We start from the raw sequence: 72,089 nt of genomic DNA on the forward strand, positions 1-72,089 counted from the left end.
TGGAACCTCCACTCACATTATGCACTGTGACATTCCATCAGTAATAGCCTCACTGCTATTTCCTAGCCACTACACACCTTCCCATCCGCAAGATAAGGGGAAATAGCCTACTTCCACAGAACACTTTGGAATATGCGAGTACACGTCCTATAACTATACATAGCACAGCACGATAATCACATAACTCTTATATACACCTGTGTGCACTCCTACTCCATATTACAACACCTCTCCCCCTGCAGAGAACAAAGAAAAATTGAAAAACCAGCTTTGCTCCCACTACAGTGATTATTTACAGAAACCCATGAGAAAGCGCGCAAGTGAAAGGACATCACATTAAAAGAAAACATCCCCAATAGAGAAACAGCACACTTGCACAACATAAAACATACCGCATAATAGCACACCACATCACACCTGTGGGCTCGGTACAACGTTGTTTCATTGACAGTCGTTTTTTCGGCTGGTGTTTTTACGAAAACGCTTTGCCGAGAAAACTCATTGAAATTTTGGGAAGATGGGAAAGGGCAGATAAGGTTTGGGGGGGTGGGGAGGTCGGGAACAATTAAAAATAGCTGGATGGGAATTTCAATTACTTTTTTTAGCAAAATTTATTCGTAAAAGCACCCGTCGTAAAAATCACTGTTGATGATATGACATAGAATCGTGGGCTCTACAGGAGGTGACCATCTGATATCGTACGGACTACAAAAACGGGAGGAGCCAACACCGAACACCACGCTCCAGGCAACACTAAAATGGATGCGACCAACAAGAACCCTTCAAGACATCCACAACCTCCCACTACAGGATGAAGTCCCTAAAAAACATTTCTTGTAAAAATTGCAAGAAAAAAAACAGTCATGGATACTGGACACCCAACCCAAAAAGGTAAGGATGCATGAGGTACATACATTAAATACCACGCCAACAGCCATCTTACAAATGCACTACCAGCTCACGCCCTTAAAAATGTGCACACTGGCAACAACCCCGAAACATCACAGAAAACTAGAATCCTTCCAGCCGGGATATCACTCCCGAAGCCTGAGTCCTGCCATTACCGAGCACAAGCCAGCTCACCCATTGAACAACTCAAACATCACACATGTTACACACCTTCCGCCGGGACTGCCACTCCCGAAGCCTGAGCCCTGCCATGACCGAGCACAAGCCAGCTCACCCATTGAACAACTCAAACATCACACATGTTACACGCCTTCCGCCGGGACTGCCCCTCCCGAAGCCTGAGTCCTGCCATGACCGAGCACAAGCCAGCTCACCCATTGAACAACTCAAACATCACACATGCTACACGCCTTCCGCCGGGACTGCCACTCCCGAAGCCTGAGCCCTGCCATGACCGAGCACAAGCCAGCTCACCCATGGAGCAACTATAGCACACCCCAAAACGTCACACATATGCCAAGGTGGAAACAGGCAAACACTACAAGATCAGTGCCCCCGCGGCAGACTGCTCTATAGAGCACCTCACAATTGATCTTACCCCTAACACTAAGCTGAAACTACATTGTGGAATTTGTAAAAATGGACCAACCCACTGCTTGGCTCTTCCACTAATAGACCTACTTCAGTGGCAAAATCAGTGCCGCCACGTCGAGCACCCATCAAAGATGCGCCTTTATGCAATGATGCTCGACTTACATTAAAAACTGGCAAATCCTGCGCCCCCGTGGCAGACAGTCAAACCGTCCATAATAGGCAATGTCCCAAACCAGTTGAAGTATCCTGCCTCCTGCAGGAACTACCCTGAGCCAGTGATAACAAGGAGCAGGCACCAGGCTGACTCAGGTATATAGGAAAGGGAACCACGCTTTATTCTCTTGGTTGCAGGTTCAGTATTGAATATAGGAGAGAGAGATCATAAGTAGCTTCTTCCCTGGTTCCCTGCCCAGCTCCAAGTCCTCAACCGTCTTCCATGGAATTCCCAGGTGCCCCAGCACTCCAAGCTCCACTAGCATTCCCACACATCTCTTGCACTCACTCAGACATCAGACATAACATACAGGATACTACACCAGTCATAGTACATTCACATATCACAAAATTCTCTGATGAACTTCACATACGCTTAAATACAATTCCACTATTCATTTTATACCAATACGGAAACAACGACAAGAGATCTTGTCATACACACACACTTTACTCTGACACCCAATTCCACCACAGACTGACATCACCCCCCCCTCCTCCCCCCCTTGGCTGGTTGCTGTGTAGCACATGGCGTGTGGTGGTGTAAAGTGAAATAACACAATTCGATGGAAACCACAACGTTTCTATGGCTGGCGGCATTTGCGGCACTGGCACGCCATGTGAGAACACACCCACTACACACACACACATTTTGGCTCCCAACATAGCATACATGCGACCAAATGCACGATTGAACACACAAAGGCAAATGAATGCCCCATAAGTGAGTGCTAGACACAGGTCTCACGAGGCATGCCCTTGGGTGGTAGCGGTGCGCGGTATAACATAACATATGCCTGTCACGATGTATACAGCCACAGATAACTCCACATTCTCACTCTATTCCGTTCAGGGAAACTTGTACACACACGTAATAAAGTTACTTTGCAGTAAACACGTGTCCGTGTCAACTTCAAGGTTGCACGGCTTCGCTTGCATTTTATTTTCCTGCTGAGAGATTAAGCACTCAGCCAAAGCACACCTCGGTGCCTCCCCAATTACATTGCAATATCTAAACAGAGTGAAACACCCTTTTCAACACCTCGTACCCCTTTAAATATGCAAAGCCAATGAGTCTCCTAGAGGAACAAGAAGTTAAAATGCATTAAAACAATAGGGCTGCACAGCCAAACATGCCCTGATAACTCAACCCACGTCCTAACCGCATCAGATTCGTCCGATGGACATACATTCAAAATGAGTGTTAAGTTTGATTCTTGGGTTAAATGAATGGAGTGAGTCATTCAGCTTGGGTTAACTTCTTTACTAAGTTGACACGGAAGGTAAGTACATATAAGGAAAATAGGTTAAGTAAGTAAACAGGGAGAGACATCCACCGGCCCCCTCATCATCCAAGTCCAGGCCCCAACTGACTTCCTGGAACACCCAGACCCAGTTCATCCATAACATTCCACACCAACATTCCATCAGGGGCTCATGCACACAAATCTATCAACCAGGAGGAAAAGTACAAACACAACAATGAGCAAGATGAAAGACAGGGGCGCAATGCACCATCTGCAATGCACTGGAATTCCAGGGAAAAGGAATCGAGACAACATCTGTGTCGTTGCCGCGCAGAACGTCGTCACGCCACTGGTCCTTTTCTCGAAGCACACCGCCCGCTCACATGATGACGCCCTCATTGCCATGACAGAGGGGGGCTGCGAACGGAGGGTCTCTGCCAATTGCGCCCTGTGCCTGCCGGGGTCTGGCCTGACAGCATAACACAATAACAGCCAGGGCCTCAGTTGACATTTACAACTATTTCATTGTGCTGTTATATTATCAACGTTTTACAACACACAGAAACGAGTTTCGGAGCGCTATGTAGGACAAACCAGTTTGAACAAGAGTTAATCTGGAAACCACTAAAAACTATCCCTAGGTAGAAGCACACCCTGTCCCTATCAGGGGGTGCTGTCGCTAGGATAATGTTGATGCACCACCTATCTAAAAGAAAAGAGGGAGAAATCTGCCCCTACTTAACAGTGCACAGTTAATCCGGCATTTGCTTTTATCGCCTAAAAACTCACCTTATTGGTAACCCATATAGGAGACAGAGCGTCACTGTCTCAGCTTCCTCATGCAGTCAAGATGACTGAGTTTCCTATGGGGGCTATTCAGGCCCTGGTTTATTAGCCATCAAAGCAATATGCTGTCAGAGCATTTGTGTTGGGTTCCAGTGGATATCTAAAGAATCCTTGCGGTATGCGGGAAAGGAGCAGAGTGTATGGTGCTCGGAACACCTGGTTACCAGGTTCCTACAAAACGTATTTGCCTGGGCGGATATCATAAAAAGAAAAAGGGTCGACCGGTTTCGATTACCATAGCCATTAATGTCATCATCTTCAGAACCATTTTAGAACCGTATGGCGATTACTCCCTCAGATCCAAGTCTCAGGATCGGGCAGCCATCTTGTGACCTAGGGACACAGGGTAAGAGAGGGGGCAGGAAGTCAGGGGGGTCAGGAAGAGGGGGGAAGAAGAGAGAAGAATAAGCCAGATGAGCTATATCTTCCAAGGGGATAGCTTCAGTAACTAACAACCAATCACTAATGGTACAGTCTATTACAGAGAGCCATATGCCGTAATTTAAGGCTTAAAAAATGACTCCACCTGGAGGTGTGAAAAAAACCCTCTGACGTACTCCCATTCGTTATAGAGCAGTTCTTATCTTTGTTTCGATACACTTCAAAGTCGTACAGCGAACTCAATCGGCTCTTACCTCAGGTCTGAGTGGTGCTACACAGAAGGTGGAATCATGAGGTCTGGAATGCCATGTGCTTGCCCAAATACACATGGCCATGCGTTTGCCTGTTCTCTGCAGAGAAAACAACACATGGACGCACCAATCGATCAGAATCCATCCCCCGGCGCTCAGTGGGGCAGTTTTTGATCTTATAGCAACAGGAGGCACACCTGATAAGTGGCGCTGTATAGCGCTAAGAAAATTGATGGCGGCTGCAGGCCTTACCTTTCAGTGAGCCTTCTCGCTTGCTCAGTGTGTATCCTTTCGCTGTGTCGATGATACGCTGTACGCGTACACCCAAACGCCGGCTACGTTGTTTTCGTGGCCTGGGCGGGGGCTAAAGTCACTATACAGACTGCCTCTGGAAAGGCAGCCACCTGCGAATGGAGTACTGTCTGGGCACACCGAACAAAGACCACATGGTGCATGACCAGTGCCTTAAGTGGCACTACAAATCGAGCCGGGGCCCATCGAGGGGAGTGGCCTAACAACGGGGTCTTGATGGGCCGTTAGGCCACGCCCCCTTGACGAGCCCCGGCTCAATGGGCTACTGGCACCCCTGCCAGGCAGCCTTTTGTAGAGATTAGCACCCTCTCCCCTATGGGGGAGAGGGTGCTGATCTCTGCATTTATTTTATATAGGCTTGCCTGGCAGGGGACAGCGCCTCGCCTATTCAGCCTTAATGGTGGTGCTGCCCCTCGCCAGCTGGGGAGGGGCAGCGTCACCATTAAGGCTGAAAGGGTGAGGCCACTGGAAGCAGAGGCCTTTTTCCTAAAGACTGAAACTCCCGCGAATCCGCGGGAGCTTCAGTATTTAGAAAGCAAGGCCCCTGCTTCCAGCGGCCTCACGTTTCTCCATAATGGTGGCGCCGGCCCACGTGCATCCCTTGATTAAAGGGATGCCTCGCAGGTGCGGCGCCACCATTATAGCTGAAAGGCATTTTTTTCTGAAGCCTGAAGCTCTCGCACACGAGCGAGAGCTTCAGGCTATAGAAAAAAATGCCTTTTCGTGTAGTGGCCGGGGCTGCCCGGGGAGATTAGTGGGCCCCGGCAGGGCCCCGTCTCAAAACGAAATTTCGGAGCCTGCCGGGGCCCAGCCCCGGCAGGCCCCGGCCCACTTAAAGCCCTGTGCATGACCCACTGAGGGCCTGCTTGACCACAGGGTTTGCTGCTCGTTTCACTCATCATTCGGCCGGATGTCGCAGTGGAGGGTTTTCACGGGTCTATCCCTGATGTTTTGCCTGCGTTTTGGAGCGAAATAAGGAGGAGGCAAGGGACATGACCCTGTGCCCAGAAGGGGCCACAGCTTCTTTATTTCTCGTTTTATCTTATTGAATAGGGGAGAGTAACTAAAGACCGCTGTTATATTTTTTCTAGCTGGAGGCTTAGGATGTTGTTGAAGAGTGATCTCTCTTGGAATGTCCTGGGCCTTTTGTATGTGGAATTAACAATTCTCTTAGGATATCCTCTTTGGACCAATTCTTTTTTCAAGGTTCTGGCCTGCGTCACATAATCCTCTGGTTGAGTGCAGGTACGTCTGTATCTCAAGAACTGACCAAATGGGAGATTGTCCCTCAAGGCTCGTGGGTGGTAACGGGAATATACCAATAGGGGGTTAGGATAACCCCAGCACAGAGACATGAAGACACTCACTCCAAACTGTCTCCTTTGGCAGCACACAGCATGCGGAGGCCGCCAGACTCCGGTAGGTCGCACAGATACTGTTCCTCCAGTCCAACAAGGTTAGTATCTTAGTCAACACCCCTTCAGAGAGGAGTAAAACGGCTACTAGATGGACGGCCACACTTCCTCCAGTTGTCTGCTCTTGGAGACAGCATGGCCTGGCTGCTCCACTTTGCTGCGTGATAGCAGGCACCCGAACTGATAGTGCCTCTGTCAGCCATTTGAGCTGGTGGGCTCACGCCCGTTCCTTTTGCCCTGGGTGGTGAAACTCTTTTCCGGGGATGGTAATCCTGCCGCTGCTACCCCCTTTAACAGTAGTTTGGGACCCGTTACCAACGCGTCGCCATATGTTACGTCTGGTACTAGGGTGTAGATACAAGGAATGCAGTCAGGAATGAAGAAGGAGACCACTCTGCGATACAGGTTGTGGTAGTTTATTCTCTTCAGGTACAGACTAGGATATGACCAAGATGCCAGAACCAACAGAGATATACCAGTAGATACTGGTGCCCACCAGCCAGGTTGCTTTCAGTTCAGCTTCTTCCAGTAACTGTCACAGCTGGAACCTTCACTCACAAAATGCACTGTAACATTCCAGCAGCGACATCAGTAATAGCCTCACTGCTATTCTCTAGCCACTACACTCGTCCTCACGGCAGGTCGCCGGATGGCTAGCTCCCCACCAGCATGGTGATGCCTAAGCGCTTCAGTGTGGCACCAGATGCCTTTTCCATCAAGCACAGCACTGAGGAACCTGACTATACAGTGGCAAGTCACTCTCTGCTTGAGCTCTCTATAAAGATGGCTCCAATGTCTCAATTTCTTCTCACGAGTTCAGTGGCGGGGTCACGGCTACCGGGGCACTGGTGCAGGGCCTTGTGGCAGCTGAACCCCCTAAGGTCCAGTCTTTAAAGGAGAGCATCTCACTGCAGTGGTGCCTTGGGTTGCCCAACTGGGCTAGCACAAGGGATCCGGATTGGCCAGGCGGGCACTCAATGGTGGCTCCTTCCTGCTTTGTGAAGGCTCGGTGTTTACACCTCCTTGGATGGCAATAGGGCGAATGTGAGCTCAGGGGCTTTACCCCTCCATTCCAGTCTTCTCAGGCCTTTCCCCGGACACGAATAGCAGTCTGGAAAGCTGCAGAAAATACTTGCAATCTTTACCTTTGAAAGCTCACTTTTGGCACCTGACCAATGATGATCTCACCCAGTTTGACGTTTTTTTATTTTTTATTTGTGTGTGGTTTTTACAAAAAACATTTACAAACATTTAATAACAACATCTCATCATACGTCATAGAAGAAAGTACACCCTAAAAAGGACTAAACAACAAACAACAATACATATCAATGTTCTTCCTATGATTAAATACTACAACTACATCGTATTTCATCTAATAGGTCCAAAATGCAATTGTGCAAATCATGCAGTAGACACGAAAAACAATACAATTTGAGAATCATTGATAGAGACAAAAGCCCATCAAAATGTGTTTTGATACATATCTTCTGTAGCTACAGGTAGGATTGCAGAGGTACATCTATAACCTATTTCAGTTCATTGAGAAACTACAAATGTTAAGTGGTGCAAGTAAGTTGCGTTTCAAACCTACCAGGCAAGAACTTGTGATCCTGCTTACATGGGTGATGTCCAAAACAATTACCAGCAGGAAACTCTCCCCCACACCCAGCTGCTTTTCAGACTGAAGGTAATCTCACCCATTAGCCAAGTGTATGCTTCCTAGGGTTGCAAACACAACAGCATCTGGTTGGCCTCTCTTTCTTTATGGTATACCGGCCCCAGCCAGGTTCTGGGCTTTAGACCCAAGACCCCAAGGAGGCTTGAAATCATCTCTTCTCTCCTTCCAGACTCTCAGGTCCCGGCCGGGATCTGGGATACAGCTTCCAGGAGCCTCTTGCAACTTGCTTCAAGGACTGACCTGCACTGCTCAGTTTACACTCTTCCTCTCATTATCTTTACCTGCACCAGCTCTCTGTCCTAACTCCCACCCTGCCCCCCTTCTGGCTCCTTTTATTCTGTCACAGCCCTCTTAACAGCCCCAGTAATGCCTCCTGTTGATTGGGGGTTTCTTTGTCAAGCACGAGTCACAGACTCAGCCAGGCTTCCCGAGTTCCTCCACTTCCTAGAGTGTTTCCTCTTTTCTCTTTACTTCACTCAAGACCCTCAAATCCAGAATCTGGAAATCTGCTGCAGAACCTGGGGAGTAACACATTTTCTAAGCATGGCGAGATGACCACGCATGCATATTTCCATAAACTCTTCAGATCAAAGGATCAGGGATGCGAGAGAGAATCTGGTTTGGCTGCCACAGTCTCAGGAGTATAGCTCAGGGGCAACATGCTCGCCTTGGAAGCAAGACGACGCAGAGCGCACATGTTCGATCCCCGGGTCCGCGCTTGGAAACCTCTGGGTATTAAGCGACTTATAAATAACCTATTATATCACATTGAAAGTTAGGCAACTCCCGAATGTAGACAACTTTCAGAGAACAACCAGTGAGCAAATCCCAGATCTGGCAAGGCCCTTGATTTAGAAATTGTCACGCTGATGTCCATCTGGATTCTGACTGTTTTTTTTGTCCATCTAGGCCAGGAAAGTCTTTAGGGCCCATGCACTCACCCCCTGCCGACTCATTCAAGTTGGTGCACTTGACCTTCTTCTCTTTGACTTTGTGTCCTGAAATGACCTAGACTTTTGAGTTTCTTTCTAACCAGGACCTCTGGGTCCTGGTGTTACCTTCCAAACTAGGGGGGATTGATTTGACATTTTTGGTGGAGATCCAATGGCTGAAGTCAACGCTGTAAGGATCTTTGTATTGTAATCGGCTTTGGAAATCCCTGTGAACTCAGGACCCAGAGCTATTTAGGGGTGTAATCATAATTTGATCTGCTCACTAAGCCTGAATGTTTGAACCTTTGGAAAATAGATATATCCCTGCCACATATAGAATCTTACTCTGAAGGCAATGAGGTCCTATGTTGGCAGAACAGGGTTTATCCCCCAATGAAAGATGAATCGATGCCTGACAGGACAGCAGATAGTCGCTGACACATGTTTCGCAATGACAATAACTTCACTAGGGCCATGACACTGTATTATTTTCTACAACATGCCTTTATGACCTGCCACTCAAGCTCATGAACATGGAAAAGGGGTAATGAATCCCCTGGTTACAAAGACATTGAAACAATCACCCAGCCTTATATATGTGGAGCATATTGTGATCATACCACTGCCTTCGATCGAGTGGGCAAAGGGAGGTTCATGGGTGAAATTAGTCAAGTTAGGAAGTAATTAAAAATGATAATTTTATTTATTACACAAGAACGCAACGACTATCGTCTGACAAAACACCACAGCGGATATGACAAATACATTTGTCACCTCAAAGCCTAAAATGGGGGTGCATGCTCAGCCTGGTTCCTTTTCATCTTTATATGGCCACCTTGGATCAGAGTCTCTACCAGGGCAGATATTTCCCCCTAGAGTAGGGCCAGATCTTATTCCCTGGCTGGACTAAGCAGGCACTCTTGTACTCCTAGATTCCCCCAGGATCGGACGCCCACAGCTACCTGATGTGGTAATGAAGTATTCCTGCCAGAATGATCTACAACTTAACATCATGAAGATACAGATTATGAGTTTTACCACCAAAATAAATATATAAGCACACGTGGAAACTAGGTGAGAAAGGAATTTCAGTGGTCATGGCATTGCACTATTTGGTGGTGTTACTTGATGATGAAATGAACTGGAAAACACTACAAACCTTGACATCCAACCGAGCAACCCAGGAAATGGCACCCCAAAGAGGGCTTGACTTCCAACATGGGGGTTATTCCCTCATTCTTTTTATAACTGCATACAAACAACACATCTCTCCACCTAAAGAAAAGTGCTCTGCATTTACCAAAAGGGGCTGGATTAACCCCTTAAGTGCCAAGGACGAGTATTCTCGTCCTTTTTGCATAGACTTGCATAATAGCCTGGCAAAATCCAATGCTTGTCTAAAAGCAAGGCCCTCATCGACCACAATAGAATCGGAAATGCTCAGGGGACTACTGCACTAGTGCAAAAAACTCAACGCAAGTGTTTATCGATTAAAAAGGGGGCTTCTGTTGAATGGTAAATTGGACACCGTGAGTCATTTTTGGCATTGAAACAACTCCAGCCTTCCCCAGACGTTCTATTAACCTGGCAAAGAATACATTAAGCATTAAAACCAAGACATGGGAACTGGACCTGCAGAAGAATGACATTTATTTGGAGAGCAAGGGAATGCCACCGGAACACATTAAAGTACAACCCGTGGGCTAACCTCCCTCAGCATTCCCTAGTACAATTTACCATGAAATTCTGTCTCAATGTTCTGGAACCTTTTGGGGTTCTAGGAGCTAGAAAGCCAATTCCACACCCAGCAAGGAATTGTCGAATATGTAAAAAGGAGAAGTTGATAGAAACAGTAGGACGTCCGATGTTGGAATGGTAAAGCCTAATAAGAAAAGGGAGCGACATCTTGGGAGATTTGACAGACGGCATAATTGGAGGACATTGAAGTGTTTTGTTTAAGATGTTTGAGCGGGTAGAGATTTCCGCGTGCATGGCCAGGCTTGAATATTGGGCAAGTATACAGTCGAAATGGCCCCACAGGTTTTATTTTGATATAATATATTGTCATCATTAGGATTATATGTTATATTAAATTGTCAACCTATGTAAGTGATAATGACAGTTTAAATGGCATGTACCATGGAAGGTATGATTATAAACAGTTACATACTTAATTAAAGAAGAGCCTACAAAGAGAAATTGACAACGATCATGAACACAGTAAAAACACTTGAGTTCTGAGTTGCCGTGAACAAACTGTGACAGGTCCTGGATATAGTGAAAACACTGTTCTGAGTTGTCGTGAGAACTATGTAGCTATGTTCCAGAACAGCCCTTAATGTGAAATTTATAATACAAATTGAATAAAATACTCACTCTAAACGTGTCCATTTTACAAATAGTGCAGTTGATATGAACAGGAGGCCTGGGCTTGCACATTCCTTTCTGATGCAATAATAATTCATTTGGATCTCATGATGTAATGTACATGGGCCTTGCATTGTGCTGCTTCTATCATTTTGGGAGCCTGTTGGTCCTAGACTCTGCAAGAGAAGTGGGGGGGGGGGTGGTGGTAGAAGCAGGAGGGGGTGTGTGGTGTGAATCCTGGGGTGCTGATGAGTGCAGATTCGTAAATACCCGCTGACGGTCTGCCAGTACGTTTCTAGGTGAGTTTGACACAGGGGTTTTGTGTTGGTGTATGGGCCATAGGTGTAATGCCGTCCTGCGTACTAACACTGTGTGTCCTACGAGCATGGGTCAGTGTGCAAATGCAAAGAAATGGGAAGATAAAACCAGGTGTGAGCGGTTACTCTCTTGTGGGTGCTAAATGTTTGCCCGTGCCGCTGCTGTGTGTGTCTGGGTTGGCCAATGGACTGAGTGTACATTGGAAGAGGGATGGTGAAGGGGCCATGATGATCAATGAACTGCTTAGTTGGGGTGGAGGCAGAAAAATCAAAGAGTACTTTATAATCTAGATGGTGAGAATTCATTTATGCATGTTGTGTGCCTGCTTATACATTACTGGTTCATTGATCATTTTAAAAAGTTGCTTCTCTGGTATCTCTTTCATGTTATTGGTTGGTTTAGAAGCTCATCAGACTGCTTAGCTATTCATCGAATTCCCAATTAATCAAATTATCCAAAATCTGTGTTTGTGTTCATGGTGTAGGTCCCATGGCACTGTCTAGGGTGTACTTCACTTGACAATAAATGATAGATTTTAAACAAAGGGAGTAATTTAGGGGTTTTGTTCTCTTTTTACCTGATATTATTGGTAATCTACGAGAGTTTGATAATTTGCCCAAATACACCTATGTGTTATGTTCCTGTTATGATTCTTTTTCATGCTGAAACTGCCACCATTCCGAGTTGGCCGATACATAGTAGAAGTGCTGGTATTAACGTATCCCAGCACTACAACTTTGTCGGTAGGGGGTAAGAGCTGGAGGAAAATCTGTCCCCTACCGACAAGAAAATGCCTTCATTAAAGGCAGGGCAGGTAATTGGGGAAACCCCTCCCCTCCCAATGGAGTCCCATGGGATGGGGATTAACCACCCTTACCGGCACTTGTCATCTGCCGGTTATTCCGGCAATTCTGTTCTGCAAACTTGGAATGAGGCTCACAGTCTCTACCATTAACACCAAACATCTCTTTCTTACCACCAGAGCCATTCCACGTGTGTTTCCGAGTGTTCCGTCTGTGTGGCTGCTGCGTCCTAGGAGCTGTTTGAAATTTTTGCAGGACCATTGCTGTTTTCAGCTGTTCCCAAGGGCAGCTGTCCCCACTCGCCATGCATGAGCTAATAGAAGATAAATAGGCTTACGTCCAGGGTCGGACTGGTGCATAAACTTCTCTCGGGCACCAACGAAAAAGTGGTGCACAGTTGCAAATGGGAATTCATTCCTCTTGTGAAGCTGTTTGAACAGTACCCAATGGGGAGGTTTTTGATACAATGTGATGCAAATTGTATATTTTAAAGAATATTTATTCAGCAACACTGGTCAAAACTATTAGCCGGATAGTGAAGTAACTCATCAAACTGGACCACAATGGCCAAAAAGTGCCCCACTTTCACCCAAAAAACTGGCACACACAAGCATTTTGCATTTTTGGTTCGGCCATGGACCTATTGCCCTATAAGCGAGTCTGCGAGTCTGCTTACGTCCACCTGCTGCAGGTGTCGATCAGCTCACTATAGCTGGATTGATTATTGCACTGCGGTTGTAGTGTCCTGTTTTTTTCCGTTTATTTACTGTGCTGACACTCCAGCTCCTCGCTAGTTTTCCATGCTGTGCTTGCAGCCCCTTTTATTGTTTTCGGTGCTGCACCTGCCGACATCTGCTTTGCTTTAGGTGTTCCTCGCATACCTCTCTCTCTCTCTCTCTCTCTCCCTCTCTCTCTATCTCTCTCTCTCTCTCTCTGTCCCTCCCCCCTGAATTGGCCTGCTGGCCTGCAGCTCCACTTATTCCCTGTGTTGGCAGCCATCTCTCTGTCTTGAACTCACTGAACCCTGGAGTGACTTCCGGTGTCCCGAGCTCACTGCTTCCTCCAGTGACTCTACCGCGTATTCTCTGTGTTTGCATTGACCCCTAAGTGCCTTGAACTCATTGCTTCCTCCAGTTGCACGTAGTCATTAATCAACGCCTATAGCCTTCCTTCCCATCCATATGAGACCTACATCCCATAATTGACCGTAACCGTGACATCCTGTGTGGCGTACAGAAGCCTCGGCGCATCTTGGGCTGTCTCTTAGCACCACCCCCACCTCTCGCCCCCTTGGCAACAGCGTCTTGCTGGCAGACTGCTCTGGTGATGGAAGTATAGCACTAACTGCAAACATTCCCCTGTGCTGCCTGCAAATCCCTGCCCCTCAAACTTAGTTTGTGTGATGGCTTTGGCCTACTCTCATCCTCGCTCGCCATCCTGCCGCAAGCTCTCCTTTTCTTAATCTTTCCTCTGAGATCACCACCTCCTCTGCGTCCATCCCATCCCCTCATAGTTCCTACAGATTTTAGATCAGGACGGACTGTCCTACCATTCCCACGGGAAATACAGTCTTGAACAATATGGCTCTCTTTGACCTGCCGCGAGGAGTTGCTGGACTCACACATTTGGCTGGACACACTCTCACCCATTTTGCTAGTTCTGTCTCAGTTCTCACCCGGTCCTGTCACCAACACCCCTGGACTGATCATTTTGCTATTCTTTTTTCTGTTCCTTACCATTATTCCCCTTCTCCTTACGCAACTCAACAAGCTTTCCTTTTTGCCGCCAAATGAAAAAGCGTGTTCGTTCAGCCTTTTTGGATGTTCTTCTAACCTCCCATCCTTCCTCCACTTTATGAAAAGTTGATTTTCCCTCCAGCCGTTGAGTCGCTCGATGACTTTGGCACTCGATACCCCTGTTCCCGACGTTCTTTGCCATAATCATTGGAACCACACTTTATCCAAATAGTTCACTCCTGCACTGGAAGCCGAGCCATTTTGGACCAAATGTTCAGAGCGTGAATGGAAAAAAACCTATTCAGCAGAGCATCACACCTGCTCCCTGGCCAAGATAGATAAAAAGCCATCCAACAGGACAAAAAATAATTCTTCATTGACTGCATTAAAAGTTCCTCTAATAAACAGAAGGAATTAGTTGCACTCTTTACAGACCCGCCTCTTCGGTGGTACCTTTCTTGCTGGTGCTCTGTGTGCAATTGGCTGGCTTCTTTTATGACTAAATCCAATGGATTTGTAATCTTTTCTCCTCCAAGATATCTACCTCCTCAACCTCACTCCCTTCTGCTCTGGATACTCCGTCTTTTGGAATGTTTCCCTCTTATCTTCCCCCCTCTTGCATGTCTGAACTTCTCTTTGCTGCCAAATCAGGATCCCCTCTGATCTGCCAAGACCATGAGACCCCCTGGGCAAGTGATTACCCCTCTTATTCCTCAGTCTCTTAATGTCTCCCTTTCTTTGACCATGATCTCTTTTTCTTTTAAATTCTTATGCCCACCCACTCTTTTGGAGAAGCCTGCTCTGGATCGTTCATTTCCTGCAAACATTCAGCCTGTTTCTTTGCGTCCAGCAGTGGCTAAAATACTTTAATATTTTGTTACCTCCCACCTTCGACACAATTTGTTGAAGTGAATTCCCTTCTCCATCCCTCTTACACCAAATCGCTGCCTGGACATAGCAGCAAAGCAGTGGTCAGGATGCATGGCCACCACCAGATGGTGGCTGTCAGCGGTGCCAGAGCACTGGTCCTACAAGATCATTCAGTAACCTATGACACCGTCGACCATTGCATTCTTGTTTGCCACTTACATATTAGAGGCTTTGCTGGCACATCCTTAAAATAGCTTAGTTCTGTTTGTCCGAGAGTAAACATGTAGTCGCTGTCACCCCCTTCATCGCCAAATCTTATCCTCTTCCCTGAGGTATCCTTGAGGGAATGGTCCTCTCTCTCTCTCTCTCTCTCTCTCTCTCTCCTCTTCTCTCGTTTGTCCATCCTCTATTTAACCCTAGCCACTCTTTCGGATTTATCTTTTTTTTTTAACTGCGCTGATGGAATCCAGTTGTTGATACTGCTTGATGGTGTTCTTTATAAAATTTTGGTCAAATTTAATGTGCATGAATACTGTTGCCCACTGGATAACATCCAATAGCCTCAAACTATATTATCACCCGGGGTTGTTAGTGAGTGGGGAAGCCTTGTGCTAAAGCCCCAGTTTTGGCACAGCACCAAGAGTCCCCCCCCGCGCCACTCTCACCCCAGTGGTCAGGAATTTGGGCTTAGAAATGGATCATAATCTTTCCTGCGGATCTCAGATCAAGCAAGTAGATTCCCCTGTGCCTTTCAAGTATGCGTGCTCATGCACATTTTCCCTTACCTGGCCCATTCTTATCAGGAAACTCAAGCTATGGCCACTGTTCAGTCTTGACTATTGTCGCCAGCTGCAGATGATCCAGAATGCAGCAGCAAGGCTCATCACGGCCTCCATTACTTCCTTCTTCACATAAAACTCTGACATTTCATACCCTGCACACTGGCTTCCCATAAAACATCTGATTTCTTTTAAGGACCTATGTTTGGTTCATAGTTGTCTGTAAGGTCTGCCTCCTAGTATTTTCATTTCCCTGCTTCTTCTTTATCACCCGGGCACATTTCTTTGCTGAGCTAGCTCCCTCCTTCTCAAAGTCCCACACTTCATATGATCCCATCTGGTGGCAGAACCTTTTCTGTCCTGGCTCCCACACGTTGGAACTTTCTTCCTCACTCTTTGCGTGGAAACCCTAGTTTGTTATAATTTCATCATGCATTAAAAAACCTGACTTTTCTCATCACCCTCCTCCCTGGTATCAATGGGTCTGTCTCCTCAGTGCTCCTATGTATTCCCTGTCTCAAGAAATCAATGTTTATTAGGTGGGTGTATGTGTGTTTTATAAATGTTTCTAAAATAATAACATTCTTCCATGTATTTGCTGTAATATAATGAAATGTGTTGACAGTGACACTCCTGTCTCTTGAACCCACCATTTCCTGCTGAGCCTTGCTAGCTACCTTGTACGCATGCTCTCTTTGGGACTTCTCCATCCAGGTATATTCGATGTTGGTGACCTGTTTGCATCCTGTTGAATTATACTTGCAATTTGAGTAGGGCTTGGCTTCAGTTAGTCTCCATATTTGTCTCTGTCTCCCATTCTGTTCTTGACCTCTGTTGATGCTTGCTTGATATTGTTCCCACTGCCATTTTCCATCGCAGTTCCAATTCAGCCCACTGTTGATCTGTTCGCTCAGTATCCGTAAACAGTGTGACTACTTGATAAGTCTCCACTCCAGATCAGAAAATGGGAAGACTTATGTTACCTGTACTAAGTGCATCAAGGTACACCGTGCCATAAAGTAGCCTCATGCACCAGACATATTTCATGTACAGTTCCAAACTTGACGAGGATTGTTTCCATCAGTAAATTGACACTTTTTTAGATCAAAGACCATTCAATGACCTCCACTGACATTTGGGCCGATGTCATTTAAGAAATATGCCCCCTTTCCTTGCTCTTTCACTAGAACTACAGGGTTTCTGTTTTGCAGTACTGCTATGGTACCAACCAGGTCCAGCCTCTTTTTCTGCTTCTTGAGGATAAGATGCAACCAATGTGCCTGTGTTGTGTGAACAAGGGAATCATTCAATCTTGCATCCTCTCCTGATTATTTCTAGCACCCAAACCTGCAGAGATTCCTGCTATGCGTGTATAAAAGAAACTCTAGTTGGGTCCCAAAAGATCTTTATTTTAAGACTCTCAGATTCATCCATAGATATGTGGCCCCAAAAGTTGCAAAGCAAGAGGTAGGCAGTGCAAGAGCGAATTCTTAGTTCTACAACACAGGCCAGATAAGTATCTTAATATATCATCTGCATTCATGCCTTGGCTATAAACGAATGCTTCCTCACCTGCCTTTTGCCTTGCAACATCCTGGCGGATCCTGCCCAGAATCAATCACTATCTCTGCTGAAATATTATCCTTCTTGACCCAATTCTTGCTGCTGAATTTCCATTGTCTGCCCTCCATTAAATATTGGCTCTGGGAAATCGCCAGCTTCATCTTTGGTGACTCACCCCCTCCCAGTGGTATCGCCTGGTGGACTGCACACCTTGATAAGCCTGGAATCTTGGGGATGAGTCTGAGAACTAGGCAACTGGGGGACTCTTGCAACCTGCTGTTGCTGATTGGCCTTCTTGTCTCTTCCCTTAACCATACTGGATTCCACTGTGCAGCTATTCCCAGCACTCCCCACCTTCATACTGAGCCTGACATATAACCGAGGTAGACACTTGTTCCTATCCTGTAGGTAACAGTACTGGCCCACTCACCATTCAAAGCGCCTTAAAATAATTCCAGGGAGTGACAGGAAGGTAATATTCTGAATGGTGAGTGTATCTAGTTTCCTTCCTGTGTATCAAGTTAAGAAAATTAATCATCATTTCATTCCGAGTCTTTCGAATGTCATGTCATGTTTTTCTTTTCTCAAACACTGTCAAACTATTGTACATTTTGATGTTCTTAGATCAGCCAAAAAACTCATTGCATTTTTCTATTTTTTATTAGGGGGTTCCCCTACCCCCCTTCCCTATTATCTAGTCCCTATTCCCCACACCTGCTTATATCTTATTTATTTATTTATTTGTAACGCGCCGTAGCTCGCAAGCATCAGGGCGCGAAAAAAAGACACGAGGACGAAGATTAACAGGACGACACAAAAGAAAGTAAAGAGAGGGGGGCAGAAAGATGGCAACATATGTCCCATATATCCCATTATCCCTCCCACCATATTTTTCAATTTGTTTTTTCGCCTGAAACATGCAGCGAAAAAAAAAGCCTGGTGATGTAACAACGTCATAGTTTAGAAAAACATGGTTGATATTGCATAACATATCATAGTGTAATTATGTTGAAAAGCAAGGGTTATTTTGTATTGGTTTGAATAACTCCTGTTTAATTCAGTCTGATATTGTGCTGACTTCAAATTGAGCAGAGTTTCATCTCAGAACAGCCCTCACCATTGGAAAAGTCTTGAGAGAGCAGAATGTTACGAACATACTCTAAATGTTTTAAAGTTAAAATCAAAGCTATGGTCCTCTAGGAGATTATAATCTATTGGTCTGAACCTTTTGATTCTATTACTGAGGCCTAAAAAGGGCATTATTTCAGCTAATGTGGCACCTTTGAGCTCTGCATGGCAATCAAGCCAGCCACCTGTGAGACAGGCATGGTATCAAGAGAGACACAGACTCAAAGATGTTAGTTTCAAAACCTTTATTTACTAAGGTTCCTGGGTTGGTGTAATGCCTAACTGGCCCTTACTCTAAAGGGATGGTTCCCTTAACTGATATCTCTAAGGGCGTCCATGTCTGAAAGTCCAAAATAGTAATCTGTCTGTGTCTAAACCTAGGCTTGCCCAAACTGTTGATAAAATGTGTTAGGAAGTCTTTAAAAAGAAAAAAGAAAGTGGTTCAAAGAAAAGGAAATGTAAACTACAGCTGGTTTCATATAGTCTTACCAATATGTGGAGTTCTGCCAGTGCAAGATAGTTCCATTCAAAAGGGGTAGCCATTAGAACCTTGCACGCAGAACTCTTGCAGCAAATCAACAAAGTTCACAATATCCTTGGGTGCCTTGGGGTTTCCTTCCCCAAGCTCGGACTCTTCCAGTTCCAAAAAACAGACATTTGCACAGTTCTGGTCAGGCCTCTCAAGGTTCCCTTCCCCAAGTGTAGGCCTATACTTACACAGTTCAAAAAGGTCTCTTGCACAACTCTTATTAGGCCTCTCAGGGTTCCCTTCCCCAAGCTTAAGCCCTGTCCGTCTTTTAACAAACAGACAAACAAAGTTCTTCTGGTCAGGATGTACCTTTTGTTTCTCACACAGTCCTTTTTAGCCCTCTCAAGGTTCCCTTCCCCAAGCTCAGACACCTTTCGTCTATAAAAAAACAAAATTCTCCAAATCAGGATGTCCCTTTCTATGTACAGTTCTCCCAAACAAACAAATGTTTCTTACATGGGGTAGCATCAGAGACTTTAGAGAACGCTGGGCTCTTTACTCCTCCCAAGCACGACCACTCTGACCTTTTACCCCTCTCCTTATTCCTTGTCTTACTTCTTAACCTTTCACGTTCAGGTGCTTCCTACACCCCTTCTTGTTCTCCTTTGTTTCCTTAGCTTTGTCATGCACACTTGCACCCATCCATTTCTTTCCTTCCAACATTTCACTTTATTTCAGTGCTTCCTGCAGCCCTTCTGCCTTTCTTTTGTTTCCTTGATTTTACCGTGAACACTTACACCTCTTTCCTTTTGTTTCCCTTTACTTCACTGTGGAGACTTGCACCCTTTTCTGCACTGTGCACATGTGCACCTTCCTTTGGTTCCTTGTCCTTGCACCATGCCTCTTGCACATTTTCCTATCTTTATAATGTGCACTTGCACATATCTGCTCATTTCTCGTGTCTCTTGCACATTTCAAATGCCTTTACTGTCCTTCAGTGTCACTAGCGTCTTTCTGTTTTCTCTCTTTCCATTCTTTCTTACACTTTTCATACTTCTTATACTTTCTCTCTCTTTTCGTTCTGTGTCGCTTTACAAATTGTGCCTTTCTCCCACTCTGCTTCAGTCAAACGCACACTCCCGAGTTTCTTGCTCTTACTTTTTAATGAACTCACTGGGCAGCATCTCGTTGACAGGATGTCTCCCTCTGGATACGTGGGGTTGAGGTCAAGGTCTCACCACCTGCCCCTCAGACACCGCTGGGGCTGGCACGGGTCCCAGGGGAATGTGCACTTCTCTGAACATCACCAGCAGGATGCAGCCTGCCTCCCTCCTTCTCCTTGGTGGCACGGCTTCTTAGCCAAGTTGCAGTCCCTGACAAACACTGTGCCAGTGTCTCGGTAGGCCGCTCTCCTCCAGGCTTCAGCTCCTGCTGCTCTCCGCTCCTTTGCTTCTCTGGCCCGGACAGCATCCCCAGCTCGCTCACTGCTTCAGACAGAATTTCACCTTTTATAGTGTAGGGAGGAGTCAAGTGGAGTGAGGTGTGCACAGCAGGAATAAAGTGCCTGACCTTGCCTGACTCTACCAGTGGGCCAATAAGAACAGCAGATAACACTAAGGCACACCTATGTTAAAGGTTCTTTTGGTTAAATACCTGCAAGGGTATTGTTGAAGACATTCTACAATGTTTATTTTTTTTTTTTAACTTTTATTTATTCAGCTCGGTGACACAAGTACAGGTGAGTCAACATAAACCATACAGGGTAAACAGTAATCAAACAATATGAATACGCATAATTTATACAAGCAAAGCATCAGAAGAAAAAAAAAAAAAAAAAAAAAAACGGCCAAAAAGAAAGGAGTTGGGTGCATACGCACGTGAGGGCCCATGGGAGGTCGGACCACCCATACATGAGGGAGATAATTCAACGGGGAATCTTGAAAACAGTATGGGGGGTGGGTCAAGCAGAGGTAGGAGAAGACCCCGGATCCGAGTCAGATTCAATGGAGGACATAAATAAACGAAACTGCAGCCATATATCCCTAGGCCTGGAATGAGTGGGCTGCTGTGCCGCCCAGACCTCCTCCGTATCAGAGGCCCATGTCACTGCCCTAAGCCATTGTGCGTGGGTGGGGGTGTAAGGCCGAAGCCAACAAAGCAGAATTGTGCGCACAGCAAGTAGCATGCACAGTCCAGCAAGTTTTCTGGAGTCACGGTGGAGGTCGGGGAAGTCATGGAACAAACATGTCATTGGGGACAAGGGGATGTGGGAATCAAGGATAGAGGACATGGTAGAGCACACCGAGGTCCAGAATTGGGCAAGCCGGGGGCAAGACCACAGCATGTGAAGATAGTCTGCATTCTCGCATGCGCATCTGGGGCACCCAGGGGGGGAGTCGTTTGAAATGCGATGCAGTCTGGCCGGAGTGTAGTGGTATCTATGAAGTACCTTGAATTGGATTAATTTAAACCGGGAGTTGAAAGAGACATCCCGGGTGCGTGAGCACATGTGGGCCCAGCGTTCGTCAGTCATCTCGAGTCCAAGGTCGATCTCCCAATAGTGCCGGAGTTTAGAGAATGTGGGGGGCGACCTAGTTTGGAGGAGAGAGTATAATCTCGAGATTTTGCCCCTCAGGGGGACGGGAGAGGTTAATTCAGCAACTGCAGGTTCGTCAGGAGGTAACGCCGGGAAGCATGTGTACTTGTGTTTGAGTACCCTACGGAGTGAAGAATATTGAAGCCAAATAGAAGGTCTCTGTCTGAGAGAAGCCGGGAGGTCAGGCCACTCAATAAAAATGCCTTGATCAAAGAGGTCACGGAGTAGTTCATACCCGGCGTCGGCCCAGCAACGAACCACGGAAGGAGGAACCCGTGGGACCTCAGGGTAAAAGTTCCAGATCGGGAGATTGCCATGAAAGGGGTGAGTCACACCTAGTATCCGCCATAGTTTGGACAAGGCCAGCGATGTGCACGTCGCAGGGTCCATGGAGCCCGGTACCATTGGGATGGGTGAGATCACAAGAGATCGAATGTCGCGGTCGCTGACTGACAGTCTCTCCAGCCTAACATGAGGAGGGGAGTCTGGGATAGCGAACCAATGCGCAGTGTGTTGGAGTTGTGCAGCCAACCAATACCTAAAGAAGTCCGGTGCACCAAATCCACCAGTTTCCATCGGAGCAGAAAGCGTCTCAAGTTTTAGGCGGACTGCACCAGAATGCCAAAGGAATGAGTTCAGGGTGCGAGACAACATCTGGAAGTAATCTGTTCCCGGCCACTGGGGGATGTTGGCAAACTTATACAGTAGCTGTGGAAGTACCACCATCTTCAGAACTCCTATCCTACCCGCCAATGAGATCGGAAGTTTATCCCAGCCCTGTATTTTAACTGCAAGGTTCACTAGGTATGACTGGTAGTTTTCCTGTAGGACCCGTTCGGCATGCCTGGACACCACCACGCCCAAGTAAGTGAACTTAGATTGGGCCCATGCGAATCCCATGGTATCAGGAGGCGGAAGAGTGCTAGGAGTGAGCGGGAAAAGGGTTGATTTGGAGCAGTTTACCGTGAGACCAGAGATACGACCGAATAGGGCAACATCCTCCAGTATAGGGGCCAGGTTAATCTCAGGGGAACGGATATAAAGGAGGGCGTCATCAGCATACAGAGAGACTATATCCGAGGAGCCGGCTGTGCGCAGGCCCCTGTGGGAATGGTTCTGGCGCAGCATGTCGGCGAACGGCTCCATCGCTAAAGCAAAGATTAAGGGCGAAAGGGGACAACCCTGTCTAGTGCCCCTGGCAACGTGGAAAAGAGGGGAACAGCGGCCCTCGGTGCGGACTCTGGCCACTGGATCGGAGTAGAGTAGTTTTATCCAAGACACAAATGTGGGGCCGAATTTGCACCTGTCAAGTACCCGCCACAAGTAGTTCCATGAGACCGAGTCAAAGGCCTTTTGCATATCTAGGGCCGCGGTCACCGCATGTACATCAGGGCTTACTCTACTTATAATGCTAAATAGACGTCTCAAGTTCAAGGAGGTGGAACGGTTCGGGATAAAACCCGACTGGTCTGGGTGGATGATGTGTGGCATAAGGGAGATAAGCCGCAGAGCGAGTGCCTTAGCATATATCTTGACATCACAGTTAATCAATGAAAGCGGGCGGTAAGAGCCGCATTGGGTAGAGGGTTTGTTAGGTTTGAGCAGAACTGTGATAGTAGCTTCACGGAGTGAGGGGGGAAACCGACCCATTTCCACAGACTCCTCCCAGAGTGCCGTCAGATGGGGGAGCAGGAGCGATTTAAAGCGTTTATAGAACTCGATGGGTATACCATCCGAGCCTGGGGATTTGCCTGAAGCCAGGGAGTCCATGGCCTCCGAGAACTCCTGAGGGGTGAGCGAGCTCTCGAGGGCTCCAATAGTGGCGGGAGAGAGGGCCGAGAGGGGAAGTTTGTCAAGGTAAGCATCAATTTCGGCCGTAGTGGCAACGTCGGAGTGAGCGTACAGGGATTGATAAAAGGAGAGGAATTCAGCATTGACCTCTCCAGAGGAAGTGGCCAGCGACCCATCCGGTCTCTCAATCCCGGGAATGGATGTGGGGCCGAATTCTCGGCGAAGCAGTCTAGCCAAGAGCCGGCTGGGGCGCTCACCCTCTCCGTATCTTCTTGCCTGACCGGGGCTGTCCAGGAACTTCAGCTCGCGGTCAGCGAGCGAGCGAAAGGTGTCCAGCTCCGTGCCAATTAACGCAAGGATTTCCGGATTCGGGTCCGAGGTGTACTGGGTTTCCAACCTAGATAGTGTGGCCTCACTCCCAGCGATTTCCCTCCGGATAGTCTTAAGGATACCGTTCTCCTTGGAGAGGGCGATGCCTCTGATATAGACCTTGAAGGCCTCCCATAGTATGGCTTGCGAGGAAACTGAATCAGTGTTGATCCTGAAGAACTCCTCAATCGCCGACTCCATCTCCGAGCAAAAGACCGGGTCGAGGAGAGAGAGGGGTTTCATCCTCCAGTACCTGGCCCGATCCCGATCGAGGCCCCAGCACAGGGTGACAGTCACCGGGGAGTGGTCCGATAGGGTCCTAGGAAGAATCGCCATATTAGTCACGGTCTTAAGTAGGTCGCCAGATAACAACCATCTATCAATCCGGGAGAAGGAATCGTGAACCGAGGAGTAAAAAGAATAGGAGCGGGAGTCTGGGTATAGGAACCTCCAGGCATCAAACAAGGATAGACGAGGAAGTGAGGAGAGTGCGGTGTATGCTGCTCTAGAGAGTTGACGAGGTCTGGAACCGGATCTATCAAGATCGACATCAAATATCGTATTGAAGTCACCTCCCCAGAGTATCGGGATCAGGGGGAAACCTGCTAGGAGATTTATGAGATCAGTATAAAAGTCGGGATCATCAATGTTAGGGCCATATATATTGAGCAATACAATCTCTCTGTTTTGTAGAACACCATGGAGAAGAACGTACCTGCCCTGGGGGTCGATTAGGGTAGTAGTGGGGATAAATCTAAGGCTCCTATGAATGAGGGTCATGACCCCGCGGCTCTGGGTGGAGTATGTAGTGAAGTACCTCTGTGGGCCCCATGATCTTGCGAACTTATCACAAAACTCTGTGCGTGCATGCGTTTCCTGAAGGAACAGAACTTTAGCCCGGTGTCGTTCGGCCTGAAGTTGTAACAACCTCATCTTTTTGTGGTTTCCCAACCCCCTTACATTCCAACTCATGAACGTCAAAGGATCCTCACCAATCCCTCCATCAGTAGCCATCGAAAAACACGGGTGTATGAAAGTATGCACCCCATGGACGTCTCCCAGTGCGCGCAAATCTGTATTGCCACTGGGGGCATAGTAGTTCGTACTCAACCTTCCCTGTGAACACCAAGCTTTTTTTAACATAAAACCCCATTCCCCCCTCCCCCTCCCACATTCCTCCCCCAAACGGAGGGATGACCGCCCTATACCCCAACAGGAAAAACAAAAACAGCGGCATCAACGCCTGGGGGGCCTGTGAGGTGGCCTGGCGGTGATGCTCCGAACCGTGAGGCAGTGAACGGATAGCTGTATATGCCCGTTCTTAGTGTCCATATCCCTCTAAAGGAGGTCCCGTGAGGGCGGGGGCAGTTATGGCAAACACAATGTAAATCAATCTATCGGGGAAAGCCGACTACGTAGCATAAAACAATGTGCAGCAGACAACATAGGCAAAAGAAACACAACAAGAAAGCAACTGGCTTAATTAGGTGCAGTCAAGTGTTCTCGTCGGGATACCATAGGACAATGACAAAGTGCTGATGGGCCAAAGCAGTGCCGAAGTAGGATAGAGAGGTATCCGCTGATCGAATGTTCTAAAACAATAGTGTGCCAGTGATAGTGTTCGCTAGCAGATTGTTTCAACCAGGAAAGCGTTCGTCTATGAACCTAGAGGCTTCCTCAGGCAACGTAAAAAAATAAACACGACTGGCGTGTTCAACACGTAACTTAGCGGGATACAGCATAGAGTATTTCACCTGGAGGTCGCGTAATCTCTTCTTCACTGCAAGGAAAGTCCTGCGCTCCCGTTGTACTGCTATCGAAAAGTCCGGATAAAGATGGATCCTGGCACCACCCAGGAGGAGATCTCCCTTGGCCCTCGCCGCCCTGAGGAGAGTGTCCCGATCTCGAAAGTTTAAAAGCCTAGCAATTATCGGGCGTGGAGGCGCTCCAGGTTTTGGTTTCGCCGCGAGAGAGCGATGGGCCCTCTCGATCGCAAACTGCGGGGAGAGTTTCGGGGAGTCGAGGAGTTGAAGCAGCATACTCTCCACATAGTCCTCCATAGGTCCTTGCAGACCATCCTCCGGAACCCCGACAATGCGGAGGTTGTTGCGTCTCGAGCGAGACTCCAAGTCTTCATTTTTCTTCTCCACTTCGGCAACTCGGGTGGATAGCGTAGACACCTCTGCGCGGAGAGAACCCAGGCCGTCCTCGGCAGTGCTCACCCGCTCCTCAATCTCGGTCACTCGACCATCGGTTCTCTCCATGTGCGCCTTGATGGAGGATATCGTGCCATTCATATCGTCGAGCTTACTGTGTATAGTGGTAAACCCTTCGCGGATAAACTCCAACATTTTCTGGGAATCGGGTGGTACCGGGGTGAGTGAGGCGTCTTGTGTAGATGTCTCCCCTGCAAGGGGGGTCGGGGGTTTAGCGAACATGTTGATGGAGGATTGCTTCTTGCCGGTCCGTGTCGACATGTCGCCGATGCAGGGGTAGGCCCAGGTCGCGCCGAGCAACGGGTGTATCGGCCCGTGCGAGATCAAGGTGGCCGGCGGGAAGGATTCGGCTGAAAAACCGCGTTACGGTTGAAGGGGGGCCGCCCTATGCGTAGTCGATGGGACTCAGTATAAGGCGCTGAAGGTCGGATAGCAGACAGCACACCGCCCTGGATGGGGCAGCGGAGCGGCACGCTCAGGAGTCCGGAGAGGGAGCCGCACGCCGAGCGCGGGGCGCCCCTCCCCCACACAGTAGGCCGCACGCCGCGGGGCTCGAGTGAAGGGCCCTGGAGCCGGTTATGGGGATCAGCAGGCCGGCGGCCCCGCCCAGCACGTAGAGGTCCAAAACTCCGCAATGGAGAAGGTCCGGAGATCGAAACTCGCACAGTAGATTCCCCGTCCGGTTAATGACCCGCGCCGGGGACCAGCTTCGCGTTGTGCCGGGGCAATCAGGAGATTTTCAGCGTGAGGTTGCCGCACGGGACGGAGCGATGAATCAGGCGGCCATCTTGCTTCGAGCGCAACAGCGCCCCCCATTCTACAATGTTTATATGGAGTTTTGAGGTGCGGGGGGCAAAGGCTCAACCTTGGCATCTAGGTTGGATATGTAAGAACAAAAAAGTGGTTGTTCCTAAATTGTCAATTATACCAAATGGTTAATATGAACTATTGATTACCTACTTGAATGTTTGGTCTGATCTTCAGACATTAGAAAGTGTGCAGGGGATGGGAGTTCCTAAAGGACTCTTTAGGAACAACCACTTTTTTGTTCTACCAGTGGGACAGCCTAGTGGTAGGTTGTAGTATTAGTAGGCACTGTATTGCTTCCCAATGCTTTTCCTATGGGTAATCCTCATTGAGCTTAGTTGCAGCTTCCTTGTCTCAGTGTTTGTTGGAAATCGGGAGGGGGAGATGGAATGAGACTTGAGGGTAGGTCTATGCACTGAAACATTATTGTATGATTGACAGAGGAGAGCCTTGTGTTTACCCAATGGTGTGGCTTCTTTTCTTGGTAGATTACTCCTTACCCCTTACATCCTGTTCTGCCAGCACGAGTATTGGTTAGTGGGATATAAAGGGATATTAATGTGTTAACACCATGTCTCTGTCTCTTTTGCTCTTCCTTCTTATCCGGTTTCATGTACTTGTACCTCTTCTGCCTCTCCTTTGGATCAGGGACAATGGACCCGGCATATCCCATAAAGACCTAAGGGACTTCCTCCTCCTCTCCTACTGTCCCTTGGATATACTGCATCTTGCCTGGGGTACCCTCATGCATACAAACCCAGACTCCCCTCTCCAGATAAACCTCCCTCGCTCATCCACCCCCAGTGTTGGGATCCAAAAGTGATGCCCCCCTAGCCATCGGAATAGAGGATTCTCTGGTCCACATGGGAGAATATCCCTAGTTTTCTCAAACAACCCTTAATCTTATGCAGGAGAACAAAGAAGGCCTGTCATCTCATATCAAATTAATCATTCACTGAAACCACTACGTAGGCTTATTTATGTGAGCCATCTACTGAAGCACGAGAAGTTGTCCACAGGGCAAATATAGGGCATGATTCAAATATTACATTCTGGCACAATGTATTGACTTCGTTTTGGATTATAAGAGGAATTTATGATTAGAAACATGAGAGTACTTGTAATAGGGATCATAATGTGGTAGTAAGGTTCATTATTATTGAGGTTCTTTTTCCATTATTTCAAATGGATTCAACAAGATGACTATATGAACTTAATCTTATGACTCTGATTTGAGTTGGACTTAAAATAAATGTTCTTTACATTGAATGGATTACTAAAACAATGTTATCTATATTATTTTATAGAATTGGTTTGAAAATTGAACCCCTGATGAAGAGAATGTTTTTCTCGAAATGCGTTGGGCCTCATGAATAAACATTAACTGTTCAGTTTTAAAATAATCTAAACCATTATCCAAATTGACAAAAGCATTTGTTGAATGTTTGGTTCAGTTATTGGGCCTGTGATGGTCGGCGGGGGATGGGAGTTCCCTATTTGGGAACCTCTTTCATTTTTCTGCTTTTTTCCTCCTGCTTTTTTACAAATATTACATTATACATAGAAAGGAATATGGCCCATAACTCTGAAACCATACCAGTTATAAATGTAGGTCTGTGTGTGTGTCGAAGCTGAGAGTCATCTCGCCAGTTTGATACCAAATTTGCACTCCCTGCAACAATTATAAATTATTAAGATGGTAAATAATCAAAACTTAATGAATATTTATCACATAACATTCACTGCTGGATTTCCATCAATCTGGGTTTTATATTTATTAATGACCAAACTGAAACAACCTTACTCTCGGTTTGGGAAGATATTTTGGAGGCAGCTGACCAGAATTAGGAACTCTCCTATGATGATAAAGAGGATGTGTTATTTATATATTGCTTTTACCAAAGCACTGTACAGAGAACATTAACATACACTTATTATTGCCTAACCAAAGTCTCTACCCTCTTGGTTATGTTGGCTATGTTTGATCTTTCTGTGGCCTTTCATACAGTCAGCCATGACATAATGCTTTCCTGACTATCAGACGTTATTCACATGTCTACTCACACTTTGAAATGTTTCTGCTCATTCTTACAAGAAAGATCACAAGTAAAACTCTGCACATTTGTATCACTTAAAAAAATGGTGATGTGGAGTTTCTCGGGGCTCTCCCTTGTTCCCCCATTTTTCTATATCTATATCAGATGTCTGTTTAAAATTGTCACCAAACTCAGACTGAGCTATCATTCTTATTCAGACGACACCCAAGTTTACATTAAAAGTAAAAATATTCTTCCCACTGTAAAGATTAACTGCTTAGCAAAGTTGAATCATGGATGTTAGAGAACTGTCTACAGTTGAACCCCAGTTAGATGGAAGTTAATCTATTTGGCCCTAAATCCAAACAGTAAAACTCAGACCCAAGATAGCCCCCCCCATTGTTGTTTGACATTCCAGAGAAATATGCTGCTAAAATAAAACATCTTGACTTTTACTGACAGCAGGTATTAGATTAAACTGCCCAGGTAAATCAACTTTAAACATAGACTCCTTCACTGAATCTCTCCATGCATTGACAAACAATATTTTCCAAAGGTAGTTGGCTCCTAAATTAATGCCACAATTGACTACTGTAACTCTCTTTATTCAGGTATGCTTAACTACCAAGTTGAATTATTTCAAAAAGTCCAAAATACATCAGTCCATTTGATTTTGGAACTTCCACAGGCTTATGTCGATCCTTACACTGGCTCCGAGTAAGATGCTGCATTGTTTTCAAGGTCATCTGTGTGGATTTTAACTGTGTTCATGGCCAACCTCCTGCATCCTTACAAAATAAAAACCAGAATTATAAACCAGCCCTACCATTACAGAAGCACTGTATCTCCTCACGATTCCTAAATCTAGATATATAAACAAAGTAGATTGTGGATTGCCCATTGCTAGCTCTTATCTATGGAATTCACTTCTACTAACTCTGAGATCGATAAACAGCTACTCTTTGAAAGGTTACTGAAAACATGGCTTTTCTGTTGACACACCTAACATTGTTATTTTATGTACAGTCATTCATGGTGCCTTGACACAGTTAACTCTGTATGTGGTGCTTTGCAAATTTAAAATTCAATTTCAAATTAATGTCACATATGGAGCCATGCGCCTGTGATGACAGAGTACAGCAACCCGTATCTCATTTAGTGGTAGGTTTATAATGTGAATGATGGAATAAACAAATTTGCAGTCAAATGTATTACAGCAGATTGGGCCCTGCCTTTTTCTGGCCACAAGAAATTATGAACATCCAATGAAGATTGGGGATGTGCATTCAATTGGAGATGCTGAATAGGAGGCAGGCCAATTGAATGTTCAGGTCAATCACATAGTGTGACGTAAGTAGGACTTAATCATGGGAATATTTTACACTTTAAATAGTGGGAGCACACAGTGGATAGGGTTCTGACTATGGAAAAATCTGTAGGAAGGAGACCAACCAACTGAAGGGCTACAGAAGGGAGGGATACTGTTCCCAGGAGATGAGCCCCATCAAAAAAGAAACCTGCAGAAAAGGGGACCAAGAGCGGCTAGCTGAGTGAGAGTTCCCGGGGAACAGTTGAGGCTTTCTGCTGGCTCTGCACATTTTAAGATTAATTAGTATGAGAATTTCCCAAATTAAATGATATCTGCTCTCTGCCTGCCATTGTATTTTAGCTGTTAAGTCCCAGAAGGTGGATGCATTGGGAAGGAGATATCAACAGACATTAATTAAATATGAAATATACAGTGCATTCTCCCTGCATTTCAAATCAAGTGAGATGTCATTTAAATCCAACCCAAAAAAAAAGGTTTGAGCTATGAGTGTAATTATACGTATAGCACTCCTGTGCAATCAGCGGGCAGTTCTTTCACAATCATAATCTCATAAAATGGTACCCAAAGTGTTTTCAAAGAAATAGTTAACATTAAGCTCTGATGTGAAGATATCCGTAACATAGGCTAATGAAGATCTGCTTGATAATGTGTGTTCTGTGAAGGCCAAAGCTATTCAATAAGGAATGGAAAATGAGAGCAAGTTTAATTCTCTCATGTCTACTCTCATAAATAAGATGCAAATGTAAATCCCATATGCCAGTCATTTTCTAAACTGCACCCTGTCACTCTAATACTACGTAACAAAATCTTTTTGCATTCTGAACCAATAATATTGTTTCCCTAATCAAAACTTGAAGAATTTTATTTTATTATAAGCCTAATTTAAACTGCATTTACATAAAAATAACCCACAGCTCCATATTTACGTGGGAAGTGAGAGGCATGCAATAGTTTGATTGCATAAATTGCTGGTTTAATTGGGGAAAGTCAAGTTCTTTGTATCATTTGTAAATGTATCTTTATGTGTAATTTGGAAATGGTTTGGATGTGAATAATTTGAACACACTGGTCGATAAGCAGCAGAATTAAGTCTAGAAAGCCTATTGCTATTCAAAATGTAACATAAACGGCCCAATTCTCAAAAATAAGCACAAATTAAAAAAGCACTGAGGATGTGCTTTTTCATTTGGACTCATTGCTGAAATGCACAGGTCCCCTTATTCCCAAAGGCGGCCTGCACCTATCAGGAAGGGCTGGACAGTGACACACAGATGTGCTGTCGAGGCCACTTGCATGCATTAGTGTTGGGAGAATGACAGGCTCCAACCAACCACATTGTTGCTGGGAGCACATTTCACAGAGATGGGCCCAGAAAGAGCCTGTCTCTGTGAGATGATCCAAAAGAAAGCATGTTCATACTCATTTGGGAGAAGGAAATGCAAGTGTGTCAGCCATGGTTTAAACCATGCCTGTCTCACTTAACAAACTTTTTAAAAAATCATGATACGGTCGAAAATGATCCTGCCAGGATTTGCGCCTTCCCCGCTCCTTGTCCCCAACAGGGGGGAGGTCCTCAATTCTGCGCATTTAAAAGCGCAACCCGTTTATGAACTCAGGACGCTCTTTTAAATGCACAGAAATGCTCTCTAATGTGGGCAAATGTGCAAAGGGGGGCAAAGGATGCACTCATTCAGATGCCCTTCGTGAAATGGGCTAGACCCAAAAAAAAGTTTTGAGAAATCGGCTCTTAGAGATTTGATTAGGTAAATGGATGCTTGTGTGTGAGAAATCGTGAAATTCAAGTTGGCAAGTTATGTTGTCTTTTTCTGGACAAACTGACTGTGATTGTGTAATATTGTGGTGACTTCCCCTCCATAAAGTTTGGGGACCACCTTTACGTAATCTATTTAAATGAATGTGAGTTTTGATCAAACCCCTTGTTTCTTGCACAGAATTGTTGGGTGGGACAATATAGCAGGGGACATTTGATCAGGGGTGCCTGCTTAATGAAGAAGCCATACTGTAACCCGAATACATCTTGCAGAAACGACCAGATTGATGTTGTTTTCAGCACTGGTGCAAATAAAGAATTTGCAGTGCTAAAACCGGGCAAATGTTCATTTTGCAGAAGTGCTCAGCATTGCCAGATATGCTTATTGCACTGATGCTGCAATCACCAATATAGTTGCAATGCACTAATCGGTGCTTTCTTAGCACTGGCATGAAGACAGGATTAGTCCTTATGGCTGGGCCCGTGACTGGCTGTGGCTTTGATGCCAGTGAGACCCTAGACCACCGTGGGAATCATCGTCCACTCTCGTTTCCAGCACATGCAACCGAAAAGTAAAAACTGATGGGAGAGGGATTTGCAGCCAGGTACTTAGGGGTTCAGTAAACATAATGATGTACTATGTGGATTTGCGGTACACAGGCAATGATGTGCTAACTAGGCATAATGTAAACTGGCAACGATGAGCAAGCTAGATTCAAACACACACGCTTAAAAGACTGAGGGAATAATACGTATTCTCCAAAACATGTGGCTGCTTTTGACCCTTGTCACTGCTGGAAGGGGCAGTGAACCCCCTCTTTCCGCGGCCCCTCTTTCCGCTGACCGTGGCAATGCATTCCCCTCGCTGTCCTGCTCTCAGCTGGTGGGTGCAGACCTGTCGCAGGGCGGTTTGTTTCTCTCCTGTATATAAAGTGCAACCCTTCCCAGCCCCCACTGCTGCATGAGGCAGCACTGGATCCAGATGTGTCGTTGCTATACAGATGACTAGCAGACAGGCCTCTTAATGGGCTACATCCGTTCCCTTGCTCGGCAACTGCAGCTGAAACGGGGAACCGCCAGCATGACTCATTTTTATTTTTTTTTAAAAAGGAAGGCGAAAGAGCAGTTTCTTTGAAGTTTGTGTATCTTCTGACTCATGATTCAGCGGGTGGTGCCGAGCGAGGTCTGCCTCGACCACTGTCACTGTGCTGTGCCAGGGTTCCTTCTGGGCTAGGGTGACCAGATTTAGAAAATAAAAAATCGGTACAGGGCACTGACATAGACGTAGGACTACAGCTGCAGCAGTGAAACTGTAGTGCATCTTCTATGTGGGTGGCCTGTCCCGTGTTATGTTGCAGCTCCCGGGTTCCTGAGGCTAATTTAAGTTTAAAAACCCTGTCCGGGATTTGTGATTCGGGTGGATTCCATCCCGGTTTTTGGCAAACCGATGAAAAAATCATGATATCCGGTCAAAAACCGGGATGGTATCCACACGATCCCCAGATCCCAGGACAGGGTTTTTAAACTTCAAAAAGTCCCGGGACGCCAGGACAGAGATGCAAATACCCGGACAGTCCCGGCAAAACCGGGACATCTGGTCTCCTTACTCTGGGCTGTGAAGACCACGCATGTGCGCTGGCTGGACACGGCTGCTCTCAACCCCCTCTACCATTCTGCTAAGGATGTGCAGTTTCAGGGCTCAAGTCGAGCGTACACGTGGGTGGACGGAGTCTCCTCACTTTTTTCAGGAGTCGCCCCACTTTTTCAGATGGCACCTTGATATGCTAATTTCTGGTGAAGCCAATTTCAATTGGTATGTTAATGAGTCCCCCCACTTTTTTTAGGACTTGACCACTGGTTTGTATATTGAAGCCTGTCTGCATAGTTGATACTGAGGCTATTCGTCAGCCCCGCTCCCATCTTCTTGGTGTGTCTTGTGTGGATTTCTTCTTTGAATACAAAACATGGCCTGATTATTTACCACTAATCTGCATTACTCAAAGTCTTACTCCTCCTCCTCACCTCATCACAGTGTTTCCGCAGCAGGTGCTTCTGCCTCTGTAGAAAATGCTCTCATGCCAATACAAAGGAAACAAAACTTGTCCCCCAGGAGGCATAAATAACCCCACAACTTCTCCCAGCATTCCGTGTATGTCTACCAGGCTTTGAGACAAATGTGGAGGATGGCAGCAGCACGCGTGAGGAGGGATGGAGAGGACTGTGGCGAGGTACAATAAAGCTTATTGGTAAGCAACCAGTAAACACACCCTTCTTCCTTGTCACAGGCCTAACACATGAGGGTATACCGAGCATTCAGACTTTGCGCCAAATACACACGCAAGCATGCTGCAAAGCCGCCATTTAAAAAAAACATCAATCAGTAGAACCCCCATTAAGTGCTAACTCCTGAACTCCCATAAGGAATCACTGTAGGCTCCACCCACTCCAGCGTTCAAGTGCAATGAGTTCAAAACATGAAGCATTGCTGCTTGATGGCAGTAGAAGAGCGCAACCAGTTGCAGCATTACAGACCTCAGTGGTAGGGACACCCCACACCTCTGCCTTCTAGTGCTGCACCCTTGGACTACTTTGGAGCCGGAAAACCGATGATAGTTTGTCTTGCCCATGTGCTCCATGTGGCGGCAGAAGCGTACTTCTGCCTTCCTCCAAAAGCCACAAAGAGAGCTTCCGTGGAACCTGGGCTGGACTGGGAATGAAAAGAGGCCCTGGAAATAATTACTGCGGTCCAAAAGAGGCCCTGGAAATAAAGTTCAAAGTGGCCCCATATGACACATTTTCAGAAAGCCCAACGCTTTTCCTATGAGAAAATTTGGAAATACCACAGAAAAGAGGCCCAGGGTGCAGAGGCCCACCGGGAAATCTCCAGAGTTCCCTATAGGCCAGTCCACCCCTACATGGAACGGGGCAGAGCAGCGCTCTGATGATACACAGAGGAAGCCCTTCCCGTACCCAATACATTGGCAAGGCCATCCTCCGAGGAGGCAGTCGGACAGAAGGTGCGAAGGGGAAGTTTGTGAGGTAAGTGAAAGGTTGATATCGCCTTAGGAATGAATGCAGGAGATGGGCAAAGACCAACCCCTCCAATTTGGAAATCTAAGATAACGCCGAACACACAGAAAGGGACCCAATTACCTTAGGCAGATGCAGATCTAACTGCTGCCAACATAGCACATTGAAATATATCAAGTCAGGTCCAAGGGGATACTATAAGCACCAGTGAGAGGTCCCAGACCACATCCGAAGATGACTGAACCACGTGCCGAGAAGGCAGAAAACCACGGAAGCAACCGGAAGCAGATTGTAATCTTCCCCTGTTCTGCCCTAGGGTTCCCTGAAGGCCGAAATACCCACAACTGTGGTCTCAAACTCAAAGAGGAAATGGCTCAACTCAAGCTGGACCCCGCTTGTAACATATCCCAAAAAGTGGGCAGGGTGGGGACAACCCCACATCTCCACAAACACCCCCTTCACCCCGCCCCCAGCCTCCCCCCCCCACACACACACCCTGTCACCCCTGAAGTTTAGTGGCCCAGCACAGTCCTGTTGCCCAGCACACTGAGCTGTTCCCCTGCGTTGTTTGGGTTCACCCAGCTGCACCGTGTTAACATAGGTAGGCAGCTGCAGCAGAGGGCGTGAGTTTAGGAAGCGATGGCATACATGCATGTTATTCCAAGAGGAGCCCAGCTGTGACGTATGAGTGGACCAGTTTCCACTAAGTCAAATGCATGCTATAGCTTGCTGATAGGACCCTATTGACTGCTGGGGCTCCTGCACACTCGGGGCTGTATTCCCAACAATGGACCTACATACTAAAGCCCACCGTCACCCGAGAGAGACTTCAGTGTTACGCAGTTACCCCTCCCGTAGAGCTGGGCATTGGTTAGCGCTTGAGCCCTAGTTCAGACCTTTTGCGGCACTGGTGCTTACATTTGTGGTGATGCATCTTCAGCAGCCCTGTGTGCTGTCCGGTCAGCCATGGTTTAAAGCACTATGCAGACAACCAGCATAACATAACAATATGTTGTTTCCTGCCACCTGCTTCTCACTGTCTCACCTTACCACCCATCCCTTGCCCCTCAGCTCTGTGAAACGCCCTGGCAACAGTGTAAAGTCTGACACAAGCAACTGTACACAGCACCAGCCAAATGGAGCCCTGCAGCTAAAGGGGACGGGCCTCCTTTGAGTTAGACTGACCACAGCTAAACACAGATGGAAAGTTATTCCCTAGAAATGCTCTCTGTGGTCTCTTTGTGCATCACAGAAGTTGCCTTTGGTATCTGGGTGGCCTGAAACCTACTCACAGGATGCCAAAGCTGTGGAAAAAGAGGGCGTTAAGAGGCCATGTGGAGGGAATACACTGACAAATCTATGGTGCAGCTTTAGTGGCTCTAAGTCATAACTGTAGCACTGCGACACTAGCCATCATGCAATCGAACTAAAGGTGCACCATAACTGTGAGGAATTCGACCATCCACACAGTGAATGAAATTGAATGATGGTAGATCAACCTCTGGAAAATGTATGCGGCTAATCTGCACACATTTTAATATGCTCACCGCAGGACATACTCATAGACCTGTGTACTCTGGGTGGACAAAGCCTACAGGCGCAGTCCGCCCTGTCATATTTAGTTGGGATATGACAGGTGGGAGTGCATGATGCATCTACGAGAAGGGGAACGACCAAACCTTCCCCCTATCATGGCCAGCCTGATTAACTGACAAAGGCTCCATGGATCTACCCTGTTTGTTGGGCCCTGTGGCTGGTGGCAGCGATTTGCATACCAATCTAGGGGTAATTTTTTTTTTATTTATTTGACTTTAGCTGAGTAAACTCAACTTTTTCTAAACATTCAAGTGAAGAACTTTACAACAATATACATATAATAAAGCATCATCAAACAAGTAAAATTAGAAGGAATACAGATAAAGTCAAAATGAAATAAAAGGTATCATAAGATACATACATACATTTACATATATAAAACGAATTTATGTTCCAAATCAAGTTTTTTTATAACATGTAACAATTATCAACTCGTATAAAGAACAAGTTTCAACACACGATTGTCACGGCTCAATGATTCTTATTCTAATATCAATCGATGATAAAGCTTCAATGCATAGCAACCTCATGAAGACAGTTCAATTCTGAACGCCTTTGCAGCGTCTCTGCATCACATGCAGAACTTAAGTCCAAGGGATTCATAAAATTGAAAGTTGCAACCCGAATACTCATGACTTTAGTTGACAAAATATTTGGCCATCTATTTTCTGGTAACATTAGACCAAAATAAGTCATGTGTTTCCAGGAAAACTTCTCTCTCAAATGCATGAGAGCCAGGCAATCTAATATTATGTGCCTTAAAGTTTCTCTAATGGATGTTTCTGGGCAATATCGACAATAGTTATCTTTACCATCAATGAGTTTCCTTCTTGCCAGGACATCTCGAGTTAAACTCAAGTTAAAACGTTATCGTAAGATCACTGTTCTCAATTGTGGTGACGGAGCTCTGCACAAGTATGATTCAATTTCTTTGAGTTTTTTTATGTTCAAAAGCAATCGCCTGGAAGTCCTTGTAAGTGAGACATAACCTTCTTGTGTCAATCCAGTCTAGCCTGTAAAGCTTGTCCTTGGCTCGGTCCCGATTGGTAATAAGTATATCAATAGTCACATCAGCACCTGCCAACATTTTTAGAATGGATGCTGACCCTGTTTGAACAAAGGCATGAGATGACGACAACATATAAGTGGACAGAGTTGCCAGAATATTATCAGTTTGTGGAAAGATTAAACATTTGCGAAATAGAGCACATAGTCGCCATTGGTATTCTACCACCAAAGAGGAGAGGCCCAACTCATATCGTATGCACGGTCCCGGTATATATAACGGTAGATGAAGTACAGCCCTCCAAAATTTGACTCCAGTTTATTCAGGAATGCTGCTGTAATTATGTTTTTAGCTTCTAATCCATAAAGTATAGTTGGCATGACCTTTTGTCGCCAATACAAAATAGCAGGTTTGATTGAAAATGTACCGTATTTGTATAGGATCAACCGTGTTTGCGATATGGCTTAAATTAACCTATGAGCGAGCGTTTTTAAATGCGAATCCATTTGCAACATTCCATCAAACAATACACCTAGGTAAAGATAGGTTGGTACGATTTCCAAGCTTACATCATTAATTCTCCAATCCATCTTGGCTCTATTGGTTACCCTTGGTGCATATAGAACTATCTGAGTTTTTTTCAGATTGATGACTAGTTTATTGTCATCTAGATAAGCACTGAGGGCAGTCAAAAGATGTTGTAGCCCTATCGTGTCTTTGAAATTAGGACAGGTCGTCAGCATACCGCAAGGCCCTGATTGTAACGCCATTCATTTTTGGGGAATCTGAACGCACTTGATGAAAGACCTGCACTACATCTTGTATGAAGAATTTGAAGAGGGCCGAAGCAAGGATACACCCTTGCTTCAACCCTCTTGAAGTGGATATTGCCGCAGATAGGAGGTCTACCATTGATAGTCTAACCATTATGAAGTAGTAGAGTGTAAGGCATAAATAATGTCACATAAAGAAGATGGACACTCTGCATTCAACAATTTCCTCATTAATTTGACTCGTGAAACTGAGTCAAAGGCCGAGTGTAAATCGACAAACATGAAGTAAATCGGCTGTTTGGACGTTTGTGCTTGAGATTTAAGTGCATTCAAAGTTAGGAGGTTCACTGCCGTTCCCAAACCAGCAAAAAAGCCGGTTTGATTCGGATCGCGTTGCTTGCAAGCCTAGTCTTGAGAAGATCTTGCCCGGGGCATCACGCAAGGTGATGGGGCGGTAACATGATGGTAGAGTACGATTCCCTTTTTAAAAAAATTGGAACTATCAGTGAATATTTCCATTAGGTTGGTATTTTTCTAGATCTTAGGATAAATTGATATACATTATTAAGAATGATGGCCCACTTTGTGGGATTTTGTTTGAGCATAAAGTTGCTCAGCCCATCTGGTCCTACCGCACGGGATGAGGATATTTTTTATAAATTCTACTATTATCTCCTCCGAACATTCTAACTCCCACCCAACTATAGATTGATTTTCATACTTACAACTGTCAAAGTTCTTATCAGCATATAGGAGTGAAAAGTGATCAAGCCATTGGGCTTCAGTTTTCAATTGGGCACTTATGTTGAACTTGCAGTGCTACTGAGCAGGGCCCACATTTGGGCAGAATTTTTGTTAAGTGCAGAATTCAGAAAGGCCTCGCTATCCTGTTGGAATAATTTAGCTTTTCTTGTTCGATTCCAATTTCGATACCTGCACTTAATTGTTCTTCGTGCATGATCACTGTGTTTTGGTGAGAGTTTGGCAGATAGCCTTAGTCCTTTCCTATACAACATTCGTGCTTGCTGTACAAGTGGATCAAACCTGTGATTATGGTTAGTGCGAGTTATTCCTTTGTCAAAATAAACATTACTAAAGAGAGGTAAAAGCTCTCTGATTTTTACTGCATTATTTAGAGCATCAAGAGAGCTGTCAGACCATCTAAAGCGTTTCTTGGCATTATTTACTGTCAAGGTGTGCTTATACCACTCGTGGTTATTCATAGGCACTTTGGAATCCCACTGCCAGTATAATGTTAAAAGGTGATGATCACTATTGGTTTGGTGAATTATTTCAAATTTAGTGGCCTTTTGAAAAAGGGTTTCAGTCATATAGACATAATCTATATTAGATTTTGACATACCTCTTTCCCATGTATGATGAGGCAGGATATCTCCCTCAATGGATCCGTTTGCTAAGTGGAGGTTGTGATCCTCTGAGAACTTAACCCATCTCTCTATATTGTGTGCGTGTGATGTCTTTGACAGTCGTATACAATCAAGATTTAAATCTCCTACCAAGATCGTGGCCCTGATGTCCTGTGCCAGATTTATTGTCTCTAGAACCCTTGATAGATCTTTATAGAATTTATCATCTGGGATGCCAGCCAGATTGCGGTATACATTGATTAAGGCCAATGATTGAAAAGAGTTGGATATCTTAATTAGTTGTATAAAGTTATTTGGGGATTTCCACTCAGTTATGGTCAGACCTTTACTTGTTTTGACCGCAACAAGAAGGCCTGACATTGGCTTCCCGCTTTGGGCCGCAAGAGCAGGTAGCAATATGATTTTGTGATCATCCCACACTGGAGCAACCGTCAGCCAGGTTTCTTGCAGGGCAACTATATCAAATTGATTTATAGGATGACATGAGGCCCATTGTAAATGAGTATGTCCTCTAGTGTTCCAACTAGCCAAAGAGGTCTCCTTTAAATCTGTATATGTTAGTGGTTATGCTTCCATGTTTTGCACCTCTTTTTGGTGAACGTTGTAAGCAGGTCCACAATATGAGCATCAGCAAATAGGAAGACTCTGTGGGTCTGTGTGTGGAGTCTTTTTGTTAGTTACTGGGGGGTTTCTCTCATGGATCAGGGGTTCAGGGTCCTGAGCAATCAGGAAACCCATTTTGAATAAATCCATTTTGGACTTCCAGATTTAATCCATAATCGCACAATGGACAAGTTTTGATTACAGACGAATTCAATTTGGTCAATGTCGCTTGAAGATATATCTTCCAAATTAATAACATCTCCAAAGATGTTCAGTATGCTTGTTCGACACAGATCATATTTTTCGAATGGGGCATCACGACATTTAACAATCAATGAATGACAGTTGTTAAAGGTATTTCTGTCCTTCCTTCCCTTTGCACTTGGTTTACCTGTGTTAGTGTTGGTTAAAGTCTTCGATTGGGTCATTGTTATCTCAGAAACAGCTTGAGGACCAGATTCATTGTGTAATCGAGACCAATCATTTGTCTGTTTAGGTGGCAAAGAACCATCCAGTGGTTCTTTTATTGTTGGTTGATTAAGACTCATTGGCTGAGAAACTGACTTTCCTAACATAGGACAAGAGCGATCAGCCACCATTTCTTGTGTAACGCGCTGTAATAGTTATGCATCAACTGCGGCCCTGATTGATTTCACACACTCTTATAGCGTACTGTCCTCCACAAGATCTTTTCTCTTAATTTGTTCTGAATTCAAGTTCGATTCAGAGCTTGTCTCAGTTTCCGAGGCACAAATCAAATGTCTTTCGGCCATTCTATGTGCTTCAGATAATGAGTTTTCAATGAGGCTCACTATCTCAGAAAGAGGCTCATAATTCAACGATAAGGTCTTATGTTGAGAGCCGTCACCAATTAGTTTATGCGAGCCAGCCTTCGATGATGCATTGATTATATAGGGGTTTGCCAAAGTTACAACAGGAGCCTGTGGGGATCTTATTGAGTGCTCTGCTGGTTGTGCTGAAGGGAGCATTGGAGGCATCTCTTTGTCTGGCTGAGGTAGCCTGATCATCCCCCGGTGGGCCACTCTTTAGTGCAATTCGTTTTGGTCGTGGTCTAGGAATCAATTGTTGGCACAAAACCTCGGAGGAATCACCACAAGCATTGGGACCAGATTACACTCCTATCTAAGCTGATCCATGAATCACTTAAAGGATAGTTCCGGGACTTTTTTTTTATTGTTCCTACGATTCGGCCATGTGTTTTTAAGCATAAATCGGTAGATCGTAGAAAACTTTCCTATGGACCTTACCCGACTTTTCGTCCATTAACGCACTCGAAATCAGCCGCCATTTTGTGATAATCCTATCATTTCCCCCCATCGACCTGGCTCACCTGCGTTTGCGGCACTAAATCATATCCCCCGCCCCTGAAACAGACTTTATCAAAACATTCATATTCCCCGCCTCTATCCGTGACGTGACTGTGCTGCGTAGGCAAACGCGCCCAGGCGTCTTCTACGCAACTCCACACAGAACCCGGAAACCAACACAGATCAGCTCACAACACAGCGCGCCACAATTCGGAAATTGAAACTGTACTTTTAAATCAAACCGCAAGATTGTAAATTTGGTAAAGTACATTTATTTGACATCAAATGTTTAGAGAATATTCAGCGATTTGCATTTTTCTTTGCTCTCGATCCAAAATAGTTAGTCTTGAGGCAAGCGATGTTCGTGTGCAGTACACAGGGTGTGGGTTTACGATAAAATAAGCTCTTCGGTCGCACTGATAATCGCATGGCTGTTCCAACAACGAGGTACTAGGCCACCACAACGGTATGTATGTTGCATCTAGCCATTAGTACCGTGTTAGGGCATATTTGTACTTGGCGATCGTCCCATAAAATGGTCAGGGTGGTAACGTTGTTCACGCGGAGAAGCAACTGGCGGTTGTAAAAGCCATCCGCCGGTGTCTGGTACTCGTGACACATTCAATAATGAAGGATGTACCTGTTTTAAAAACATAAAAAATGAAATTAGTCTCACCATCAGATCTTTATTAAAATTATTAATTTTATATATTAGGTCGGGAAATTATTCAATAGCTAGGACAGTGCAACTGGGTATTATACGTCATTTCCAGTAACCCACCCCCTCTCCACTGCCTTTTTCAGAGCCGCCTGAGCGCCAGTGGACCACTTCGTCACTGATATGATATAATATGGCATTTGCAACGCGCCTATACACAAGTGTTTCAAGGCGTGGCGAGGCAGGGAGGGGGGGGAACAAGGAGAAGACAGACAACGATCCTACTAGGCCAGGTGTCATTCAGATCGTGCAAGTGCAGGGGTAGGGGGAAGGTAAAAGTGCAAGGGGAAGGGGGAAGTGGAGTACAAGGTAAGTAGCATAAAATAATAAATACATAGGGACAGCTGGTGGCGAGTGCAAGGTAAGTGCAGAACAAGTGCTGGGAAGGGGGGGCTGTAGGATACTGAGACAGTCCCCCAGTGCAGGAGTTGACAGGGAGGCAGTGCAGGTGGAGAGTGGAAGGGCCCAGGACCGAGGTCGCAGACAGTGGACCAGTTGTAGCAGGGGAGAGGGAGAGAGAAAGCAGAAGCAAAGAGGAAGGGTTTGAGGTGCTTCCGTAAAAGGAGATGGTTCTCCTCAAGATAGTGCGCGGTACAAAGCAATATGCCACATAGAACGAACAAGTACAACTTAACCCGTCTTTAAAGCTACTGTATAGTAATTAAATTGCGGTATAAACTCATCTAAAGAGTTACTTACATTATATTTGCATTTTCCATTGTGTCTGTGCGTAGGGCAGCCCCTAAATACCACTCCTTCTATGCCGACGTTATTTCTTCTAATGAACGAACATTAAATGGCTTTCGTTTCTGAAATTATATTCATTATCGTTTACGTTATTGCACCACACCCCCAAAAAGAAGTCTTTCGGGATGGTCCCGGCCTGTCAAGGTCAAATAACAATAGAACCTTATACTGAGTCGTGGGCCATTCCGGCACCCGAGCAAAAAATCAAAGCAGCTGACCTTCACTTTGAACGAGAACACATTCCTAGTTAGCTACATTCAGTGTAAGGCCATCTCACAGGACTTGAAATTTACACTCCATCTTTGCATTTTGTCTGCGTGCATTTGCAGCCCCAGAGAACCATAAATACGGAGACATTCTATATTTTTTGAAAAATGATTTATATTACTGTTTGGTTTAATTTAATGCGCAAATGAACAAGGTTGGATAGACACATTGCATGTACATTGAGCAATCACTTTTATTTACACAATACATAGCTACACATATTCAATGGGCCTGCGACATGAGGAGACTCCAGAGCAAAGTCACAGGTGACACCCGGGTGGTTCGCACAACTGCACGGTGAAGGGAGGGGCAACGGTGGAGAGACACATTGCATGTACACTGAGCAATCACTTTTATTTACACATTACATAGATACACATATTCAAAGGGCCTGCAACATGAGGAGACTCGAGAGAACAGACAATCAAATTACAATCATTTAAACCGTGATGTGTATTTCTCAATGAGCTCTGCTTTAGGTGGACATGGAACAGAGGCAATGTTGGGTGGCAATGCAGTTGTCCCCTGCACAGGTTCGTTCACAACTCCATGTATGTGCCTATCTAGGACATCAATAATAAGTCTCTCAATAAACTCATATTGCATATCCTGAAACACTGGTTTGATCACCCATTGTTTACTTCTTTTAGTGAAGGCCTTATTGTAGCGAAGCGTCCCTAAAGTTCCGGTCGTCCTACTTTGTTGACGGCCAACATTATGGTTATGTGCCAAGACCGCTAGAAGAGTCCGATTTATCATGCCCTCCATGCCAAAATGCAATCGTTTTGGCCTGTACTTTAGGCACATATTGTGGAACACCTCCAAATCTCCTGTGTGGCAGAATTCCGTGAGTCCCCTCAAATCTCTTGTTATAGTTTTATCAAATACAATCTTTTCAATGGCTTTGTGAGTGGGTGATGAAGGAATCAACCACTTCTTCTTCCGTGCCTCCTCTGTGGACAAATGGCCATGTTCACAATTGTGGAAATGTTGGTTTGTGGTCCAGCGGTGAACGTTGCTACAGTGTAGCATTACTGACCGCCATTTTTCCAGTAGAATTTCCAACGACCCTCCACATGTTTTTGAGCTCCACCAAAGATGGTTGCTGATTGACTTGGACCACTGTGAAATACCTTGCATCTCTTTTTTTTTACCTGCAGCCGACATTTTTTTATTGATTGTTTTTGCAAGATGCCATACGTCAAATTGGTGATTTATATTTTTGTACTCTTCTCTCATTGTCTTGGCAATTGAAACGTGTCTGTCCGTGGCTATCAGGTCGATCACCATTCCCCGCGATTGTAGTTCTTGCAATGATGCTACAAAGCCAACTTTCTCCATGGCCACTGAGGATGTACTTTGTGACACCTGCACGACCACCAAACTCACAATTTTCTTACTTTCCATGTCCTGAAAGTGGTAGGTGCAGTACTTGGCTGAAAATCCTGGGCTGTCGCACTGTCCATCACCGGCTAGCCTGAACCGTTTGCCCGCAAATGTACTATCAATAGACATTTTTTCCATTCTTCAAGCTTCGCTAATGGCTGTATATAGATAATCGATTTGGTATTTGTAGAACTGAGTTTTCGCAATGAAATGGATTCCCACAAACTGAAAGAAATACTCTAACTTTTTAAAACTTGAACCACTAAAAAGTGCGGCCGCTGCACAAAGTAGATTGCTTGCTGGCAGTTGCCCCAGCATGGGTTGTGCAGACCATGAGAAAGGATGATATTTTGTACAGGTGGCATGTATTTTAAGGTTAGTGCCTCGAATTGCACGAGTCACATTAATCAATGGCTCCCCACATACTTCCCCACCAACCGAATGCCCACATTTCATCCTAATAATAATATCAATCAAACAACTATCGAATACAATGAATTTGGCCTCTTTCCTTATACTGTCACTCTGCATCCCAGCTGGTTCGGCCTGTAATGTTGAGGACATGTCACTCACATGAAAGGTAGAATCTCTGATATCGTCTTCCGCTATGTTCAGTGATATTGATGGTGTTTCATTGTCGTCCACTTCATTCTCTTCCATTGCAACATCTGTTCCTTCTCCGGCGATGGGTGAATAAAACAATTTCTTCAACTTTCTCGCGGTCTTAGTTTTTGTGGGTGTGGATTCTGTGAATTGATCTCCGACTGCATCCGAACTACCAGGAGGACATTCACTATCAATGGCTGGTGGTGGTATAGCTCCGTTGTCAATCACTTCATATTCTTCCCATTGGCACGATGCATCTCCAGTCTCAAGTCCCTGCCAAAAGGTTTGACAAGCAACATCTCTCGTTCGCTTCACTGTCTGTGTAGATCTAGTTCGTACACCCACTCGCAACTAGAGGACAGATTGGAAAAGGGATGTTCAGTTTAAACACAACTTACAGTATTGAACTATTAACAGTGAAAAACAACATAATATAGTGACCAGGACACTAACCTTCTTTTGCTTTCTTTTCTTTGAAACTTTCTTGCCTCGAACTTCAACATCAGGACGCTGTTGCTCCGACTCGTGTGTGCATGTCTCCACTTCCTCTTGCGCTGCAACGACTATATTTTCATGATAAGCACATCCATCACGCACTGACGCTCCATCGTCTCCCTGAAACATAGAACTTTCATTAGTATGTATAATAATATTGAAAACACAAAATGTACTTGGGGACCAATACCCACGTACATCTCAATAGCAAAACACGAATGAACGCATTGTGTAGAACATTCAAACGACAATTATTCACGCATTGTTGATCTAGTTAGATGGAACTGTCAAGATCCATACCTCGGGCTCCGCATAGACTTCCATTGATGATATTATTGAAGATGACGCTTCAGCAACTCCCTGAAACACAGTAATTGCATTAGTATGGTTTTCTATTTTGTTAAAAAGAACATAAACTTTGTGCAGGCGTCAACGGCTCATCTAAATAGACCTGCACAAATGATCAGTTGTCTAAAATAAGTAATGGATATCTAAATATGATTCGATTTGCTCGATCGTTGGAAGTGTCACCACCCAGAGATCTGCATCAACTACTAGGGGTGATGTTCTTGTAGAACATTGCGCCGACCCGTAACTGCATGCTCCCCCTTCTTCTTGGACTAATGCTCCATCGACTCCCTGAAACATAGGACTTTCATTAGTAATGAACACAATATTGAAAAAAGAAGACACATAGGAGGGCGACGACAGAAGGACATATCAATGGCTAAAAACGAAAGAAACATTGTGTGTAACAATCACGCTACAAGAATGTAAGATCTGATGATCTCCATTGATGGAACTGTCCGGAAACGTACCTCGAGCATCTGAGTGACATCAACGGTTGTCGTCAATGCGTTGGACTCCTCAGCATCTCCCTGAAAGACAGTACTTGCATTATTTTAGATAACAATAATTATAACTGAAAACAAAGACTAGAGGACGAGTACTAGGGTGTACCATTAGGTAAAATAATTACACGATAAATTAAAACTATTGATTTACATGCCTAAAACAAGTCAGTGGCAGAATAGCTAAGTAAGATTACCCGATAGGCGCTTGAAGTGGCTGATGACTGCAATAACGACACGGATGGAGAATCTTCCGCCTTCATATTGAGTGGATACATAAATGGGGAAATTATTGTTAGCTAATGCTACACACTACCGCAAGGCCGAGAGCTAAATCCGTAAACTTGACTCACCAGTGGAGGGATGTGGACGAATAGAGTGGGAATAGCGGTTGAGAGCAATTTTCGCTTCGCTCGCGGTGTGTTCTTCTTTATTAGCAATGATGTGGAGTACATGTCTGAGCTAAAGTGCCTGCTGCAGATGCGGTACCGATCACCCCTCTTGTCCGCAAAGACTTCTAGGACTCTACTTTCAAGCTCAGACGGTGGATATCCGCAATATCGGACCCATTCTCTTATCTGATCTATTGTCTTAGGGAAAACATGCATTATAGTACCTTCAGATTTTTTATGGGTCTTCGAAGGGCAACCGCCAATGGAACAGGCAGGCATTATGGAAAGTTCTGAAAAGTAAAGATCAACAATTCTCTATGAATACCAATGTGTTAAAAAATTAAATGACACATAAAAGGTTCAATGCAAGGTTCGTTTTGGTTCTTGGAACTATACACGTTATTCACATGCGGATAAGTATTTGAATAACTTTTAAAAAATAGAAAAATAATTTGACTAAACTCAGAACATGTGACTAGTTCCTTGCATGTACTGTCTTGAACGAAAAGAAAACATGGATGCAATTTGATGACTACTAGCAAATAGATATAAATTAAAAAATTGGACACAAAATGATTATGGTACATGGCCTTACCTTGACGAACAAACAGTTAGATGCAGGGATCAGAGTAGTTTCTTGTCGTAGAACAGGGAGCAGTTCACAGGTTGCAAACTGATGAGTTTGCTCGAAGTGGTCACGGAAGTTCACAGAGACGAAGAGCAGATAACCAGCACCTTCACGGGTTGACTAGCAAAGCGCAAAGAAGTTCTCATTAGAAATATGAAGTGGGTTATAAAGAATTCGAAACAGGGGTGTGTTTGTGAATGAATGACGTGAATATGTCGTGGCATTATGCGGTTTGCAGGGGGGCGTCCAGCGTGAGGGGGGATGCTTGGCAGGAGACACGGGGTCTGGAGGTAGACATGGGAACAACAACCCATGCTCTATAGACCACTTTGAAGTGTACATGGTCTTTGGCACCTCTTGGCCTTTATCGCTCCCTGACAGCTCCACTTGCCAGCGCAAGTACCCCGGTGCGAACTGCCTTTGATAGGGCGGGGGGGTGGATTGGGGCGGTGGTCATGCAGACAAGACACAGGAAGACTCGTGAATGGAGACACACTTATGTGGATTGCAGGGGGGCGTCCAGCGAAATGGGGGATGCTTGGCAGGAGACACGGGGTCTGGAGGTAGACATGGGAACAACAACCCATGCTCTATAGACCACTTTGAAGTGTACATGGTCTTTGGCACCTCTTGGCCTTTATCGCTCCCTGACAGCTCCACTTGCCAGCGCAAGTACCCCGGTGTGAACTGCCTTTGATAGGGCGGGGGGGTGGATTGGGGCGGTGGTCGTGCAGACAAGACACAGGAAGACTCGTGAATGGAGACACACTTATGTGGATTGCAGGGGGGCGTCCAGCGTGAGGGGGGATGCTTGGCAGGAGACACGGGGTCTGGAGGTAGACATGGGAACAACAACCCATGCTCCATAGACCACTTTGAAGTGTACATGGTCTTTGGCACCTCTTGGCCTTTATCGCTCCCTGACAGCTCCACTTGCCAGCGCAAGTACCCCGGTGCGAACTGCCTTTGATAGGGCGGGGGGTGGATTGGGGTGGTGGTCGTGCAGACAAGACTCGTTTGCCGCAGGGCCTCACCAAGGAGAGGCCATCTAACTGCATGTAAGAGGCAGGCTGCAGGATCTAGTACATGGAAGGCAGGGGGTGAGTTTATAAATACCTCACCCTCCCAGGAGAATATATGGGTGCAGTTCACCCTGGAGACCCTGGATGCCTAGGCAGTTAGTCAGCAGCAGGCTGGCCTGTGGTGGCAAGGCGGCACGGGCCAGAGGGGGTCATCTCTTTACCCGGTGCCCAAAAGGATGATTTATTATGATCAACCATATTGATTATTTACCTATAACCATGTTTTGTATCAATAAAATCCAACGGCCTTTTATTGCCAACGCTTGAACAAAGTGGTGTGGTAAGTATTTTTGGGGGAGGAGGCAAGGCCGGGAGGCTTGATGCCAACCCGCAAAATAACAAATGTATGTCTGCTGCATATGGGTTCAACGGTTATGTGGATTGAAGGTGGGCGGCCAGCGTGAGGGAGGATGCTGGCCGGAGACATGTGGTGTGACAAGACAAGGCACAGGAAGACTATTCAATGGAGACACACTAGATTCATTTAAAAAATCAAAACAACCATTGTTAAAATATATGTTGGGTTTTATTTTAGATCTTAATTTCAATTGAACATAAATAATAAACATTACACATTGTAAAGTTCCGGTTGCAGCACATCCAGGGAAAATCCGCGGTATTGTCCACTGTCGCTGGGGAAATGTTGTCTAATGGCAAGTACCGTACAGGCAGGTATTACTCTCCGAACGCGGTGTCCGAGCCTCCCGTGAAGCCACCAAGTGAAGCAACGATAGGCCACCAGCCTGTACCACCGGTGAAAAAGAAAGATGCATACGGTATTAAAATGACAAAACTTTCTTATCAATGTCGATGAAGGTAAAAAATGTCATTCTGCTTTGAAAAAAATTCTATCTGGAAAATGCACAATATGGAACCAATTTAAATGCGTTCGAATGATATGTAGATGTAATTTTATATGTGGGAGACGACCATGAAATAGTAGTGGCATCACTGACATCACAACCAGAGTATACTTACTCGTTACTCGGATTACGCGGACGAACAGTGCCGCGAAGTTCGTGCATAAGCACCATCATCATCCTCAACACGGTCCGTGAGAGGCAGGCTTCCCTGAACTCTGGCAGCTCGGTGATGCATTGCGGACTTGGCTCGCCTTCCGAAATGTAGGCCACGCACCCGGAATTTTCACGGCAGCAGCAGTTCTCCTCCTCAGTTGGCATTAGCTTGCACCAATTGCACGTGCACCAGGTGGAGACGCCGTCCATGCGACATGGTCCAGGCTCTTCATCCGTTGACTGGTCCTCCCAACTGCCGTCCGAATCCCCATCGTTTTCGCGTGCTTGTCTTTCCAGTAGTTCCTCCTCGGTGTACTCGGGCTTGTACATATACGGCATTATTGTAGCCATTGTGTGGTAAAGAAAGTAAAATAATTTACAGAGATGGTACAGGTGTTCACAAGGCCTAGAAGCGGCGAAGGTAGCTGACCAGAGCACAGAAACGAGTCACAGAATACTCAAAGTAACACAGAGAGAGTAATGGAATCGAAAATCTGCTGCTGTGTGTTGTGAAACGGTGTGTTTATACTTATTGAGGAAAGAGGCGTCCTGCCATTTCCATGGCGACACTTCATTAGCTGAGGCGCAGCGATTGTTGACACGAAACGTGCTTTGGCGTTGGGAAATGGGCGGTACGCGTCTGCTGATGTCAGGCTCAGGGGCGGGGGATATGATTTAGTGCCGCAAACGCAGGTGAGCCAGGTCGATGGGGGGAAATGATAGGATTATCACAAAATGGCGGCTGATTTCGAGTGCGTTAATGGACGAAAAGTCGGGTAAGGTCCATAGGAAAGTTTTCTACGATCTACCGATTTATGCTTAAAAACACATGGCCGAATCGTAGGGACAATAAAAAAAAAGTCCCGGAACTATCCTTTAAATTAATGACTTCCGGAGCAGTTTGTTCCACCAGGCATATGATATTCTTAAATAAGGGCAATACAGAAGGAACAGAACTGAAATTGGCAGCATTTTTCAACACAGATGAAACTTCGTGCACATGGGGCCTCATTACACGGTAGGAGGTAACCATGCCGCTATTAGCGGCATGGCTACTCCCTTACTGCATACCGGGTCCGGGTAGGCGGTATGGGGACTTACTGGGTCATTCAGACCCTGGAGGACCCGGTAATTCCCCATGCCAAATACCATTCCCCATTCCCATTCGAGCCCCTAGGGCTCAATGGGAATGGGGAAGGAGCTAATAACGGTACCGCAATTTGCGGTACCGTTATTAGCTCTGAAGTCCCTTAGCGGGTCCTGTCCTTAACACCTGGTCAGACTAGGCGCTAAGGATGGGACCCGCTGAGGGACCTCGTAGTAGGGCGCGAAGGGATTACCGGCACCGGTGACCTTACCGGTACCGATAATCCCTTAGCGCCTACCGTGTAATGAGGCCCATTGTTTCTTAAGTTACCAACATTCACAGATTGTTGAAAATCAACAGGTAATTTAGTGATCTAGTTAATTATTAGTCCTATCTGACTGGATTGTTGTGTGATTTTTGAGTCTAAGCTCTCAAATAGTTTGAATAAACTTGCAACAGTTGTATTGACAGCGGCTAGAGTGATTTCAATAAGGGCAAGATTTGCCATTGGGTTATCAGAATTATTGATTTGTAAACGGCGCCTGGGTGTAGGTTGCAAAACGTATTCAGCAATTGAATGAATAGTAGTATCCATAGAACCTGGCGCACTGTAATCTGTAACTGTCGAACAAGATGTCTTGTTTAGTTTATCTGTGCTGGTATGGATAGAAATATCTGATAATACGGGCGATCTGTGCTGGCATGGATAGAAATATCCGATAATACGGGTGACATTTCGTTAATTTCGGGTACAGGAGACATTGGTTTGCTAGTATTTACATGTTTTTTGGGCGTTTGAGCTATTGTAAGGATGGTTAAATCAGACACAGTGGACAAGGTCGAAGTCGTGACCGCAGGGTTTAGGTGCAAACTTACAGGCGCCACAGCCTGTTGAGGGTCTAATTCATCCGGCATGCACTCTTTCCTTTTGGCACAAAAGGTACGAATATCTCTGTTTGTCAAGGGCGTTCTTAGAACTGGGGTAAGTGTGATGGATTTTCTTGATGTGCAAGATATAGATGAAGCCTTTTTGTTATTATTTGTGGGCGTGTCCGAAGATTTGGGCATGTTTGTTTTTAAGGTGTACAAGTTATGTAGCATGAAACCGTATTGCTTATACACCAACGCACCACCCGCCCCTGTTCAGACTAGAGACAGATGAACAACTTACTTGTGATACATGCAGTGCACCGGCACACTCACTTTAATCAGCCCACAGGCACCTTGGAGCAATGAAGTGGTCAGAGACTGAGATTGCAATTCAAGTTAGCGTTAGGCAAACAGCACGCAGCACTGCGGCAAAGTGGCCAAGCAGGACTTTCAGGGACTTGCTTGAGTGCGTGCGCGCGGTGCCCGCGCTTGCAAGTTTAAATAGGAACTCCCACAGTATCACTTTACACAGAGCCTAAACAAAGAGAAAGGGTATATCAGAGATGGTATTTAGCACTTCAGTGCTAATATAAAGTCTATCCCAATGCTGTTCACCTTGTGGGCAGTGTAGTCACAGTTGTAGCTGTAGCTGAAGCAGTCCTTAATAATCCAAATGGAAACGAGGAACAATGCGAAGCACAGTACCGCGGCCAAGCGGGACTTTCAGGGGTAATTCAAACAGGCCCACATGGACCCTGACTGCAGAGGCAACCTAGGAGGCCGGAAACCCCAACAACCTTCCATATAATCATTTATGCAACTGTGTCAACCTGAAGCCAGTTCCTGCCCTCAGTATCGATTGACAGTGAGGTGTCATGTCTGCAACTGCATGTTTACAGTAGTCCACCCCGCAGGGGGACCCCATTCATGAGGTATGAGAATGTGGTTTGCAGGAGCCAGTGAGTCTGGTCTTGCTGCAGCTTCAATGGAGACCTGCCACTTTAATCAGGAACCACAGAAAGCTCTATTAACCAGAGAGACACTTTCATCCACAACAGACAGAAAGATGGGTGGGACTTAATATTACATGTTTTCACCCCTTTACCTTTTCTTTTGCAAAGCACTCTGGTTATGACCTCATACATACAGGAGAGTGTTGGTGGGGACGCAGGATTGGTGTATTAAGGTAAGCTTAGCCTACACCAAACCCTCTGGTCCATGTGGCTTTAAAGAGGGCTGAGCCCCTCTTTCGGCAGATTATCTGAAGGCTTCACCAGAAGCAGATGGAAGAACTCATCATTTCATCCTGGCTGATGGAACTGCCTGCCTTACATCTTTTGTCAGTGAAGGAAGACCAGGACCTCCAAGAGGGAAGCAAGATCCCTCCACTAAATATCTCCCAGGTAACAGAGGGAGATGCCAAATCCAGAGGACCCTCGAGCAGCTCCAGAACCGGTACCCAGCCACAGAATGCCCTGCTAGACTCTGCAGCAAGCTTCCTAGGTGGGAAGTGCCCAAGAGTCTCTGAACCCAAAACCAAGGGAAAGTCAGCTTTGGCCCATCTGCCTTAAAGGACGACACAAGCCCAGTGAAGAAGCTAGGAAAAGTGCATCGATGAGCATCTACCGACATCCACCTTAAAGGCCTTTTTTGAGTCAGCCGAGTTCCTCGATCTGCAACGCTGACAGTTATGCCGCAGTGGCTTAAAGACATCCGAGACATCTCGACCAGTGCTTCAATACCGCTGACCAGCACTGAGACAATAAGATTCCTGACCCTGAGTTGCTGTGTAGGCCAGCCTGCAGCCGTCCATCCAGCCTCGCTCGCTGAACTGTTTGCAGCCTGATACCCGCAGCTGTCTCCCTTCTTGAACTCTGTCACAGAAGTTGCAAAGCACCCTGATACCGACTCGACCCTGTCGAGCACCAAGAACATTTTGCAGCACAAGGTACATTATGGTTCTGTTCCCTGGTCCTTCTCTGAAGGCCACTAGAGACATTTTATGACCCAGTGTTCCCTTTGTACTGAAGCCATGTATCCTTGAACTGTTGCAATTATTTACTATATACCGACTACCCTCCTGTCAGAATCCAGAGTGCATCTCTTCTCCATCTTTGAAACTGTCTGTCCTCTGTATTCCTTTACAGGGCGGGTTTTATTGTGTAGTGTGCTAGAACTGTCTGTTGTGATAATAATAAACTAGATATTAGTATACAACCTTGACTGAAGAAGATAGCTTTACATTACCTTACTTACTGGTTGTTATGCTGCACTCCTCTGCCATTGCAATGTGTCCAGTGTCTCTGCCAGATCTGAAAGGGAGGGACTAGGCTTGGTTGTTGGGGGGAGAGGGAAAATGGCAGAAAGCTTTGCTGTTGTGTTGATGCGTGCAGTTCGTAAGTACCTGGGCACTGTGTGTGTCTGTTTCTGGGTGTATTGTATTAAGGTATTGAGGCATCCCAAAGGTAGTCTTGTGTGCCAGTCGTGCTAGGATGCATTACCAAAGAGAGTGTTGTGTAAGTAGGTTGTACACGTAAAGAGATCTGATGTTTGATGTTTATTGTGGGGTCTATTCAATTGCCATGTGTCAGGGGCTCAGCTGGTTAGCATATATACTGTGGAGGAGAGGTTACCGGAGGTCCCAAATGTGGACTTGTGGCATCCAGACAGTGTGGCTGGGCTGCCATCTTGGTACGGCAGCCCCTTGGATGATGTCCCGGTGGTGTCTCAGGTCAGAGACTGAGTAACTCCGAAATAAAATGCCTGCTATATACAGATGAATTGGTCATACCAGCACCCACCAATGAAGTCATCCAATGAAATCGTATCCTCCATGAATCACGCTGCAAGACCTGGGCCCTAGGGGTGACCCTAACTGTGAGGAATTCGACCATCCGCACACAGAGAGTGCGCTCGCCTGGGCTTTTTGATTTTTGTTTATTTAAAAAGAATGAATGATGGGAGATCAACCTCCAGAAAATATGTGGGGCCATTCCCGCACATATTTTCCATGCTTATCACACAGCAGAAAAATAGTCATGTACTCTGGGAGGACACAGTTTACCAGCGCCGCCCTCCCATGTCATGTGTAGCTGACACCTGAGAGCTGTGGGTACATCAAAAGCCTCTGGCTGTGGGCAGCCTGTTTAGCATTTCAAGATCCCATGGATTTGCATCTTCATTTACACCTTGCGGGTGGCGGCGAATACTGAAGAATGTTAATTAGCAGGCCTCAGTGAAGGCATGGGTGCAGGAAGTGACAATGAAGAACAGAGACCAACACCTCTTTGTAATACAATGTGTCAACTTGGTACTAACACCCCTCCTTGGTATGAAAGGGCAGCAAATGTCCTGTCTGGAACCACTCCTTTCATAGCAGGGAAGTATGTGAATTGTAGGAGACAAAGGTCTGCCTGCAAACCCCTACTTCAAAGGAGGCCCATGTTGTGATGAAGCGCTGTATAGGGCTCAGTTAAATAGGGAGACACTTTGATGTATAGCAGACAGGAACATGGGTGGGACTTAGAAGTATATGTTGTCATCCTTTCCCTGTTTGTTGCCAAGTGCTTTGATTCTGACCTGAAGCATCAGTGAACATTGTTTGTGGGGACCCAGGATTGGTTCATTAAGATGGGCTTAGCCTGCACCAATCACCGGGGCCCGTTTGGCTTTAAAAGTGGGCTGAGCCCCTCACTGATCAGATCATCGGAAGACTTTGCAAGGAGTAAGAAGAAGGACTCATTTGGACCCGGGCTGAAGGTACAGTCTACATTACATCCTCCACCAGTGAAGGAAGGCCAGGAGTTCCAAGAGGGAAGCAAGATCCCTCCCCTAAACATCTCCCAGGGAACAGAGGGAGATACCGGACTTGGAGGACCTGTCCAGCAGCTCCAGAACCGGTACTCAGCCAGCACACAGCATGCCCAGCTAGGCTCTGCAGCAAGCTTCCTATCTGGGAAGTGCCAGAGAGTCTCTGAACCCAAAACCAAGGGCAGGTCATGCCTGCAACACACTGCTCAGCTTTGGGCCATCTGCCTTAAAGGACAGCACAAGCCCAGTGAAGAAGCTAGGAAAAGTGCATCGGTGATCATCTACCAACGTCCATCTTAAAGGATATTGTCAAGTCAGTCAAGTTCCTCGATCTGCAACCGACTGCAACTCTGACCGTTATGACGCAGTCGCTTAAAGACATCCGGGACATCTCGACCAGTGCTTGAATACCGCTGACCAGCACTGTGACAATAAGATTCCTGACCCTGAGTTGCTGTGTAGGACAGCCTGCAGCCATCCGTCCAGCCTTGCTCGCCGAACTGTTTGCAGCCTGATACCCACAGCTGTCTCCCATCTTGAACTCTGTCACAGAAGCTGCAAAGCACCCTGATACCGACTCGACCCCGTCGAGCAGCAGGAACATATACAGCACAAAGTACATTGTGGTTCTGTTCTCCTGGTCCTTCTCTGAAGGCCCCTGGAGAAATGTTACGACCTAGTGTACCCTTTGTACTGAAGCCAAGTATCCTTGAACTGTTGCAATTATTTACTATACCGACTACCCTCCTGTCAGAATCCAGAGTGCATCTCTTTTCCATCTTTGAAACTGTCTGTCCTCTGCATTCCTTTACAGGGTGGGTTTTATTTTGTAGTGTGCTAAAACTGTCTGTTGTGATAATAATAAACAAGATATTTTTATACAACCTTGACTGGCCAGTTCCTATTTTCATTGAGTAAACATTGTATTTTTGCTGTGTTGCAACTAGCCAACAATCAACAACCTTTTGGAGATTAGCCTGCTGTTCCGTCCATGTCACCAAAATTGGACAAGGAGGTTTATAATTTGCTTGTGTTTCCATTTTGTTCGGATCCCTTCTGGTGTACAAGAGGTGTGGGGCTGACCAATATTCCTTCTGGACCACCTGTGCCCCTGAAGTTGATTCATCACAGTAACTGTGCAAGCCCTGAAGAATATAGCTTTACGTTATCTAACTGCATGTTTTGTTGCACTCCTCTGCCATTGCACTGTGTCCAGGGTCTCTATCAGATATGAAAAGAAGGGAGTAGGCTTGGTTGTTGGGGGGAGAGGGAAAATGCCAGAAAGCTTTGTTGTTGTGTTGATGTGTGCAGTTCGTAAGTACCTGGGCACTGTGTGTGGCTGTTTCTGGGTGTATTGTATTAAGGCAAACAGGGAACGGAGAACGATACCAGACTCAGGGGGCCCGTCCAGCGGCTCCAGAACCCTGCCCTGCTAGGTTCTGACAGCAAGCTTCCTAGGTGGGAAGTGCCAGAGAGTCTCTGGACAAAGGACAAGGCTGTTGCCTGCTAACACCCTCCTGAGCTTTGGGCCTTCCGCCTTTAAAGGACACAAGCCCTGCGAAGAAGCTAGTAGGAATGCCACTCAAGCATCATCCAGCGTCCATCTTTTTAAGGACAATTTTGAGACAGTCGAGTCCTTGAACTGCATCCGGCTGCACCGCTGACTGTTGTCACGCCGCAGTCACCAGAGCCGTCCAAGATGCCTCGACTAGCATTCCATATCCACCAACCAGAACAGAGACAACGGTTCTTGGCCCTGAGCTGCCACGCCGGACAGCCTGCAGACGTCCGTCCAGCCTTGCTTGCCGAAACTGACTGCTGCCTGGTACCTGCATCTGTCTCCCGCCACTAACTCTGTCTCCCGGGCTGCGCCACGGCCTGGAACCACCTCAACGCTGTCGAGTACTAAGAACTTCTTCAGCACCAGGTACAATGTTGGTTCTGCCCCTCCCCCCAGTCCTTCTCTGAAGGCCCCTACAGACAGTTACGACCCTTTGGTGTTGAAAACAAACAATCTTTAACAGTGAGACTGATTGCCTTACCAACTACCCTCCTGTCAGTATCCAGAGTGCATCCCTTTCCTTTGTGAAGCTGTCTGTCCGCTGTGTTCCTTTACAGTGTGGGTTGCAAGGTCTGAGAGAAAGAACTGTCTGTTGTTGTAATAATAAAGTAAATAAAGTAGATATTTTTATACAACATTGACTGGACAGTCCCTTTTATCATTGGGTAATAATTGTATTTTCGCTGTGTTGTCACTAACCAATGATCCTGACCTGGTGGATATAAGCCTGCCGTCCCATCCACGTTACCAAAATTGGACAAGGAGGTCTTATAATTTACTTGCATTCCAATCTGTACGGATCCCTTCTGGTGTACTAGAGGTGTGGGGTTGATTGATGGTTTAGAAACCGATATTCATCCCTGGACCACTGGTGCCCCGGAAGTTGATTCATCGCACTACAAAGACCAAAATCCTGGTATTGCAGAATAAGGTAAACAACAATAGTAACACTTTCAAACTATTCCTTATTTGCACTGAAGTTCAGCACGCCACAGACTACATACACTTACCAAGGTCTGAGAGAAAGTGCATCTGGGAGTTTTTAACTGACAAAAAAAGCACCTCAAGAAAAAGCCCCTGTGCATTCTATGCTACGAAGAAGCCAAAAGAATATGTCCATCCACAATTAAACGTAACGCAAAAACCTTTTGACAGCACCATTTCCCCTCCCCATCTCTATGGGCCTGAGGTGTTAGGTGCAACACTGAAAAAAGTATGTGGATTGGGATAGATCTCCTGCATGAGTCCTGCACCTCCAGTTCTGCAAACACCTGCTTTGTGTGCACAGAAACAGCCCAAATCATGGGTGCAGAACACAGCAATGGGGACTTTCTCTGCTGTTCGACATCCTGAAGCACATTTTTAAATGTTGGTGCCGTATCTAGAGTGTTAACCCAACTCCTTCCACTCACTGGCATAACTGGGGCCTCCGCAGCACCCGCGGTGTGGGGGGCCCCACCAGCACATATCCTGGGAGAGGGGGGGGGCACTTGGTGAAAAATATAGCAAAACAAAATCCCCATTTTTTTTTAAAGTTTCTTTTTGAATTCACCCTGAATTCATAGAGAAATAATTTATTTAAAATAAATAATGTATTGATGAAGGCAGAGTGACTACAAAAATAAACTTTCTTTTTGAAGTCTGAGGGCTTCCCCCACCCCATGACATGGAAGACCCTAGGCTGGAGGCCTCCATGTCATGGGGTGGGGGGAGCCTTATGACTTCAAACAGAAATAATTTATTTTCAAATTCACTCTACCTTATTAAAGAAATTATTTCCGTTATGGTTTGGTCCTTAATGAAAATAATTTCTTTATGAAGTCATAGTGACTTCAAAAGGAAACAATTTCTTTATGAAGTAATAGGGCTCCCCTCAACCCCATGACGTGTGCCTGTGTGAGCGTATGGTGCAAGGGTGCACACTTAAATTTACAGATGGCTGCCTGGGTGGGCCTTTATGGTGAAAGGGTGCTCACTTGTGTGGGGGCATCTAACTTCTTTACGCCTTTTAATGAGACTATTCTAGTGCAGCTTCAATGTTAAAAGCAGTTAACTCTCTCCTTTAAGTCTGAAAGCATCCACTTATGGACTGCTGTGAGAATGAGTGGCCTCCTGTTCCTCTATCCTTCCAATCACTCCCCTGGCATGCAAGTACTAAACCCACATCACGATTTCAATTGCCTAAAATGTTTGGCATTTGAATGCAGGTATTAACAGTGAAATACTTTACGTTAGTATTTGCTGGGCCCTTGTCAACAGTGAAACACAGGTGCCGTTTAACATCTGTATCCTGTTCTGTCCAGCAATTGCTCTGAAAGTCGAGTCAACATAGCCCAAAATTTCAGGGGAGTGCTGAAGCCCAGTCAACTCAATGGTGTTGCGCCACTAGTTGTGTTTTATGCCTGGATTACTTATTGGTAATATTCATTACTCCTAACCCTATTCTTCCTCGTCCCAGTACTTGTGTATGAGGCAGTACTTGTGTATGAGGCACTCTGCCTCATACTCAAATACAGGGATGAGGTAGCGGTACATGGAGGTAATGCCTGACATAGCTACATGTAATCTTCATAACTCCTAGTCACACTCTTCCTCATCCCAGTACTTACCTATGAGGAAAGGAGCCTCATACATAATCTCTGGGAAAATGAAGAGGGGCGTCTAGGTAATTCTGGGCCAAGGAGCTGATTCTGGAGGTTGTAGCAGGGGTTGGGAGGGAAAGGCGATGTGTGGGGTGGCAGGATTGTGCGATAAATCCTAATGGTTGTCCATGTCCAGGCTAAGCAGGCATAATATGTGGTATTAGTGGCTAGAGTGGCATTTTGGTGCAGCCAGTCTAGTCATTCCTCAGTTTGGTATTACTTTTTCTTAACTGGGCATTTCTGAAGCAGTCCTGATAAATGTAATTACCTGGCTAGACTGGCATTTGGGTGCTGCCACTCTAGCCATGTCTTACTGAGGCAAGATATATTTTTCTCGGCATCTGTGATAAAATTATATGATATAAGTCATTTATAACACGCCTGTGCACAAGTGTTAAGGCGCGACAAGACAAGGGAGGGAAGATAGAGGAAGGACAAGACAAACGATCTTACTAGGCCTTGTGTCATTCAGATCGTGCAAGTGCGAGAAGTGTAAGGGGAAAGGGAGGGGGGAGTGCAAGGGAGAGGAGAGGGGAAAACAGGGCAGGTATGCTTTGCGTAAGTGCAGCAAGGGCAGCATGGCTCTGAGTAGTGCAAGGAGAACAGGGGACTGTATGGTTACAGTTACAGCCCCAAAGTGTGTGGTAGGCCCAGAGGCAGTGCAACAGTGACTGATCAAGAAAGAGCCTGGACTCAGTGAGACTCTGAGGGTAGCCAAGCAACCAGTCGGTACAGCAGATATGTAGGTCTGCAGGGGAGGGAGAGAGAGAAAGCAGAGAAGAGGAAGGTTGTGAGATGCTTCTGGAACTTCAGGTGGTCCGGCTCAAGTTTGAGAGGGGCAGGGAGGCCATTCCAGAAGGAGGCACCTGCTGAGGAGAGAGATCTACCCCCAACTCTCTGCTTGGGGAAGCGTCTAACCCTTAGAGAGTTGGAGGTATCTGAGCAAAGGGCTCAAGAAGGAAGATATTTTGGAAGAGAGCGTTACATGTAGTGTGGGCCCCGACCCCACAAAGCCTTGTGGACAATGCAAACAGTCTTGAACTTGATCCGTACAGCCACCGGGAGCCAGTGAAGAGATTTCAGGGCTGGAGAGATACGATCCCTGGCCTTGAGGCCAAGGATAAATCTTGCAGTCCTGTTCTGGATTAGTTGCAGAGGGCAGAGAGTAGAGGAAGGCAGATTGAGAAAGAGGCTGTTGCAGTAGTTCAGACTAGAGAGAACCTGGGCTCTGTAGTCACTGAGCTTCTGGGGGAAAGTGAAAAGTCCCTTTGAGGAGGGGCAGCTGCTAGTGGGACTTTTGGCAACATCCGAGATGTGAGGAGAGAAAGAGAGAGTGGAGTCGAAGATGGCACCAAGGTTTTTTGCCTCACAGGAAGTCGAAGGAAGAGAGACCAAGGCGGGTGGCCCGAGTGACAGAGGGAAAACAGGGGCAGGGTTCTCAGTGAGAAGGAGCTCCGTCTTACTGGCATTAAGGCAGAGATCACTGGAGGTGCACCAATCCTTATCGCGGATAGGCAGTCAGGAGGGAGCGAGAGAGGAGAGGAGCCTGAGGGAAAGCTGAGTGTCATCTGCATAACACTGAAAGATGGAGGAAAAGGTAGAGATCAGGTGGGACAAAGGGTTGAAAAATCAGGGTGAGAGAATAGAGCCCTGGGGAACGCCACAGGTAGAGAGAGAGGTGGCAGAGAGAAAGGCATCAAGATGGACCTGGGAGGGGCAGTCAAAGAGGAAGGAGGTCTGCCACTCCAGGGCCTGATCCTTGATGCCCAGGTTCTCACATATTCGATTGATCAGGACAGCGTTTTTAACCGTGTCAAAGGAAAGATCAAGGAGGATGAGGACAGAAGGAATGCTGGAATCAATGTTATGGAGCAGATCTTCATGGGTGTTCAGGAGAGCAGTTTCTGTGCCTCTGACAGCTCTAAACCAGACCGATGGTGATCGAGACAACCAACAGATTCAGTGTGGAGAGTAAGCTGGGAGATGGCCAGCTTTTCCAAGAGTTTTCCCAGGAAAAGGGTGATGGAGATTGGGCAATAGTTTTCTGGGCAGGTAGGATCGGCAGACAGCTTCTTGAGGAGTGGGTGCACAAGGGAGTGCTTAAGGGGAGAAGAGAATGTTCCAGTGGTGAAAAAGTGGTGAGAAAGTGATTGCAGAAATCGGCAAAGGCTGGAGCGAGGATGTTAATATGGTCGTTGATGGTTCTGGAAGAGGTTCAGGGGAGCACCTGTTTGGACAACACTTTCATAGATCGGACTTGTCTAGAAACCTTGTCAAGTGTTGTCAGAGAGAAAGAGGAGAAAGGAGGAGGAGAGGTAGAGATGGCCAAAGAGAGAGAGAAAGAGGGAAAGGAAGAGGAGATAGAGGATAGGATGTCCTGAGTTGTAGCAGAGAAGTGAGAGGCGAGAGACGTACAGATGGCCTGGGAAGGAACAGGAGAGGTAGAGACCGCAACAGGATTGACCAGTTCCTTGCAGATTTTAAAGAGTTTGGCTGTGTTGTTCAAGGCCGCAGAGATGCGGGCTTGAATGTGTGCTCTCTTCTTGATGAGTGTTAATGCTTCAACTGGCATTTTGGTGCAATCAGTCTCGGTATGTCTAAATGTGACCCGGCATGATTTACTGTAATGTTATTATGTGTCTACACTGGTCTACATTGTGCAGCCAGTTTGACATGTTTTCAATGTGGCATGGCATAATTAATAGCAAAGCATTAATGTTCCTGTGCACTGTTGGTGCCTTGCATGTACTGGATTGGTGTTACCCTACAAGCCAATTTTTCTCAGAAAGTGTGCTGTATATTGCATTAAAACACATATGTATATCTTTCTCCTAGTGCAGTGTCCGGCATACCCCTTCAGCAGCAAGTTCGCGTGTATTGCGCAAGTGTGATAATCTAGGCCGGTTATGAGTGTGGCACGGCCCGTGATTTGTTGCCAGGTTGGCAGGGGGCCCCCTAAGCATGGCTCGCAGGGGGGCCCCCACATTCTATGTTACGCCACTGCCTCCACTACCAAGCAGTACAAGACCAAACTGTAAAGCCCAGGTACAATATTTTACAGATGTTACAGACCTGCATCTTAGCAGACCTAACACAGAAGGGGAAATTGGCTGTGGACTTAGATCAGGCACAACCATAGTTGCCAACATGATCCATTCCAAACTGTAGGTGCTTATCCACTCCGGGTTTCTTTCTATGCATTCTGAACTTATAGTTCTGCTTTTCCCATTATAAAACGTAAAGTCCCAGAGTGCAAAGCAAAGAAACCCGACTGGATAAGCACCTACAGATTGGAATGGATCATGTTGGCAACTAAGGGTACAAAAGACACAACACTGGAAAGCAGAACTAGAACAACCAAACAAGTTAGAATGCTACAGACCAGTAAGGCAAAAGGACATGCAAACACTCACCAAATACAAGCTTATTGGCCACAAGCTGGAAATAGAGACTTCCCGACACAGCTCAACTAAGACACACGGGGAGGACAGAATCCATCAACAGCATGACTTAGGAGAAGTAGAGTGTGAGACACTTTTACCTGCACTGTCCTGACCACAAAGATATTTGGGACACTTATGTCCCCACATTACATGAAAATAAGGATGTCTTTGCTTGCAAAACAGTACAGGTGCTGCTCTGCACTGTTCATGGACAAACACCAGAATGAGGAGGGAGAAGAGCAAAATATGCCTTTGCATGCCACCAAAAAGAGTACAAAGCAATGTGGACTTTTACAAAATCTGGAAACTACCAGATGGGATGTCATATTTGTATGCAGTCTATATATTTGGTTTGACTATATATGTCATGCCAACAAGGTGATTTCATCTGATTTTAATATTTATAATGCGCATACCCCGTGGGGTACAAGCAGAACTGCATCTAGACGCAGATGTTCATTAATAGCTGGTCATAGACTTCACTAGGCTATCGCTTGAAGTTTGCTTTAATTGGTGGGGACAAATTACATGAAAAGATACATTTTTAGTTTCTTCTTAAAAATAGAGACTCAATCTGTAATGAGTTCCAAGAACGGGGGCCAAAGGACAAAAAAACTCTGTCACCCCATGTTATTGTTTTGGCAAATGGGACCGCCAACAGGCCCTGTCCCATAGATCAGAGTGATCGAGTAGGGTGATGATTTTGAATTTTTGAAATCAGATAGATGGGACCAGGCCATGAATCCATTTAAAGACCAGGTACAGTACCTTAAACAAAGTTTTTTGCTTTACCGGGAGCCAATGAAGATGATTACGATACTGAGAGACAGTAGACTTCCTTGGTAGTGAAAAGATCAGACTGATTGCAGAATTCTGTGCGACCTGTAGTCTCTGTATTTGAAATTTCTGGACCCCCCATAGGAAGGGCATTACAGCATTCTAATGTTTAATGTATAAGTATACAGACCACTGCTGATCGCTCCTTTTTTCAATTAGAGGTAATAGAGGGTTGATGAGTTTCAATTGATAATAGACAGCCGTATCTGTCTGATCGACATGTAGATTGCAGTCCATACTGGACTGCCAAATGCAGCCAAGATTCTTTACTTTGTCAGAGAACTTTGTAGGTGCACCAAACAAAGCTGGATATGGGAGAGTTTGTAGAATGTTTTCTACCTTTCTTTTACAGCCAAATACGATAACCTCTGTTTTTAATGGATTCAATTGGAGCTTATTTTCCAGAATTCAAATTTTAATTTTTTTATGCACATATAAGGACCCTTTATATTGCCTCCAGTGGTTGCTTGAGCCGCACATACATTTGGGTGTCGTCAGCATATGAATGATAACGCAAACCAAACTCAGAGAAAATATTCAAAGGTGGGCGAATATAAATGTTAAACAACAACAGAAAAAAGAAAATCCCTGAAGCACCCCGGAATCCACAGGTAAAGAGTATGAAAAATGTGAACCAATTTTGGCCGTTGAGTACAGTTGGTCAGGAATGAAACAAACCATTCCAAGGCCCCATCGGATACCTGTACCACAGATGCCACGGATGACAGTCTGGTATTACCCAAATTGTTCAAACACAATTGCTCGAATGCCCAAATTGACTGAATGTCAAGGGTCCGAATTGACCTTTGCACAATTGACCATATATATATTGGTTATATATATATATATATATATATATGTATATGTATATATATATATATATATATATATATATATTATATATATATATTATATATATATAATTACACGGCCACGCTAGTGGCCGTGTAGTTATGGTTAAGTCGCTGTTTCCATAGGAACAGCACTTTTTGGGTGGGCTATAACTCGGCTCCCCCTGGACAAATCCTCACCAACGTTTGCAAGAAAAGTATATCGGCCACTCTGAATCCTTTTACAAAGTTTGGTGATGTTAGGGCAAGGGGGGGAATTTATAGGGGGGGTCCCAAACCATCTTTTTTTCCCATAGACTGAATGGGGGAAATACTTTGCGCACGGCTACAGGGCAAACCTGCGGACATGATACCGATTGGCCAGGGGGGGTGGCGTCATCACCGCAGACATGCGACGTCTTCGCCGATTGGCTACAGCGAGCCGTGATGTACGTCAGAATGTGTGGATGCGCCCGACATCTTGGATCCGAAGACAGCACGCTACCTACCAGAGCCGAAATGCTGTTTTGGAAACTGTTTTCCTCTCCTACAGTGCGTGGGGAGGATCACAGAGTAAGAGATGGGTTAAATACTGTACTTGTTTGGCCGGTAGATGTTAATGATGTATTCGCCATGGAAAATGGTGTTTGGGAAATGATATTGATTTCCTACAATGCTTGGGGAGGTTTAAAGAGTAATAGACGGATGAAATACTGTACTTGTTTGGGCAGCAATTATCTATTACATATTCTGCATTGGCGCCTTCTTCAGGATGTTTCTGCATGCAGAAAATGACAGATCTAATAAGGATACTATTTGCGTCCGTGCTGTGTACAGGCACCTTGAAAATGTTCGCAGGACACGCGTGGCGTTAGTGACTATTGCTTTTGAGTGTATTTCCCTATTATATTACATTTTCCTATGGGTGTGTTATTGCTTAGTATGCCACCATGGTCAAGAGACATTTTGCGATGCTTGTGGGCAGGGCCTAGATTCTTGGATGGATGGCCATAGGCCGAAGGCCATACTTCCAAGACTGTAGGCCCTGCCCACAACCACCGCAGCATGTCACGACCATGGCTACACGTGTAGTATTGATTATCGCTTACGTGGTTGAGGGGAGAATGTACAGTGTTGGGTGCATGGCTGAAGGCCATGCACCCAACAACAAAGTTATAAGCACTGGAGTTATAAGCCAGTGCACATGAACACATTTTCATAATATCTATGGACACACAGCTAGGAGTGCAGTCTCTGGCCAGAATAAGTGAGGCATACCACACCTATCAATACACCCGTACATGGTTGTGGGCAGGATGTACACTTTTGCTTCCATGGCTGCAGCCCGTAGCCCATACATCATACTCCTAAAACCCTAGCCCCTGGCCAGAAACACCACATCATATTACTGCAGTGCATACACTCGTCCTATAGGTTAGCATGTCAGATGGTTCTGGGGAGGGTGTACAGTCTTGCCTGCATGGCCGAAGCCCATGCACCCAGAAGCGACCTTGTTAGTGGTGGAGGTATAAGCCAATGTACACCTATACATTCAAAAGTACGTGGACATAAATCTTAACCTCTAGGTCCTGCCGTCACCCACTGCAGCACATTAGACAGGCACGTTAGTGACTGTGTTGCTTTGGTGGAGTGGCTGTTTCCATAGAAAGAACTGTTTTTGGCTGCCTTATAACTGTCCTACCCTTGGACGAATCGTCGCCAAACTTTGGAAAAAAAATATATCGCGCACTCTGATTTTGGTTGGCAAATTTGGTGATGTTTGGTGCAGGGGGGCAAAAGTGGGGAGTAGTTCTCAAAACCTTTCTTTTCCCCTTACACTGAACGGGGGGTAAAAGGTTGTGCTCACGACCATGTGGCTCTTTCCCAGATTGTTTGAAGAACAGCGTGAAGTAAGGCAGCTTTCTTCAGTGCCCCCCTATCTTTTACTAATGTTTTCGTGTGCGCGGATAGCGCCAGAAACGCTTCCAAAACAAGAGAGCATTAGACTTCTCAAACTCAAGTAATAGTATTTCACAAGGTCACCATTGAGGGGGGCCAATGAGCTGTGGAAGCACAAAGTGAAAAAGTGCAGTTTTCTTGTCTGCAAAATTATACGTTTAAATGCAAGTTCGTGCTCACTGCACCACAACCAATTACAGCGTGTGGAATAAAATGTGTTTTGCAATAATATTTCCCTCACATTGGCCTCTTCAGTTTTGAAAACTAAGGCCATCATCTGCACTGTTTGCTTGAAACAGCGCTTCTGGAGGTGTATGGGAGTAGAGGTTCTCATAATTAGTTTCAATATGTTGCATCAAAGCAAGAATGTATTTGGCTTCTGAGTGAAGGCCACACAAGTTGCTTTTTTGGTTGACCGCTCAATACGCCCGCGCATCCGAGTGAATGTAAAGGGGCAATTGTTTTTTTACCTTGAGCCCAAGAGAGACTTGCTCGCTATTCACGTAATGAAAGGGTCGAAAAAAACAGCAATTGATAAGGTTATGTTTTAAAAAGTTTGTAAGGGACATGCAATATCAGTCAACGAAGATTCTTTGCTGCAAACACATTTGTGACTGATTTGCAGAAAAAGAATGGAGGCTGTAAATATTTTGTACGTTTACTTTGGCCCACTCTACAGAGAACCGTGCTTTACTTTTACATAACTGCACATCTAATTGTGCTAATATAATTGACTTATTATTTTTCTGCCTTTTTACAATTTTCCTGTAATGTTGCAGAGTGCACAGGTTGCTCATGACTCATGACTGCACTCAACATTTTTTACCATTAATATTTCTACTTTGAAACGTTTACTTTGTCCACATAGCTTTGTGTATAACTTTGCACGTTTTTTTGGTCTTCTTTGAAATGACAAGACGTAATTTTTTTTTATTTGTCCACTCTTTTTTATTTCATACCTAAATTATTGTCTTTCTCTGTACATGGCATTTTGTTTTCTCTTCCGGCGCATGCAAAATCTCAGCGTTTGTAACCTCCACCTGTAGGTACACTTGGACATTACTAACATATTACTAGAATGTCAACTTTGAGCACATACTTTTGTGTAGCACTTTGCACATTTTCTGTGTGAGCTTTTAAAAAATGATGCTACCGGTTGGTTACTGACATGTATTTTTTGTAACCTTTCCTGCCTAGGTATATATTGGCGTACTGTGCGTGCAATGGTTTTCAAATCCCGAGTGAGGGCTTCTTCGGACGGCAAATACAACTGCTGGTGAGCGGTTGCCTGTCCATAACAATAATGTGGAATGACACTGTAAGCCCGCTTTGTCCGTTTGCTGAACTCGCTATTCGGAGCAACGTGACATCATTTATGGTGCTGTAGGCTCAACGTCATGACGACTTCCGGGAAATAACTGTGGAAACAAAGCGACTGCTTCAACGAAAACCCCAAAATGTTTGTTTGAGCAAAAAAAACGGCCTCCTCATCTTCAACATTTGCAATGCCTCCCTTACCAGCATTCTAATCATTGCATTGATTATGCGATTATTCCTATGGTCTCTGCAAGTTTGTTATTAAATAAATCTATTTTGTAACCTGTAAAATGGTCACGTGTTCTTTACCATTCCACTGTTTTATTTGCAAATGTAAGTTATTACCTTGTACATCGCTGAATGTTTATTTACAGGTTCTGCGTCACGCCACGTACTTGTGATTTTCGCAAACTACAATGGAAAGGGAAGAGGGGCTATGCATGCAATAACCGCCTTCCCTTCCTATGGCGGCCATCTTGAAAGAGGATTTTCTTTTGTGATCCTTACTGCCAAAGTCGCCTCGAATTACAACAAATAAACGTCCTTTTTAGTAGCACACGTTACTGCATTAGTAATTTAGACTATTGCTGGCAAAGATTATTGCGCCTATGTACTTTACAGAGAAATAAGGAGTATGTGGAGTGTATGAAAATATTTTTTTTCCATTATACTGTGAAAGGTCGTTATGAACGCATTGTTATCTTTGTTTATGGGTGCCTTTATTTTTTGCCACGGCAGGCAAGAAGGCAATATGCGAACGGCATTGAGCAAAAGGCATCAAACGGTAATCTGAGTGACTGTATGTGTGGCAACACATTTTTTCCGTCTGTTATGTGCAAGGTAGCGACACAGTTTCTTGTGCTTTTGCATTACACCACTGCTGCTGTTTCTTAGGGAGGAAGGCTGCCTTTAGCTGATGTCTTTCTCAGATAAGTACAACTTTCCCTACCATTATATAATGTGTAGTGCATTGGCAATCGCTGCATACCAATACGTGTTGCCGTTGTGTAAGGCAAATGTTCAAGATGGACGTTCCTACATGAATCTAAAATCTATTTCCACATTGCCTAACAAGCATACTTCATTCAGGTAAGTGTGTACTGATTCTGGGACATGTCACGGTGCTGTGCGGCAGTACATTTTCATGTGGCATTCTTTGGAAGGTGTATACTGTTCACCAAACAACTCTTCCTAAAGGGACATTTTGGTTATGTTGCACTACTGAAAATCTGTGACATGCAGTACAACATTTTGTTCTTAGCTACACCTTATACTTAAATTGTACTACTAAAACCTGTCCAATTCACTAAAAAAAAACTTTGTTAAGGGGACGTTATGGTTAAGTTGTGCTACTAAAAACCTGTGAAATTCTCTAAAAAAACCTTTATAATCATGACAATATGGTTCGTGGTAAAACCCAAAAACCCCTGAAATTCGCCAGTTATGGTATCCTAAGCAACCATAACTGCCTGCACCACTGTGCACTGCTAACACTAACACCAGCTAAGCAACCATAACTCGCACCACCACCGTGCACTGCTAAGACTAACACCCAGGACATCAAAGATAACATCACAAATATCATTCATGACATCACATATCTGGCCCACTTGTTTTTATTTATTGACAGAAATAGGTGAATTGGGTTTATTTACTGACAGTCAGAAACTTAACTTTCAAAAGGTATTACATTTATAGATATTGCTATTCTCACATGTCCTTACACTACTTTCCTTAGAATGTAATTGCATCTTATGCTGTACATATATAGGGGAAGAAGTAGGCCTGCAACACAGCCATCATTTTTGTACGTGAATACAATCATGTAGATTATACACAGTTGCTAATGATACTGCCTCTTGTTTGCTTACTTTCCTCTCCATATATAAGCCCCATATGTTTATGCATTGTAGTCTATTTATGTTTTGGGTGTATTAGTAGAAATATGTAGCAAGTGATGCATTATTAGCTATTTAGTACATGTTTCACAGTACAGAAAACTGTTATGCAGAGGCATACACCGTTTCATTATATAACTTTGTAAAATTACAAATGTAACTCCTCTCTGGTGTATGCTGCAGCCAATATCTACATTTCTGTATGAGTAGGTTCCTGCACTAGAAAGAACACTGCAATGGAGTGTTCTTTAGAACACTACATTGCGTGATGAAGTATGTAGTTTATTACACATATTCCGATAATCCCTGATATGTTTTTGCCAACATTACATTCACCACCCCTTGTATGAAAGGTAAATGCGCATGTGATGTCATCAGTGATGTCATGAATGTCATAATGATATATATATATATACATATATATATATATATATAATGAGGGGCTGCTGGGGTTTCCCCCGCATATATGTAACAATTGACCTTCACAGTTCAGTCACTTGTGCAAAGGTCAATTGTAATTCAAACAATTGTAGTTCGAACAATTTGTATACAACCGACAGTCTGGAAATAAGAATCTTAAAGTCAACTGTATTGAAGGCCACTGACCGGTCCAGCATGACCTGCATGCTGATATCCCCATCGTCGGCAGCCTCCAACAGATCGTCCCAGACTGCCATCAGGGTCGTCTCAGTTCTGTGACCTGGTCTGAAACCTGACTGCTATGAGTCCAAGAGGTTATGTTTCTCCAAATTCAACAATTGAGTGGTTATAATCTTGTCCAAGATTTTGGCAGGCCATAGAAGGTCTGCAATTGGATGGTAATTACAAAGAACTTTACTATCCAATGTTGATTTTTCTTAACAGGAGTCTAAGATAAGACCTTTTTAAATTCAATGGAACACAATGCTGATCAAGTGAGGCATTTACCAAGGTCTGGTGGGCTTAAGCTTAGACAGCAGATTGATAATGTCCTCAATCCTTACCGGTGATACAAGTGAATTGTATCATTGTCTTAATTGTAAGGAGACATTGTGGACCCACCTAGTGAGGGTTATGTGTTTGGCAGAGTGTGGTGACTGCTCCTGAATAAGAGTGGAGACTATGGATATGGAAAGAGGGAAGATATATCATCAGGAAGCTATCGAGAGTAGTTAAGCAGTGAGCTAAATTGTTCTGGAGGATAGCTATCGGTACGGACGGCCATGCTATGGACACCATTGTAGATGCTGGAGACGAGGGGGCAGGAGTCGTGGATGAGCCTTCTTTGTTGCTTTCCATCACTAGTTTGGAGAATTCTATTGCAGTGATGGGTTTGAATTAGTTAAGCAATGCAGGTGGCAGTGTAGTTTTGCTTTCAAGGATTCCATCTTTTCTGTTGCTTCCTGTGCTGCAGTTCCTCAATGAGTGCTAATCCTGCAAACACATACATCTTCGGCTGCAAGCTTCCCGAGAGTTGCAATAGCTCTGCATAGCCTTGCCCTTAGAGCCCCCTATATGTTAGCAGCCAGGAGAAAAAAACAGCATGTTCATGAAAACTGTTTGCAAGATACACCATGACTACTGCTCTGCCGGAGTAGAGGGATGAGTAGTGGTTTTTAAACTCTTGTTCAGCCCCACACTAACACTACACAAGCAGTGATCTCAATCATAAAGGTGAAACAGGCACAGCATGAGGAGTACACCTCTTTTGTCTCTTAAGTCTGCATGGCCAGAATGCAGGCTATACTCCTCAAGAGGGGTGCAAGCCGGCACGGAAGCATCCCACACAACAATAGTACTGTGATGCCAAAATACAAGAAATGTTTCTATCAGGTTTCTATAAAAAATACAATACTTTGACCAAACTAAAAGGACAGACAAACTAATAAAAACACTAACAACCGACCCGTGTAAGGAAATTCACAGAATAGGCAGGTTTTTGGTTGAAAGGTGCACTCTGGGTATGAAGACAAGTGTATGCAGGCAATGGTCTTTGCAACACGTTCAAGTTCACATATGTACCTTTTGAAATGTTGAGGAGTAGGATCTTAGTCGTCAGTGCGGCCCACAGAACAAGGCTAGTGGGGTAAAACCACTGTAGATAACTTAATATCTTTTTTCTGTGGCTCAAGTGTGTTGAACTGGGCTTCTGTGTGCTTTCCGATGTCGAATTGGGTTTGATGTGTCAAGCTGGCGCGACAGGATTCGGACAGG

The sequence above is a fragment of the Ambystoma mexicanum genome, chromosome 3q (genome assembly GCF_040938575.1).
Source record: "Ambystoma mexicanum isolate Mex_15411 chromosome 3q, UKY_AmexF1_1, whole genome shotgun sequence".
NCBI classification, from domain to species: domain Eukaryota; kingdom Metazoa; phylum Chordata; class Amphibia; order Caudata; family Ambystomatidae; genus Ambystoma; species Ambystoma mexicanum.